Source organism: Poecilia reticulata, linkage group LG10 (assembly GCF_000633615.1).
Source record: "Poecilia reticulata strain Guanapo linkage group LG10, Guppy_female_1.0+MT, whole genome shotgun sequence".
Taxonomy (NCBI): Eukaryota; Metazoa; Chordata; class Actinopteri; order Cyprinodontiformes; family Poeciliidae; genus Poecilia; species Poecilia reticulata.
The window spans coordinates 19,670,243-19,742,331 of record NC_024340.1 but is presented as its reverse complement, the minus strand read 5'-3'; the positions used below and the strand labels follow the sequence as shown (position 1 = coordinate 19,742,331).

At 36.4% G+C, this 72,089-nt stretch overlaps 6 protein-coding genes and 1 long non-coding RNA gene across 8 annotated transcripts in view; 2 read left to right on the top strand and 5 right to left on the bottom strand.

Annotated features, from left to right (window-relative positions):
* emx3 (empty spiracles homeobox 3) overlaps positions 1–4,932 on the bottom strand; it is a 13,673-nt gene extending 8,741 nt beyond the window's left edge. The window contains exon 1 of the mRNA XM_008420504.2: positions 3,902–4,932. Within this exon, the coding sequence (XP_008418726.1) occupies positions 3,902–4,289 (388 nt within the window). The 5' untranslated portion in view covers positions 4,290–4,932. The remainder of the gene's footprint in view (positions 1–3,901) is intronic.
* A 6,772-nt stretch (positions 4,933–11,704) lies between these two features.
* ccdc69 (coiled-coil domain containing 69) lies at positions 11,705–32,147 on the bottom strand. The gene is made up of 9 exons (XM_008420505.2): positions 32,004–32,147; positions 22,817–22,880; positions 18,806–18,984; positions 17,029–17,116; positions 15,635–15,708; positions 14,967–15,068; positions 14,770–14,889; positions 14,591–14,688; positions 11,705–13,899 (listed from the first exon to the last, which is right to left on the bottom strand). Exons 1-9 carry the CDS (start codon positions 32,022–32,024, stop codon positions 13,731–13,733), a joined length of 915 nt encoding a protein of 304 aa, XP_008418727.1. The 5' UTR covers positions 32,025–32,147; the 3' UTR covers positions 11,705–13,730.
* Positions 32,148–36,837: 4,690 nt separating this feature from the next.
* LOC103471476 (uncharacterized) lies at positions 36,838–39,133 on the bottom strand. 2 transcript variants are annotated; one of them, XR_534651.1, is made up of 5 exons: positions 39,038–39,133; positions 38,606–38,955; positions 38,079–38,237; positions 37,811–37,985; positions 36,838–37,352 (listed from the first exon to the last, which is right to left on the bottom strand). It is a non-coding gene; the product is annotated as an uncharacterized LOC103471476 (long non-coding RNA). The 2 variants fall into 2 exon arrangements; XR_534649.1 differs by lacking the exon at positions 38,606–38,955.
* Positions 39,134–40,457: 1,324 nt separating this feature from the next.
* On the top strand, positions 40,458–41,203 carry LOC103471477 (angiogenin-like). The gene is made up of 2 exons (XM_008420506.2): positions 40,458–40,653; positions 40,751–41,203. Exon 2 carries the CDS (start codon positions 40,757–40,759, stop codon positions 41,189–41,191), a length of 435 nt encoding a protein of 144 aa, XP_008418728.1. The 5' UTR covers positions 40,458–40,653; positions 40,751–40,756; the 3' UTR covers positions 41,192–41,203.
* A 13,440-nt stretch (positions 41,204–54,643) lies between these two features.
* On the top strand, positions 54,644–57,462 carry LOC103471478 (uncharacterized). Its single transcript, XM_008420507.2, has 6 exons — positions 54,644–54,723; positions 54,959–55,288; positions 55,379–55,753; positions 55,927–56,037; positions 56,144–56,187; positions 56,755–57,462. The coding sequence occupies exons 1-6, from the start codon at positions 54,681–54,683 to the stop codon at positions 56,887–56,889; spliced, it is 1,038 nt and encodes a 345-aa protein (XP_008418729.1). The 5' UTR covers positions 54,644–54,680; the 3' UTR covers positions 56,890–57,462.
* Positions 57,463–58,247: 785 nt separating this feature from the next.
* LOC108166626 (uncharacterized) lies at positions 58,248–62,161 on the bottom strand. Its single transcript, XM_017307025.1, has 6 exons — positions 62,155–62,161; positions 61,737–62,027; positions 61,246–61,458; positions 60,579–60,692; positions 59,199–59,257; positions 58,248–58,431 (listed from the first exon to the last, which is right to left on the bottom strand). Exons 1-6 carry the CDS (start codon positions 62,159–62,161, stop codon positions 58,285–58,287), a joined length of 831 nt encoding a protein of 276 aa, XP_017162514.1. The 3' UTR covers positions 58,248–58,284.
* A 5,653-nt stretch (positions 62,162–67,814) lies between these two features.
* On the bottom strand, positions 67,815–70,862 carry LOC108166625 (uncharacterized). Its single transcript, XM_017307024.1, has 5 exons — positions 70,843–70,862; positions 70,467–70,792; positions 69,939–70,052; positions 69,068–69,114; positions 67,815–68,222 (listed from the first exon to the last, which is right to left on the bottom strand). The coding sequence occupies exons 1-5, from the start codon at positions 70,860–70,862 to the stop codon at positions 68,076–68,078; spliced, it is 654 nt and encodes a 217-aa protein (XP_017162513.1). The 3' UTR covers positions 67,815–68,075.
* Between the last annotated feature and the right edge of the window lie 1,227 nt (positions 70,863–72,089).

Below are 72,089 nucleotides of genomic sequence, written 5' to 3'. Positions count from 1 at the left end.
GGTTAATGTCTCATCAGTCACCTCTATATAGGAAAGCGTTTCTCAGTTATAGTTCTGAGACATTTAAGCATTTGTCTTTCTGAGCAGCTGAAGTTACCCTGACACGTAAATTAATTCTTTCATTTAGGTTTAAATCTCTTGGAGCTATCAAAAAATTGAGTTTATTTCATGGAACTGGTTAAGATCAGTATTAACAGGCCTGACCTCAAAGAAATAGGATATCAGTAAAGAAAGGCCTAATCTGTGCAAACATAAAGCTTTGCTCAAAGCAGAAAACTAAACAACTCCAGCAATGATTTAACAACAAACTACATAAAAACAAGCTTTGCCACATCGACTCTCTGATTATGCTTTTTTTTGCAGAAAGAACAGTGACAAATTTCCTAAATAAATAAATACATTTAAAAAACACCACTATGGCTGCTAGTGTGTCATTCACAAGCAAATTATAACTTTTACTTCCTTGCAGTTACTTTCAAAACACATGGTAGCATCCAAACAAAGACACTTTGCTCTAAAACCAGAATGTAAAACAGATGAAGTGAACTTTTTAAAACAGCTTCATAGGTTGTGAATAAAACCTGACAGATGTTTTTTATTTTTATTTTTTTTAAATCTGGGGAAGTATGAATGATCCTGACTAAGCTACACATATGCTTTCAACATACTTTTTTTTTTTTTTTGACAAAAACTGAAAGAAAGAAAAAAATCTGAGTGAAAGTCCACTCTTGTTAATCTATTAAATGATGACTCTTTGGCACTTCCTGGCTCTGGGGCACACTGAAGTGAGTTAGCACAATGCAAAAGAATAAAAACATCAGCAATTTAAGAGAAACATATCTGTCCATCAAACTGAATGATCTGAACTCCATCAATTAATAACAAAACATGCAAGAGCTTCATCTCAGACTCTGCAAGTTAGCGTGTTAAATGCTCAACCCCGGTGCAAGACATGATCATTACTAAAGACTGAGTGTATAAACCGCAAAGCACAGTGTTGGAGAGCTGATGATCTGGGCTGGTTTTACAACCACACAAACTTGAATGTAAACTCTTCTGTAGGAAACTCGATAAAACTGGGTCATCGACAGGACGATGATCAGAAACACAGCAGAACGACTGAAGAAGAAAAAAACCAACATCCCAACCTCAGTCTGTGGCTGGACCTTAAGATAGCTTTGTAGAAACAAAGTTCAATAAACTAAAGCAGTGCTGGAAAGACGACTGGGCCACAATTTCCCGACTTTCACATGAGAACCAAGTAGATTCAATTCGAAAATGACTGGATTTATTGCGGTAAAGTTGATTCTACAAGCAGTTAGATCATGAGAAATGACTCCTTTTACACATTGATTTTCTGTTTTGATTTAGTTCTTGTTAAATAAAAGCATTACAGTGTAATATGTGATGTGTTTTTATATTTAGTGAGTGCTAATGTTTCATGTCACGCAGAAGTGAGGACAAGGACAGTGAAACTGTTCCATGCTGTAAACTGGAGCCGGAGAAGCAGGAGCTGCAAGAGAAGTGAGGCTGTCAGCTGCTTCCGCATAATGAAGAAAAATGCATCTGTATGAGAGGAGGTGGAGTAGACAGAGGAAGAGGAGGTGGACGAGAAAGGGTTAATGGGACCACCTGAGTGGGACAGGTAGAGACACCTCAAACCCACTCTGAGAGTCAGATTCATCCGCTTCTGAAAGTAGTTCTTTTGGCTGCCTGTGTTGCAAGGCTGAAGTTATCTGCAGCAGAAATGTTCTCCTAAGATAAAATGTAATGAATAAATGTCAAATAAAACAGCGACAAATGTTCCCTTTGTAAATGTTCAAATCTGCATTTCTGTTTTTTTTTTTTTTTTTTATGAAACCCTTAAAATAATAACGTTAATTATAAGTCATCAAAGGAGCTGCTGGGATTAAAATATATTTAAAAATCCATTTGAAAAAATTTAATTGGTAATTCAAACTAAAAGACGCTAAAAAAGTCTGAACTTTAGGATGTTCAAATGGTATTTTAGAAATTCTTCTAAAAAACTTAATTGTGCTAATTTTGCCTCTTTTCTAACTTTTTATTGAAATCACATCATGTGGCACTGGGCAGCCTGATATAGAATGCTACATAAAATTTTATGATTTTATAGTTATTGCATAATGTGTTTTATTTAAAATCTGAGATTGTATGAATTATTATTTTCTGAAACGTATGAATATATACTTTTTTACTATTTTTATTGAAAAATAAAAATTTTAAAAAATGTATGACTGTATTTTTTTTGTTTGTTTTTTAATTACAATGTCTATTATGAAATCTTTTTTGCAATCATAAATTACTTCAATAAAATTTTAACCAAGTAGGAATTTGAATAATGTCTCAATTAAGGTCGAATAAAATGATGATGATGATGATGATGATGAATCATAATGGTTTAAAATGATTTCTCCTTCTGGCTTCAAGTTGTGTTTAAATGTGATTTATTTGCTCTGACAGTTTGATCGTTTCTAAACGTTTAATTAAATAAATATATGGACAAGCATTTGAAATAAAGTTTTATTTCATGACTGATTTAGAATTGTATACACATTGACAATTAGGTTTCGAAAAGAGAAACTATTTTAAAAAAATGATAGAAGTTGCAGTAAAGAGTTAAACAAACAAGTAGAAAAACTGTGACCCTTTTAATCAACCAATAAATGAATTGAATAACTGAGCACAAATTTTGTTCAAGCCGTGATGAAACGGCGCAGGTGTGACATGAGTTCACGGGGAGTCAGAAAACTTTACTCAAACTTGTAGGATTTTAAAATGGGAGAAAAAAAGATAACCCCGTCATTTTGTAATTTTATTTTATTTATATTTTTAATAAACACTTCTTTTTAAGTGTAGATGTTTGTTTTTGTGTCTAAAACGAAAAATACAATTAAAAATAGTCTGAAACAGTCTGACAAAATTATAACATTTTATTTGTAGAAATTAATTTGCAAAAGTTTTCTAGTTTAAACTAGAAAACTTAAATAAATAAATGTATTTATTTATTTATTGCTTTAATTTTTCCCTTCATTCCGTTCTTTTTTTTTTAATTGGTTTAGTACGCTGGGGGTTTTTTTCTAAGACGTTGATTTACGATTTAGTTTTTTTTAATTCTAAGTTCAATATAGTCCCACAAATAATTAGGGAAAAAAACATTGTTTTTTCCCTAATTATGTTAATAACCGCTTTACTGTATTTACTCACTTCTATTATTTTACGGCTAAAATAAATTCACCGCTTATGATAAAAATATATTAACCATCATTTAGTGAAAATCCTATCTGCGTTGTGAACTTCTGATCTGGGTCGGACCTTCAGCTGCTTTGCTTTACACACACTTTCTGATCACTGATATGATCAGCTGCACGTGCCCCGAACGTACCTTCAACTGGTTATCAATTAAAGCAAAAAAAAAAGAAGAGAAAAAGAAAATAAAAGAAACAAACCCACAAAATGTTTGCTGAAAGCTTCCACTGCTTTTCGACCAGAAACAAGACAATTATTTTAATGAATAAAACAAAATGATCTATTTATAGTTGTCATTGATCTGTGATGCAGCGCTAATGATAAACGCCATTCAGCTCCATTCTACCTCATAAAGCCAAGAAAACATCCAAGCTTGGGAAAGACCAGAGATACACTTTATATGTAGCATAGTTCAATTCTGCGAGAGGGAGGGAAGTTTCCAAATAATAAGAAATGCAACAAACTGAGCTTTAATCTGTACACGTGAAGCAAAGTTGTGTTTAGTCAGTGTCAAAAAAAAAACATGTTTCTGGAATGGATGAATTTTAGAAAATCAGCAGAGATAAAGCAACGACAAACTGAATACGGAGGAGGAAAAGTTGAGTGAAGCGGCGGCGGAGCGCCCTCGGCTCACCTTGGAAGCGGTGACCCAGGAAGCGGCTCCGCAGCACCCAGGGGTAGAAGCTGAGCGCGTCCCGATGCTGCGGGCTGAAGAAGCTCTGAGGGGGGATCTGCAGCGGGTGCAGCGGGAGCCCGCCGGGGCTCTGCGTGTGCGTCCCGGTCTCCTGCAACATCATGTCCGGCCCGGCAGAGAACAAAGTCCTCCCGCTGCCCCCCTGGAAGCAGGAGCCGAAGACCCCGGTGGCTGAAGCCGGGTGCAGAGAGTCCGGGAACCGGAGCGCAGTGGGCCGGATGGGCTCATCCCCGGAGCTGCCCCCGCCGCCGCCGCTGTGGCTGCTCGCATCCTTCCCCACCAGAGACTCTATGGTGAAACATTTCTTGTTATTACTGTGTTGGAACATGGTGAGCACCTGAGCGTAGAGGATGAAGAAGAATTTCAATTATTCGCGTCCAGTTAGTCCAGTCCTTCGGACTCTTGGGGTTCAGATTCCCAGTCCCCCCATAACTCTTCCCGATTGTCGGCCTGTGCGCACCAGCCGTGCGTAAATTCCAGATTTGAGCTCCCGAGAGTTTCCTCTCTCCGCTGCAGAACGTCAGCAAAAATCACAAACTTGATCCGGATTTGGGGAACCGCGCGGAGTCTCCGAGCTGCTGCAGCCGAGTTTGAGCGTGTGAGCCTCGGATCAGTGGGTGTCTCCACGAACCTGCTGCCGCCTCATGCTGGAGTCTGATGAACCGGGAGAGCCTGCACGAGCGCACATACCTGCCGGAGGTGTGCTGTGAGCATGCGCAGAGGCGGCCACTGCCACAGCCATTTTGTCGACGGGGTGGATGAGGAGGAGGAGGAGGATGTCAAAGGTGGTGATGATAATGACTGACAGTGATGATGAGGATGATTAATGTGAGGTCATAACAAATATTATTAATAGGCACGCTAATTAAAACTCATCAGCAATGAGTGGCTCATGTTCGATTTAAAGTGCTGAAAAATATTCGGGTTTTCAAACAAAACAACAACAAAAAAAAGTGCGGTTTTGCTTTGCTGCCATGTTATGATGTGTCTTGTTTTATTCTCTCAGTTTGTGTCATTTTTGACCGCTGAATATATCACTCACCACAGCGCGTATTTGCTTCTTCTCTAAATATTGTTTTGGTTTTGTTTAATTAATTAGAGCACTAACATTTTTTGTGGTTAATGAAAGTCGTATTTATTACAAATAAAGTTTTAGTTTGTATGTTATATTTCTATTTATTGTTGTTGATTTTGTAGCTTCGTTAGTTTTCTTTTCAATAGTTTTACTTACTGTAAATAATATTTTTTCAACGTTTGTTCTTTCAAAAAATAATTTTGTTTTCATGTAGTTTCGTTTTTTTTTTTTTTTTTCAATTCTGTGTTTCTTTTAGTTTAATCTTCCGTGCCTCTTTAGTGAGTTTTATTTCCGTCTCTGATTTTTGTGGTTATTTGTATTTTTATTTCCTTTTTACTTTTTTGCTGCACTTCTGACAGACCTTCCTCGTTCTTTGGGACATTTCCTAGTTATTTTGCATCAATGTTGTGATGTTTAGTTGTTGTTTTTGTCTCCATTTGTTATGTGGTTAATCAGTTTTTTATTTCCCCAATTATGATCTTTGACTTTTTGCTTACTAAAAAACAATAACGAAAGTAAATTAACCTCAATTTGACCGCTACTGGATTATAATCTTACTTTCTACTCCTAATAAGGAATTAATTTGATTATACTTTTGTTCAAAATTTTGTCCAATTCTGGTTTAAATTTTTCTATACCTACTTCTGTTTCATGTTTTTAACTGTTTTCTTCAGCATATTTCTATTTTGTGTATTTATACTTTTTAACTAAATTGTTAAACTCACAGAGATCCATCTGAGTCATTGCATTTTAATTTGAATTTGCTGTAATGCCGTGTCAAAGTTGTATACATACAACAGAAGAACTCTGAACATGTCTGTGCATCTCTCAGTGACCCTGCAGGTCAAAGGTCAGATCCATTTCCTCTTCCTGTTCTTGTTGTCTTGTTAGAGCCTGGTGTTGTGACTAATGTCGACAAATTAACTTCACATCCGTCAAAATTGATTCCGACAAACTCAGCTGGAACTTATCCGAGGCTTCAGTCATGAAAATAATACAAATGTAAACCATTTAAAAATAATAATAATAAAAAGGCATACAAGAAATAAAATTATATCAAATTATTGATTTTTGCAGTTGGGTTGTTAATTCCAATAAAAGTAACAGAAAACAAATAAAAACAATTAAAATGAAACAAAACTCAGAGGAAAAGTGTTGAATAAGATCCAGCAGGAAACCACAAAACATATTTGCAGTATTAAACTGGTTTAGATTAACATCACCAAGCAGAACCTTTCTCTCTTAATGTCCCACAGCATGTCAGAAGTTAAGATCAGTCGGACTACTTAATGTATTTCATTTTACCATCATAAGTTGTTAAAACTTCCCTAAAGTGCAACACTAGTGTGTAACGGCAACTATCTGAGTACCAAAAACCAGCCCATCTTACAATACAGCTGTATATATAGTACCAACTAATAAATAATTAAATACGTAAATAAAATAAAAATGCTAATGCAAAGAAAAAAGACAACAATAAATAAGTAACATGAAAACAAATCAAATGGCAGAGGAAAGAGTTTCTTGTTTTATAAAACCATCATGAAAACATATTTTGGGTCTTTAGGACGGATTTATGGATTTAGATTATCCCACATATCCTTTCTGTACCAGCAGGAAAAAAAATGTTTCACACACTATATGTTGATCCCAAGTTGTCAGAGAAACAAGTCAACTTTGTTAAAATAGTCTTGGTTTTTTTCTCAGAAGGGAACTTTATTTGTTGTGAAAAGTTCCCTGAGAGGAGTTTTATGTAAAAACTAGACAAAAGGGAATACCTCTTTGAACAGATTTTTCTATAAACAAATAAAATTCCCTTGACTCTCAAATGTTAAACACTGAAATCTGTCAATATTAGTTGAAATTCTGTAGTTTATATCTGAAAAGCTTATTTTACAGAAACAGAGTATTAATAAGGGCTGCATGCTGTAAATAAGTTATTCAGCTTTTGCACCTGTTACTGAGGTGCAGGGGAACAATGCAGTGCAGAGGATTTACCACTGATGAGTTAAAGAGCTTGACTTAAAAACTGATGTCTGATGAAACTTGAAGTTTTGGTAACGACTGAATGGCTCTTGGTTCCGAAAACCTAGTTTTATTAAATGTTGCTACAAAAATATGAGATTTTAAATGTTGAAATTTTGTCAGAACAAAGATGAAGCTCTTATTTTGCCTGAGTACAGCCTAGGTGAGAAAACCTGGTTTAGTCCATCCACCCTGCCTGGATTCAAACATACAGTTTGGATTTATCGTTTCTGGTGCCTGGTTCGGCCGTGCAGTCCAGGCCCAGATGTTAGTTTCAGCCCACGCTGCCCAGTCCAGGCCCAGGCTTGGCCCGGACCTGTCTCTTCCTCTGCAGCTTTGGGACCTGCAGGACAAATGCCAGCCCATTCAGGAGCCGCTAATTGTGGCCCGGGAAGCCCCTCAAAGGCCCCCTGCCTCCGGTCTGAATGGGCTGCCCTGCAGAGGCCCGTGTGAACCACAGTGCCCCTTTTGCCTCCCCGTCCCGCTCCCCCCATCTCCCCCGCCCGCTCCACATGTTAATTAATAGGCCTTACTTGCATATTTGGATCCTGCTCTGCTTTGATGGAAGGCAGCCATTAGCATCTATTAATTTTGCCTCTGGCGTTCCACCGGCGGCTCTGAAAAGGAGAATTAAGCGGTGTGAGTCATTGTGAGGCTGAGTTAAAGTGCGATTATTGTCCTGCAGCCTGGAGCTGTTGCTAACTGCTGCTAAGCCCTCTTGAAAGTGAAGGGGCGACTCCTCCTCATTAGTGCCCAACAACGGAAAGATATTAACAGGAAATAGCTGCAAATTTCTTTCTTCCACATTTTAATCCTTCCTCGTGAAAAGGGCACTTAAAAATGTAAAGACGCGAGCTGGAGCACAAGTGCTGAGGGCAAACTGCTGCTGCGATGATACTGTAGTCCAGCTGCTGGTTGTCAGACTGCAGTTTTGATTTTCAAAGCTAAATCTCCTCTGCAAACCGTTTTATAAGCCAAGCAAGAAAACTGTTGTGCTAAAAAGGAATGCCTCAACTGTGAACTACAGCGGTGGTGGCAGCATCAAGATGTGGGGCTATTTTGCGTCTAGTTGGACTGGGGGTCTTGTAAAATGTGGATGGGTTAATTTTTGTCACATTTACCAAATAATTGTTCAGCTTCATCACAAACTAACAGCTTAGATGCCTGAAACTTGGACATGACTGGATGCTCTAGCAGGACAGTTTTCATTCAACCTAGCTTTGGGATGCATGTTTTCTAGGGAGGCTTTTTCAAAGCACCAACTTCAACCCCTAAAATACTAGGCTTAGAATCACATTAAATACAGATGTGGTTCCAGATGGGGTTTTAAAATTAATCAAATATCCAGAAATATGACATGAGTTTGTTAATGTTTACAGAAAGACTGTAATTGAGGTGCACCTTCCTGAGAGACGTTTCATCAAATGTTAAGTGGATATTTGCGGATGTGTAAATTTGTCCCTCCAACAAATTAAAAGTTATTCACAATTCTTGTTTGGCAAAATTGCCATTCCATGCTGGAAAAAGGACTGATAAATGATGTCCTTAAAAATGTAGTTAAGACGCAAATCATGCGTAGATCATGAGTGGATCGACACTCATGACCAGAAATGTTTGGACCCGAACTGAAAAAGGTTTTACAAGGCAGCTTATGTTGCTGATGCACAGAACCAGAGTTACTGCATTTGTTATCCAACTGCATCTCAATGAATCATGTTCTTCATGTCAGGAGGTAAAACATAAATCTCAAAGATGTTTGAGAAGATAATGTTTATGACTGCTGGGTTTTGGAGGATTTATATTTCACATTTGGCACAAACAGCAAAACATTTAAGACTTAAATCTAAATAAGGTGGTTACTGTTGTACCACGTGACATTTTAGAAAATGTAGTTCTGATCCTGATTACAACACAGCAAAATTAATGAAGTCAAATTTAGCACTAAAAATGTAATTAGATTGACACGGACGAACTGAAAGGAGAACTGTGAGGATTTCAGCTTGTTTCGCTCATCTGAGCAGCACTTTGTCTGCTCTTCAGGTGTTTCCAGGTGTCTGTGTGGAGTCATGGGAAAGCTGTGACATGACAGCAGAGGCTTTGACCCATAGCTGCAAAAACACAAACACCTCGGTGGACATTAGACCAACTTCCTGCTGACTTAAGCTTATTTGAAATGGGTTTTTCAGTTCAAGCTGTTCAGCTGCATTTCTTTGCAGGTGCATCCAGTGAATCAGAATACTACCAAAAAGTTAAATTGTTTTAGAAACTGAATTGAATTCATGTATCATATACATGGATTACACATAGATATGCATATTCTGAATGTTTCATTATGTTTATTTAATTCAGCTGTTGAAAACTCAGAAGTTAGCTTCTCATACCCAATAAGAAAAGTTATTTATTTATTTATCACAGAAATATTGTTCTGCATCCTACATGGTCATGTAGGCTGTGTCCATTAGTCAATTGCACCTTCTATGAGGAGAGTAAGCAACAGCAGGTCATTCCTAAAAGCAGTGGATGGTACGGGGCTCTTAGCATAAATAAAATTTGGTGGAAGAAAAAAAGTGAGAGAATTGAAAGGTGTACAAGCAACAGAGGTAACCGATTTTGGGGAACAGTGGAGAGCTACAGAATAAGCTGTGAAGTTTCCACAATCAGTTACGACTGCGGGAGAAGGGCGGGAGATTACAGCATGTGTTTTTGTTTGTCAGCCGTTTAAATTCAGTGCAACTGTAAAAACGGAAATAGCATTTTGTGCTTCCCAAACTTTACAGCAATTCTGATTTTATCCAATTGGTCTTGACCCATGACCAAATTGCCAATACAATCCTGATCACAGTATAATTTTTTTTTAACTGACCAGCAAACCAACCTGATCCATTGTCAAGGTGAAGAGGGACACCAGAACCAACAGCAGATGAGATCAAGGCCACAATGAAAGAAACGTGAGTTACCTTGACACCCCAGCAAAACCCCTGGCTTTCTACCTTCAGGCCATGTTCCACTGACGCAGTAAAGACCTCCAGCTTAAGGACTGAGTCCAAATACTGTACAGTACCTGAACATACCTTTTGTAATCCCAACATTTCAGTTTTCTAAATCTTTATTAGTCTGATGTAAAGCAGCCTGTTAAAACAGCCTGCTTGTGCAGTGCAGCGCCCCCTGGAGACAAAATTAAGCTAATCTGACCAAAAACAGGTAGAATTATCTCATGCTTTGATTCATTTTCATCCGTAAACATAGTATAAAATTAACTGAACAAAAGCACAACTACTTTGCAAAAATAGCAACCAAACATTGTTTCTCTGACAGACACCAGATAAAAAGCCAGGCTTCATCCTTTGTTTTCTTGTTTAAGACAAATAGAACCTGCACTGTCCCCGTCAGGCTGCCGGAGGATCTGTCTCTTTACTACAAAGCGGCTGGGGAACTGAAATAGCTGATCTAGGCAAAATTATCAGCATGAAACTAAACACTCAACAAATTAACTGCCACCTGCCGCCACCTAGCGGTCAAGACTGTATATTACATATTTTTGAAGTCTGGCATTGAAGATGAGTATTTGTTTTAAGTTTAGCTAAACCTTACTCAGGATATTCTTAGCTCGAAGTACTTGTCTTATTTGGTTAATTTTGAGTTACTTTTTGGTCCTTTAAACACTTACAACACTTTCTCCCCATAGTCCTTGTCCTCTGTGGATCCCTGCTGACAATCTTGCCTTTTCCTTATGATAATCAGAGGCATTTAAAGTGGAAATCACATTTTCTTTGTTTTGTAGTCAATTTATATCAACATACAGGAGCCAGTGAGTCTCACTAAAAATGAGTAAATGATCCCTCTTACAATTGTTTAATAGAGGATTAAAAATCATGATCAAAATGTATATTTAGCTATCAAGACAAACATGATCAAGGATTCTATTGCATTTTATAAAGATTTATTGAAGTATAATTGAACGCAAAATACGAGATCAACTTTTTCTTGTTTGACTTTTCAATACAGGGGTCACCACAGCAAATTATGTAATCCTGTCCTTTATATACTCTCACTAAATTAATGTCCATGTTTTTATTTGACAAACATCAGAATGTATTTTCTAACTAACTGGGATGTATCCCTGGGAAGAAACAGCTTTCCGGAAATATTTAGACTCATTAAAGGATTAACATTTAACAAAGTGCTTTGGGCCTTTTTCTGAATTTTGAAAGAAAGATTTCATTCCCTAAATTTGAGTTTTATTATCCAACATTAACTTTTGAGAATGAAATGATGAGAAACAAAAGTGGTGTTAAACATTTTCAAACAACTCTGGAACATTTATTTTACAATTAATGAGTCATTTGAGAAACTGTTCTTGAATTACAAATTTAGCAAAATAAGGTCATCCATATGGGCATTTTGACATCCACTGACAGACATTCAGGCAACTTCTTTAAGAATAAAACTTCAGGGTTAAAACGTGGATGCATTTTGAAGACTAGGGATGTAGGATATAGAAATGTCTAATTTTGTATGTCCAAAATTATAATAAGTAATTATAAGTATAATTCCAATAACATATAAATCTACATAAAAGGTCAGACTTTATAGTTCATGATGTTCATGATGACTGGACCTCAACAGCAATGGATAAAATCAAACTTAGTTTCATTTTTTATTTTTTTTGAAAGCCAAAAAAAGTACAAGTATCTACATGAAAACAATCAGCTGCACTATCTGCTGAGAAAAGATAAAAAGCACTTTTGTAACAAGCAGAAATATTATTCAAGGCTGTACAACACACCAAAAAACAAGTCTATAGTACAAATTCCTGTAGAAACCTGGTCAAAGTGCTGGTGCATATTGACAGAGCTGACAAAACACTGACAACTTTATCTTTTTTTTTTAGGCAACAAATATGTCAAATACAAAAACCTAAATGGTTTAAAAAAAATACAAATGCAGCATAATACAGTGATTGTTTTATGATAGCTAACAAGTATGTCCTGATCATAAACTGGGATAGTAAATGCTAATAATATGCATTAAATAAAAGCAAAAAAACAAACAAAACAAGGCTAGCAAGCTACCATTAAGCAGATGTGCCATCTAACTAAATGTAATTAATTGAGTAAACTGGTAAACAAACAGAAGCATTACTGACCTCAGCTCTGAAACAAACTGCTGCTGTAATATTAGCATGCATTTCATTCAAAACTCCACATTACCATCCATAAGCAGCACAGCTAGCACATTAGCATAACTTAAGGTGGTTCAATGAAGCAAGTAAACAAAAATATTGATCAACGTGAAGCACAAAATGTTGCAATTTGCTATCCAAAATCACGTAAAATACTTTGAATAGAAATGCAACAAATTTAAACATCCAGTAAAATAACAAAAAATAAGAATATATCCCAGAGGCACAAGAGGGATTTGGGACATTGGTGTCATGTTGTGCTAGGGAATAAGGATGGCTTTGCAGGGGGAAAAAAAAAAAAAAGATGAAAAGGTACAGTTATTCAATTCACGGTATCAAACCTTCCAGCATGGCATGAAGGCACAGATTAGAGTCCAAAAACTGGATCCAACATGGCAGATCTGCAGTGGGTCAAAGGCTGATTGCTTATATTTTATGACCATCAACAATCTGCCACGCCTGAGTGAAAGAAATCTGTTACTCTTTTACAACCAAAATCCTGAACTACTTTCTAACATGAACAAGAGCTGTGCAACAAATTTATGCGGCAACAGATTCCTTCAAAACCGTCAGAGCTCTGCAGGGAAGAGGCACGTCCACCGGTGAGAAACTAAAGCAGAAAGTCTGTACATTAACAAACAAGGCACTTTATTTCCAAGCCCAGAAGATGGACCAATACATTTAGATAAAGATTCAATAGATGATTCAGTCTCTAAGTCATTACAGTGAAATAAGTCTGTAAGTAACAGCATTTATTCCATCAGAAAAAAAACATATTACGATCAGTATATCAGACATTTCAAAGAGCACATTGATCAGGTTACGTTTTGGCAGAAAAGAAAAAGTGAAAATGTATAATATAGAATTTCCAAAGCTTAAAGCTAACTGACATCAAAATTGGATTTGAGAAACTGGTTTTAGCTTCTCATATAGTATAATTATTGTTGAGTTTTACCACTGTTTATGAAGTATTTGAAGTATGAAACAATGTTTTGCAAAAACATAAGAAATAAAGCTGCGAGTTTTAGCTTTGTGCTGGTTATGAGTTCGGAGATGTTACCATGCTGGAAACATTAGAAAACTAAGTTTAATCCAGGATGACCTGATATTTTAAGGCATTGAATCCCCTTTACCTGTCAGCTCGTATCAGAGACTGATTGGCTTTCTCCTTTCTCAGTTAAAGAAACCACTACAATGCAATGAAATACAAAAAAAAAAAAAAAAAAAAAACACCTGTACAACTCTAAGCAGAATGTGCTCACAGTCTCAAATCCACCAGCCTGTGTGACGGCACACACATTCAGCCAGACGGACAAATTGTGTCCCATTTTTAACATCCTGCCCTGATCCGTTTGCTGTGCTGCTCCAGAGACTTTAAACCGGATCCCAGACGGTTGACAGCTCAGTCCGAGTCTCACACCCCGAGCAGTAAACCAGGTCAGATAATTCAGAGTCCCGCCTCGAGACTCGTGTGTGTGTGGTCAGGGTCATCTGGGGGCGATCTCCTGCATCATGGCGGGCAGGTGGATCCCTGGACATGAATCTCTGTGTCTCAGTTTGAACATCAGCTGCTCTTTTTCCTGAGAAAGATTCTGGTTTACTGCCATCTGTCTCTCTAGCGCCACCTTCAGGTCCTGCTGCTCCCTTGAAAACTGCCTAGAAAACAGATAAAGGAAAATTACCAACTGTTTAAAATAATTTTTTTTGGTTGTATTCTGATCATTTTTGCACAAAGTCTATTTTGATAAACTTCTCCTTGATAAAAATTAGTGAAGTTAATAAACTTAGAAAAAATTGAAACTCATCTGTTATAGATTCTTTACATTCGGTGCAAAGTACTACTACAGAAAACCCAAAATTTAGTGTCCTCAAAATGTTACACAAAACTAATAAAAAAATGATGTATAATACATAAATGTTATGCTAAGACTGACTCAACATCTGGTCAGCAGAAAGTTAGTGACAGCAAACACAAAGAGGGGAAACCACAAATGAAAATTGCTAAAGCATTTGGCCGTTCACAGAGCTGGATCAAAGTATTTTAATGGAAAATCAAAAGGAAGGAAAAACTGTGGTAGACAAAACTGCTGAAGAATTTCTTTTTATTTCCTAATGTATTTACATATTTATATTTAAATGTCTACCTTGAGAGCAAAGTGGAACAAATATAAAATTTACACAAAAAAGAGCCTTTGTGTTCCAAATAAATAAATTAAGGTTTCCAATATGAAACTGTGATTATTAACTGACAAGAGACAAAGCTGTTGAATCCTCTTCAATACAAATGTTCTTGTTACTTTAGTTGGAAGTTGGCCTGGCCAGCAGATGGCCCCATATTTACACTTACTGAATGAGGGTCTGGCAGTTGTCTATCCGGACCTTCAGGTCCTCGTTCTGCTGCAGGACGTGGACGATCTGGTCCTCCAGAGACAGATTCTTCTCCACCTGAACAGAGGAAAACCAAACATCTTCAGTGGGACCTTCAAGAGCTCAAGGAGTTCCAGTCTTATAACTCTTCGAACCTACCAGCTCATCCATCTGCTGCAGCTTCCTGTTTTGCTCCTGCACACGCTCAGCCTTCATCTCAATCACAAACAGCAAAGACTCCTGCTCAGACTCCCAGAATGCACCTGGGCTGCCATGTTCCTGAGCAATATTGAATATTTTTAAGTAAAACCTTAAGAATTCTGTGCTTTATTTCCTCCAGCTGTGTTCAAAACTACCTGAATATTTCTTTGCAAATTCTTTTTAAAGGTCGACTCTTCAACTCGTTTCTTCAACTCGTTGTAGACCTGCAGCTCAGCCGTTAACTGCTCCACTTCAGCCTTCAGGTAGAGAACCATTACAAACACAAGTAGAGAAAGTTAGTGAGAACAGACACGGTTTCACGTGATAATACACAGTCATCTCCAGAGATATTTTGCTGTCCTGCCTCTTTAACTGGCCTGGTGGGTGTTATGATTCAGTCACAACAAATCTCCCTAAAAATCATAATGACTTCATTCATATTCATATCTGAATCGAGGTCATATCTGAATACTAACAGTATTCCCTTTAAATCAAAGTCTTGACTTTCCCTTTTTTATTTTATTCTTCTAATAATTTCTATCTTTTTATTAATTAGAAAAAAAACTAAACAAAACAATGTTCCATGTCAATTCTTCAATCTTTTCTGTTTTGCAAGTTAATGTAATTAATGGAAAGTAAGAATTCATATTTAAGATAGAATAATTTCAATTAAAAAGCTACAAGATTTTATTTAATCTTTGAAAACCACTGATAGTGGGTTATAAACACTACCATCTTTATTTTTTTTTCATATTCTGACATTTAGCTTTACCAAAACCTCAATATCAAAGAGGCTTTGTGCCTTTTGTATTCACACAGTTACCTTGAGGATCTCTTCAGCCGCATGAAACCTTTTTGTCAGTTCAGTTTTCTCCTGTTCATGTTTGGTCTGCAGCTCTGCAAGAAACAACAAGACGTTTATTTTCAGTAGCATCACATGATAAAATACACCATGCAAACATTGTACTGTAAAATGGGTTTCCGTACTATTTTCACAGACGTGAAGGGGTGTGGGAAAAGAAAAAAAAAAAACTCCAAGCAGAAACTTTTCAGATAGAAATTTGAAGGGTGTCAATGCAGCAACTCTCTGAAAATCCAAAATCAACTTCCTTTTGTTAGTTCCACAAAAAAAAAAAAAAAATGTGATGATGAATTTATATAAGAATGAATATGCTGCTGAGTAATGTTAGAGGGCCTGGTTTCTATGGTGATTCTCTCCTTTTAGGAATCGGGGGAGCGTGTGTCATCACTTTATCAGGCAAGAAGAGAGAATAAACGTCACGCCTCAAACAGTCCCTGCCTGAAAACTACAAATTATAAGAAACATATTTCTTAACCAAGGGTGGAAAAGCCTTCTGGCAGCGACGCAAGTACATATTTATCTCTAAAGCTGCTCCAGGTGGGAGCAGCTGAGACCTGAAATGTCTTAAAAAGACAATTCAATCTCAGTTTGGAAAAAAAAAAACTCAAGAGTTGAAATATACTTGCTGTGAACTAGAGTTTGGGATTAAATACTCTGTATTGTGAGACAGACAAAACAAACTACCAAAGCCACGAGAGGCGCGGAGGTAACAACAGACAAAACACCTTTGAGTCAATGCAGAGGGTTTCCATTTAAAGATTAAACAGTGGATATGAAAGTAGTGTCTGAATAGTTCAAGTGATCAAAAACAATTTGTGGCATTACTCTTGAATGAACATTTAATGGTCAAATGAAAAAAAAAAAAAAAGCGAAAAAAAATGTACATTTATGCAAAAAAAAAAAAAAAAAGCCCATCTTTCTCTGACAGGTCTGTTTACAGGTTAATTGTCATTTCTCCTGTGATGTGTGGTCCAAAGGAAGCTGCGCTTTTTTCAGTGGTGTGACTAATCTTCAATTACAGTCCACAAAGAACATTTTTGATGCATGTTTTTTCTTATTTATCATGTATATATTTTTTGTTTCTGCTGTGTGATGAGTAGTGAACCACAAATAGTGACGGAGATGGAAGAAAGTCACGCAGGAACTATGGAGGAATTCTCATGCATTCCTACACGAGACAATTCAAATAAACACAAAGAAGTGTTAACATCCACCCACACGACGGCTTCACAAAGTATTCCCAAAAAATGTGAACCGACAGCCCAGACGTGAAAAATCCACCCCGAGAGGAATGCAAACGGAGAGCAGGACAAATGAATGAATGAAACAAAAACCGTGACACAGTGAATGTTTACCTTCAACATGCCTCTCGTGTTCTTCTACGGCTGATTTACTTTTGCGTTCATGCAGAACGTTCAGATCCGCTGTCGTCTCTGTTCTCACCTGCAGAACCGGAGATGAGTCAGTTCCACGACAGAATGGAAGACGGGAGGAAAAAAGAGGGGAAAATTGTGAGTTATACTATGAAACTGCACAGCAGAAGGCATCTAAGCATCTTTTAAAGCAATCTGGATTAATAGTTCTTTTTCATTAAACTTTTTTGCTAGAAGGGTTATTTAAAAACTTGAGAAAAGCGGACAAATTAAGTGACAAAATACAAAACGGACCCAGTGATTACTGCTGAATCAGGGTTTTATTTTTGTCCGGGTCAGAGCGAGGACGCAGGCAGACAGTAAAACGTGGCTGACAACATAAATCACATGCAGAGTAAACAAACTCCTGGCTGCTAACTCAGAAGATCACATGACTTAAGCTGCAGGATTACAGCAGCTTTTGATTACGGAGCAGAGTCAAGAGCTCCCAGCTTATTTTCTTGCATACAAACAATCCCATGAAAGGCAAAACTGAAAACTGTGACAGTCATGACAGGTTTAGAGAAGCAGAAGTCGCTACAACAGTTGAAATGATAAGGATCTTTTAAATTCAGGAAAAAGCCAACATGCTGAAAGAAGGAACAAAGGTGCATTAGTTCTGCCTATAAATTATAAAAGATCTGAAATAAAAGCTTTGTAATGCAGGGTTACCTTTACCTGACCATAAAAAAATGTAGCGCAGAGAAAAAATAGTTACCTCCTAAAAGACTTCAGTTTTTGCTTTTTTTTCCCTCAACACTTAAATGTTTCACTTCAATAAAAACTATTTTATATTAGACAAACATAAACTGAATAAATACAAAGCGCAGTTAACCAATGGTTGTTCCATATAAAGATCTAACTAATGTGGCCCAGTGCAGAAAGTAATTGCCTCCAATACCTGGTAGCTGGTTGCGCAATACTTGGCTGCAACAACATCCATCAAACATTTGCGATAACTGTCGCTACGTTTTTTAAATCAATGTGGAAGAAAGTCACACCACCAAAGTTTTGGGGCATTAATGGTATTAATTAGATTCACATCCAGACTTTAAATAGATCCCATTTTGATTTTTTTGGAGCCATTTAGAGGCTCTTGAGAGACCAAAACTTTCAAAAAGTTTAGATTTGCTCTGATCAGTCCACAGAATAATGTTCTGAATTTTGGGGGCAGGGGGCTCATAAAGATGTTTATGTTGCCCTCATAAAAACAGGGTCTTGTTTATTTGGGGGGAAGGGTGTGTGGAGAGGGGCTCAATCATGGTTTTGGTCTAGGAACTTCCCCACAGTTTGTTTCTTGTTAAATCTCCCACTGTGACTGAGGCTTACAGTGCTTTAAATGTTCCGGTTGTTTTGAGATCACCTGAATAAGTCGCCACTTGTTAGTTAGCTAATGCACCATCTAGTAGCTACTAACGGGACTGATTACACCCGTTATCCATTTGTAGACAATGACTCTTGATGACTCAGAATTGTAGACAATGACTATTGATGTAGTTGGTGGGAGGCCCAGAAGCCTTAGAAACTTTCCTTTTTCAGATTGAAAATGTCACACCACACAACGTTGTTTGTCAGCTGTTCTTCATTTCTCCTCATTGAGGTACAATATATTCCTACATTTATTTAAGCATGCCGTCAGACAGGTCCCGTTTAAGATATTTTTGATTCAACAGGTCTAACAATTAGCAAGTATTTTCAGTATCAATCAGTGTTTTCTCACCTTATCGAGGATGCTCAGAACAAGTGCGCACACGTCTTCGTCAGTGTGGTGTTTCAGTAGCTCCGCCCTCTCTGAACTCCCATTGGCTGAGAGCACTTCCTTTAAAATCTTCAGCTGCCACTCGAAACGCTCCAGCTGCTTCTCAAGACAAACATCCAGGTCACTAGACGAACGTTTACCTGCGAGGAAAAAAAAACCAGTAAGAAAAAAAATAAAAAATAAGCAAAGCTACTACCTTGTTCCCATGCACAGCTTATACACGGTCCTTACAGGATTAGAGAACCACTAGCCCACTTTAAAAAACAAAAACAAATGTTTGTAAAATTAAGACATAATAAACAAAAACATATGAAAGCAGTGCAGCTTCAGTTTGAAATATCTTCCACATACTAAACCAGTTTATAAAACATTATTCATGTTTTTGGTACCATCAAGTTCAACAATGAAATGATCAGTTAAGATATGAATAATAGGATTTTTAGATTAAAGCCAACATTAAAAGTCATTATAAACTTGCAAACAACCACACATACACACACAAAAAACTTAAATGTTCCAAACTTTCAACATCAGTCGTACACCATACAGTCAACACCATCTAAATCGTGTTCACTTGTGGGATAAACTTTTGTTTTATAGGAAGGTGGAAATGCATGCTTGTCTGAATTTTGAGAAAATCTTCTATTAGCGCCACCAACTGGTATGTTTGTTTTTCTGAATGTTTACCGAGGTCTGTTGGCTTCAGTTTGTTGGATAAATCCTGCAGTCTGTATTCAGCAGGTACAATTCTCGGTCTCAGTCATGAAACTAAAACCAGTCTGTTAGAGTGAACACCTGGTCTTTTCAAAATCTGTGATGACTGTGAAATGGTAAGCGGTAAGCAGCTTTGTACCTTATGAAGTCCAGAGGACGTGTTTCACAACAGTCATTCACTCATTCATGTGCACACTCCCCCACTGAAAATCTGTAATGCGTCACCTGGCTAACGGTAATAGCAGAAATACTTGTCATAAGTTTGACATTTACAGGATAAGAGAGGAAGGACAAGATCAGATATTGAGACATGCATATAATTTATTATAAATCAGCTTTCTTGAAGCAGAAATATAAGCTTTAGCAGAAGCTATCCATCATTTGCAGAAAACTAAACAACAATAAAAAAAAATCGAAATCAAGTTTTAACCTAAGCCTAGTTATCATCCTACAAATCAGTCATCAAAATTTCCAACAGCTCAGCCCTACATCACTCAGGAAAGGATCCTGACTGTAATTGATTACATTATGAACATGAAGGGACATGACTTTAAACACACAAACACACACACAGATCATTCATTTCCAATGACGTCGTCTGTTTTGATGAACCCAGTAAGCCCAACAAAAACTGTCACAAACTCAAGTAGAGCTGTTATTATGACGGTACAACGCTGAACATGAACTGGCAGAGTTAATTTAAAATACGTGCAAACTTAAAAGACTTCAATCTAAAACATGAATCTTAGATGGCATTTAAACAGAGGAAACTCCCACTGCTATTTAAATTAAATAGTATTTTTCTGATAATCCCAGAACAAAGTGAGGTGGAAACAGGTCAGAGCCTGTCTGCAAGTGAGCTAATGGCCTCAGTAGACTTTATTCTGAAAGATATACAGACCAAGAGTTGCTCCTTTTAATGTGAACATAGGAGAGAAAACACTTCCTAATAAATCTGTGTTTAAACTGGAATACGGTGTACTGTAGAAACAGATATACAAGCCGTTTCTTTCTGCGAACATGCAGCAGCTGATTCATGGCATGACGACAGAATGTCCCGTCTGAAATGAGTGGTTTCTGCGCTGTCGTCTAAACTGCTCATAAACAGCAGGAAGTTAGGAAACGAGAGAAGCTTAACTGACTGTGAGTCACATTTCACTACAGATGGTTCAGGCTCCCACAGCCCAGTTAAAACACACACACAAAGAAGAAAAAAAAAAAAAAAACACTCACAGGTTGTTTGGTAATCATTTTCACTGTTCACTAATAAGAGGGATTTTTTTTTAAACAAATGTTGTCCAAAGGCTTCCAATTTCCAACCTTTGCATTTACATGTTTTTAAATATATCAGTTCATCTTTAAGCCTTGGTCTTACAGGTACATTAACTCTTTTAGAAGAATCTATTTCCCACAATAAAATCCCTAAAACATAAATTTCAAAATATCAATACCTGTGATGATTACAACTCAAATAACTAACTAAAATGTGTCAAACCTGATACACTTGGTACCAAGTTTGATACAGTTGGTATAAAAGTGTGTCAAACTAAAACACAAACATGTACCGTGGGAGTTCTCAAAGAAACAGGAAGTGAAGAAGGTAAGCGAAGTGAAACAGTCAGAAGGAAACCACATTCTGAAACGATCACATTGAAGTCTTGGTGGAAGGAAGATTCACGCTCTGTCAGTTCTAGGCTATAATATACAGCGTCATTTTTTTATTTACCAAAAAACTAAACCAGAATGCAGACAAAGTGAGAACAAAACCCAGGAGCTAGTAATATAGTCACAGTATTCACCTCAAGAAACATTTTGGAAGTGAGCTTACACAATGTCAGGAAGACAGCATTAGCAATTAAGGGCACAATTCACACTAGCCCTGTGTATTCCACTCTAATCAATAGTTTGCTTGCCTATAAGGTCTGAGTCATTTGGAGAGGTAAGAATGCACAATCAAACTCTGATGTGGATCAAGAAATCCAACTCTGATCTGCTTAAAAACCTCGGTCTCTGCTCTGTTGAAGTGAAATCCGGCGTGGTTCAGATATGTGAATGTCAAGCGGACCAAAGACCACTCCAAAATCAGAAAGCTGACTATAGGGCAGGGCATTTTGGGTAAATACAACCAAAACAAATGCACACGTCCAACACTAGAAGGAGAAATGGCTTGTGGTCTTTTACAAACAACAAAAGAGAAATCCTACAACTACTAAAAGTTTATGCTAAGCCATTTTTTGTTTACATTTTGTGAAGAAGGACGTTGCACTCTTATGTCTTCTTCAGAGGTTTCTGTATCATTTCTCGCAGTGGTTCTTGGTGCAATGCCACCGCAGACAAATGGAAGTACACAGGCTTTTCAAAGGGTTTGGATTATTTGACAGTGCAGTGTCAGAGCAGCTGAAAATGTAAGAAATGTTGCTGTTTAGGTCCCCAGTCAAACCAAGTCTACCAGACTATCAGGTATGAAAACAATCTGAGAGAAGTGAAAAATAACTTCTAAATTAGCTGGAAAGGATAATGAGGTCATTATCATGTTTAGCCAAAATGCTCAAAAACATTTTTGAACCTGAACCAAGCTGTCATGAACAGTGGTGGTTGAGGGATGCTGATGGCAGAGTGTACTTGAGTTTATCTTAAAGCAACAGCACTTGGATGCCTTGTGTCATAAAGTCGAACATGGATTCTCCGTGTACCACAGTGTTCTACAGTCAAATATAAGGCCGTCTGTCCAACAGCAAAAGCTTGTAAGTGTCCTGCATAAAGTGCAATCAACAGAATGAGTAAAACACATAAGAATCGAGGTGTTGCAATAGCCTAGTCAAACTCCAGACATCAACCTGTCCGAAATGCAATGTTCAGCCTTAAAAGAGCTGTGAATAAACAAATTCCTGCAAACCCAAAGAACTGAAGAAATGTCGAGAAGATGAGTGGGCCAAAATTCTTTCACAACGTGAAAGAATGTGGGAGGCTGGAAACGTCATCCAGGAAATTATTGCTGCTCAGTGAGAATCAACAAGCTGCTGGATAATAGGATGAACTTAATTTTTTCTCACACCAATTTCCTGTTTTTGTTGAGATTTTTCTTCTGTAAATAATGAAGCAGTGTAATGTTCCTCTAAGCTTAATTTAACACCTACTGAAGAACAGATGACTTTAGTTTCGTCTTGAAACATCAGACCATCAGAAGTTAAAGAGCATACTTTATTTCACACCTCATGTGTTTGGATACGACACCTCCCCTACCAGATGGAAACTCACCTCCTTCATCTTGACGGCTGCTGTCCTTCTGCTTCTTCTCTCCTTTCTTGCCTTTGCTCTTTTTCTGCAGAGAAAAAAAATGGAAGATGTCCAAGTTAAATTTATTTTTCTCTTTTGAGACTCTTTACTTTCCACAAGTCTTCTGCTCACAGCTGTAAAGATGGACCAGTTTTGACAGAAAGTGATCATAAATCAGATAACCATCAGCAGTGTGCTGTCAGCAAGATACAAATCTGCTGGTGTTTCACAATTGAAGCCGGCACATTTTACACTAAGACGAAATGTTTCCACTGTGCCCTAAGAAATACAGGATTCCCAGATTCAAAATGGGGACAATGTTGTGCAAAAAATACTGTTATATAAGGTGAAATGCAATCATCCATCCATAAATTACTATAGAAGAGCTTATCTGACATTGGATTGCAGAGCTAATAGGTATATAAAGGGAACAGAGATCCCAAGGAGTTCCCATGGAAGAAAGGACATGTAGTCTTTCTAGAAAGTTCTGTGTGTTCCCTTTGGTCTCCCGCTTTCAGAAAGTACTAGAAAACTTTCAAAAGGAGGCACATAAAAACCATCCTGAAGAAATAACTCACTCCAGTCCATTTCATATAAAGGAACTTTATTCATAACTCCACCTGGATGATGGAGCTCCTTTTAGTAACTTCTACCCAAGATCTTGTTTCAGTCATGATCCATGTCGCTTGTCCGCTATGAAGGGCTGGAACATAGATTGACCAATAAATTGAGAGCTTCACCTTTCAAGATACCTTCTTCTTCATAGCAACAGATCAGAACAACCCCCTCAGGAGCAGACGAAGCTCTGATCAGTCAATCAATCTCACTGATTCCATATTGCGGAAAAGAAGGCATCCAGTTTGGAAACTGGGGGTCTTATCTTTGTGAGGTGATTCAAAACTAGAAATAGAGAAGAGCAAGGAGCTCATTACTGCAGATGAAGCCATGATTAATCTAGGAATCGTCCACCAAGATTCTTTAACTCTTGATGCAGAGACTAAACTTTCAACTTGGAAGGTCTCTGCACATCCTAAAGGTTATAGCTCAAAGACATCAACAGAACTGCATCATCTACAAAACACTTAATGTAATCCTGCTCATAAATACAAAACAGAATTGAGACCAGGAGCAGCCCTGGAGGAAATCTGCAAGATGACTGAGCTTCTCTCATTTTGGGAAATGAGGGAACTACAGAACTGCAGACACAGTTCTGTATGAAGATACTGTATAGTGGTCTGTAAAAGCAACTCCAGCAAACCTGGCATTGTATGTACTGTGATACAGTTATGACTGGACATTGAACTGAACTACCATTACTGACATTCTAAGAGTTCAAAATACATTTTATGAACTGACGAAGCATGTTAGAGAGTCACCCATAGATCTGTTTTAGTTAATTTAAGCATAAAAAGGTATTTCAGGATGGAAATGTAATTTGATCACAGTGCATCCAGGATGATCCACTCAAAGAGAACCTGAACAGAACTGCTCTCAATCATTTAACCCCAACAAACTAAAGACTAATGTTCAGCTGGATGAGCAGAATAAGCCCTGATCCTCAGAACAAGAGTAGGAGGTTTCTAATTGTGCTCCACATGAATGAAGCTGTAACTTTCCCTCTTTTACTGAAGCATTATGTAACCTCAGTGGCTGCATGACAACAGACCACTGTTTGTGTTCTAGCTGCTGGCTTTCAATGACTATATCTAACAAATGCAATAGAAATCACAATATTAAAAAAAATAATTACTCTATTACAAAAATGACCTGGAATCTTTATTACATAGCCCAGTTTATGTTTTGTAAGAATCTTTACATAAATTATCGGACTAATGAACCATTATTTCAGTGAGAGAATAATTTAGTATTTGTATTTTTAATGGCCTCGTCATAATCTGCCTTTGGGATGTTACCATAATGCTCATGGCGTCTCCAAATGTTGAGGAGACACTGATGGGTAGCAGGTTTCTTGAAAAAAAATGTCTCTGAACAATCAATCATTATAATAAGTCCTATATGAACATTATATGAACTGATTCAGAATGTATCATACCAAGATGGACTATTTGTTTTTGAAACATTTGATCTTAAACAAATGTGCAAAAGGTTGTCGACTACAGGGTAGAAACAGGGAAAATCAACACATCAGCTGAACAGGGGATTACATCAACGCCTAAAGCTCCTGATCATTACCAGATATTCTCAGTAGCTAAAGGTCAGTGGATCAGCAGGAAAAAAGCAACAACTGTACATGGTGATAGCACTGTTATCTAGATACCACGTTTGATTTCCTATTTTTAACCCATTTTAAGTTTACACAACGTTGCAAATCTAGACAGCTCCTCTGTCTCCCAGTCCAGACTCCAATGAAGACGTTGTTGATCTGGATTACTTCAAGAAATAAAAGAAGATAAACATGATAGATATTGATGACTAAAACCCATCCAGCTCTGCACTTTGTAACACAAACACAGTGAGGCGTGGATCCAAACACTCGCAGAAATCATCTCTCCAGTCAAACACAGAGAGGTCAAACAATCACACCTTAAACCTGCTGCTCCCCTCACACACTTACATAAACACTTTATTCAAACTGAGCTGGAACAATAAATATCTGTGGCTCAAACACATCGACGTGGAGAAAGAGAAGGAGGCGGAGGGAGAAGGTGGTGCTGAGGAGAAGCATGTGTTCTTGCAGGGGCCCTGGCCTTCATAAAGGCCGTAAATCTCAGCAGAGACTCTTCTGTTTCAGCAAAGCTTCGCCTTCAAGAACAAACCTCACCACACAGAAATGTACAGCTAAGAGCAGTAACCAGGCTGGGAGAACATCCAGCAGTCAGCTGATTGGCTTGTTTAAAAGCCATAGGTGGGGCTAAATTAAAACCATAATACTTTTAGAAAAAGCTAAAGATGTCAAAGATCCAAATAAATTCAACATAAAAAAATAATTAAAAAGTAATAAATCTACCAGAGAAACATTTCTATTCACTTAGTCTGGACTATTATATAACTGTAGTGGTCATTAAAAACAAGATCTAGCTTGTGCTTCTTACTAAAAACTAGACTTTAAAGTATCTAAACTTGACTTAACTCAATGCACATTAACTTCTAGAAATGAAACATGGCTAATAAACTTATCACAACATAAGCTTATCAGTCAATATCAATAATTATTTGTCTTTTTGTTTAAATATATTGCCAAACTAATGATTTGAGCTTTCCTGTTTTATCCACAGTTTTCACTTCAGCTTGTCTATTTTTAAGCAGTTATGAAGCACGAGGGAAAAACAGTAAACTGCTGTTGCAAAAGTGACTCAAGAGGTTGTTGCTAGGTAACCAAGGACAGAGCGAGTTAGTCGACGCCACCCATGATGTCACTAAACAAAATCGCTCTTCAAAAATAATCAGAATAGAAATTATTGAGCTCATTTTATTTTACCATGTGATTAATTGATTAATTGGTTAATAGGGCAGGCTTAGTCAAATGAAAACAGTAAACAGAACTTCCAGGCTAAATTAAAGTCTGAACCGCATCCTGCTGAGATCTGATGCATTAGCTCAGTGACTCAGAGGAAACGTATCACAAAGAAATAAAAACTCTGGCTCAGCTCACTGCGAGAGGTTTTACTGTTGGGTCATTAAGAGCTCATCGTAAGATGAGTCAAATATATCAAAGGGTGAGTTAAAATCGGAGCAGATCAAGCAGCAGCTTGGCTTCATTCACAGCTCCTTTTGAAGAATTACAAGGTCCCCTGTTATGACCGAACAGAAGCTCAGCACTTAGAGAATATCTGTGTGTGATTATTTTCAGAGTTTACTAGCAGTTATCTGCTCCATGATTATTAAACATCTGCTAAACAACAGATGTTCTGGTTCACAACTTGAGCTTCTGAGCCAGCATCATCACAAACTAACCAACATCTCCCTGCTGGTTGTCTGTACACAATCAGCAGTTCGGGTGTCAGAGGTTCTCACAATTAAATCCACTGTAAGAACATATTTTGAAGTAGGTGACTTCAAAAGATGAAAGACTTTTTGTTCCCGTTTTTCCCAAATATATTATGTAGGATTCAGACGCTGTTTTAGCAGTTATGTGCAACACTGCAAGCTAAAATTGGGGCTGTTTTCAGAAACAAATTTTTGCAGGTTTTTAAGGGGATCAAATCCTTGGTTTTAACACAACGTTCCCAAACGTCTGAGCCCTCAGTGAGTGCAGAGGACCCGAAGAGTTGTCGTCTTGCATTGAGGGAGAACGAAGAGGGGGAGCGACACGTTTCAACATGTAGACATCAGCACATCAGGGAGCAGCAGTGCATCTACTCTGGTTTCTGTTTTATTCTGAGAGGACAGCTGCTTTAAATTCTACATTTGCATGATTATTGCTTTAGCCACCCATATCCTCAAACTTACTGGTAGTTCTGTATGTTCTCTGAAAGGCAAAGCTTGGTATATTCATGGATGAAGATTGATCCTGTCTAGTTACCGCTTCTCCACATGAAGAGGAGTTAGCTAAAGTGGCTAATCTAAGCAGGATGTAACATAAGTCCTTACATTTGCATGTTTCCCAAGCAGAACCCAAAAAGACAGGACATCAGAAAAGATTCATGGCTTTCTGGAGGAACTGACTAAAGTTCAAACCAGACATGCATATTAACCTAAACTGACCAAGTACAGGGAAAGTTTAGTCTCATTTAATATCAGACAGTGAGAAAAAACAACATGTCTTTTATACTGTCTGTGTAAACATTTGGTTTCTACTGTATATATTCCTCGTGGTCAGGGAACGCCTTCAGATTTACCAGGAGGGATTATGTAAAGGGATCTCTGGAACCTGTTGCTACAGTTACCTGGCCTCATCCAAGCAGAACACAACAGATGGATAAATATTTGGATAGATGCACTTTAAAATGTTTAAACAAATAATAAAAAAACAATAAGAGTAAATTGTGGTAAAAGCATAAATTATCACAACTAAACACTTATTTTTAATTTTGTTTATCCATGAGTTGAGAAATAAAATGCTTTTGTTCACCTTTAGAAATGAAGGGCTTTTTAAAGCAAAGAGACTTCTCTGATGATAAATCAGAAAAAAATGACTTTCCTTTAGACATGTATCCTTTTAATGAGGACAAGTGAAGTGGTTCCATCATCAAAATATCTTTTTCTCAAAGGACAATATTGCAAGAAGATGGGTCAGTAGTACTGACAAAATTAAACATGGCTGCAAGACATAAACTTTGACTAAAACACCCACATATTTTTAGTTCCTCCATGTTGGATGATTAAGTCTGTATTCTCTCTAAGAAATGTCAAACTTCCTGTTTTGTTTGTTTCCTGTACTGAAGAGTTTCAAGGTCATCAATTAAGCCCAATACTCCAAACTTATTCATCCTGTTTAACTTTGAAGCTTTCAAGCTTCTTCTTCAAGCCCAAGTCTTGTTTCTCTTTAAACAATTTGGTGAGCAGCGACCCAAACAGAGACAAGAGATAGTTTTCAGGTTGGGAACAGTGACAACAGAATCGCATTCAAGGAACAAAAGCTGGACAGGTCTGAATCAACCCACAGTCTGCCAAGATTCATGTAAGATTTCTGCATTCTGTTTCTGTTTGGAAACCAGACAGACTGTACATAAATGCAATCCAAGAGGGATTAAACTTCCAGGCTGGAACTGTTACCTAAAGGTAAACATGTCTGATCAATACATGGTTTTCCAATGTGGTCCAGGTTGCTAACCCAAGGCGGACGTCAGTCTCCCTGACCTGACTGGACTTGAATGCACCAAAACCTTTAGGGTCACAGGGGCCTGACCTTTTTAAAGCAGGAGTGATGTGCACTGTGTTTACATCCAATATGTCAGAACTTATTTGGTCTGTTTCAAAGAATAATCCCGTTAAATCCACCAGGGTGGGACGATCAGCCTGTTGGACCGACCTGCTTCTGTTCTCAGCTTATCAAGGATTTACCCGGCTTTCCTGTTACACAACAGCTTCTGGAGACGGCTTCTCTGATGAAGAAATAAGTCTGGAGGGAGGCTAAGGGCTAAATTATCCCTTTTTGTTCTCTTCAACTGAAATCTTCCCGCTAATTGTCGGCTCTTAAGGTGTTGAAAAGATGAGGCTTTCCCTGGAAGACGTTGATTTCCTCTTTTCTTTAATTTACAACAGGTTGAATTGATTAGGAAACTACAAGATTATTTTCATTTATGCAACAAAGCAGCCATCTCTGAATAGTTAGTTTTGATGCATTAAATAAATAAGAAAACCTTTTTTTTTCCACTCAGTGTTTGACCTAAATTGTTCATTGATCAGTGATGATTAAAAAATAATCAATGGATTTTGATTTATTGGGGAATTTTTAGAGCAGGTCAACATTCATGCTCAATCATTCCAGACGTCAGATAACTGGATTATAAAATGTTAAAAACTTCAGCTGTTTTGATCAATCACATTCAAATAAGACTACCCAAGTTTAAAGAGTGTTGTGTTGGTTTCTGAACATTTTCTCTGTTTATTCCAGCTTCTAATCAACGTGCTCCAGAATAACATTCTGGAAACTCGGCACAGAAGCTCTCAAACTTATCATCATGAAGCAGATGTGCACAAAAGCCTCCAAGTGGCCAAATCAGTATGTCAACAAATCAAAAAAGGAGAAAGAGCATCTATCAGTGCAACCTTAAAGTGACAGAGACAAAAGTTAAACTTTTTGAACTCGAAGACAGATCCTCACAATTCACCGCCCAAAACAATTCTGTTCCAGAAAAATGCCTTTCCTTAAGAGATCTCCTGAGATTTCTGATGCATTGTTCCAAATCAAGCAGCTGTTCCCAATCTTACCCCTGCTCTCTCTTATCAATTTAGTCTGCATGGAAACATTCTTGATCTGACAAGCGTGGTCATTTCTCATCCAGACTACAGAAGCTTCCATATGGTATCCAAACAAAGTCTGTTCCTCCTTTAGGACAAACTGTGGAAAATCGTCGGTTTGTTTAGCGTTTCCAGATTTGGTTGAGAAATACAAGAGTTCAGGTGTGTGTGTTCCAACTACTCTCAGAGCAACATTCAAAGATGCTTAAAGCTTCAAAAACAAAAGCTGTTCATTACCTTTCCACAGAAAAGCAATTATTTTCATCCAACAGAAGAGAATATTTCTCCATCCATGTCTGACCTTTTGATCTGAATGCCAGCAGGGTCTGCAACAAGGCGCCGTTCACGAGGAACGAGACCGTTTTACTGCCTCCTGTTGATATTTCAGTGATTTCACCCTGAGCCCATCAGCAATAAACCTGAAGGGTTGAGTCGATCCACCCAGCAGAGGAAGATCATTTTAGCTGTTTGTATTCAAGATACAACCCACAGCTCCTAACCACAGAAGAGAGTTGAAATATTGATTTACTAGCAAATTAAAGGTTCGCGTTTTTGCTCGGCTATCTCTTCACCACAATAGACGAGCACTACAACCTCAATACAACAATCCCCAGCTCCATTCTGCCTCCACTCATAAACAAGCCCCAGAGGTACTAAAACTCCTCCACTTGGAGCAGTAACTCATTACAGCCCAAAGAGGAGAATACACACACTTTATTTTTATTTTTTTTCCACCTGAACACGATGAGCTCAGACTGCCAAGGTGCTAATCTTCGTTGCAGCTGCCTCACACTCTGCTGCAAAAATCTCTGGTACATGCTGGAGCTCTGAGCTGTGAAGCCAGCAGGATCACCTCAACTGTGCTAAAAAATATTGACAGTAAAGAAAAACAATACGCTCTAATCCACAGAAATATAGAATTAGTGAATTTGCATTGACTGTGGACTGAACTGTGACATTATTATGTAAAACGCTGGAGAGAAAGGCCTGTCTGGAAAGAAATACAAGAAGCTATTAGAGATGTAGCAATCAAGGTCTTACTAGCTAGTAACAAAATCTAGTTTTCCTTGAAGTCCGACATCCTGATTCCACTTTTGACCCATACGACGTTATTTTTTTGTTTCTGTGGACTGTTATCCACTAAATAAAAGAGGACAACAGATATTTTGATAGGAGTTACAGTTTTGAATACAACAGTAAATTGCAACTTTGTCCACAGTTTTGCATCAATGTATCAAACCCTAAACATTTCCTAAAACAAAGGTCTGATTTCTCAGGTCTCCAATCTCACATATAGCTGGGCCACTGGGCTCCAGAAGGAAGTAAACATGATCTAAAAAATACTTTTGAATAAAATGAAACCGATAGGAAGCTGTTTAAAGGAACAATGCAGTACTACAGATTGATGGAAGCAGTTCAATATCAGAAAAGATCCAAATAAATCTAAATCAAAGTCCGATTCTGCTACAACGACAGGTCCACGGGCCTAGTTTTGGACACCACATGGAGTCACTTTCTATCAATAACCAGAGGAGGACAGCAGCTGTCAAACTTCATGTTTTCCCTCTGAGAGGAGAAATTATTGCCAGGAGCCCTGCAGGCCAGGGTCTGCAAACCATGACAACTTCCTGTAAGAGTCTGGCATGAGGGTAGGAGATTGGAGAGCACGTTATCACCACTACAGATCCTTCAGAGGTCTTTAAAATCTGAAGAAGAGGACGACGTTTGGCTCAAAACTAGATTTTTCACTCCTCCATAGACCCAGGATCAAGTTAAGTATCATTCAGGTTCTGGCCACATGTAGTCCAAAGTGAGAGCTTGAGTTTTGGTTTGTTTTATGATTTATAGACTAAAAACAAGGCAGGAAAAAGCCCAGGTTGATGCAATGTATTTTACATCTTTATTTCTCACTTTTAAAATACCTCATCTCAAAATAATGCTGTCTTTACAGATTTTAGCGTACTTGTTGTGTCTGGAGTACTGATATGGAGAGGAGACTGGGGGGAGGCAGGCGTGGGAAAACCCTGAGATTCAAACACGAAGCTGATTGAAAACAGATGTTCACAGATCTTATGCCACATTTTATCTGCTGGACAGAAACCGACCAAAGCCTCCGGTATGTCCGCCTGGTTCTGGTTCAAATGAAGGTTGACATATGTTGGCTCAAACCGAGCTCTGGACGCCGCTTACCGGGAGCTGCAGCAGCCGCTGACCGCCCGCTAAGAAGCATCCTTCTGACAAACAACCCGAACTTCCCCCTGTTACTCTCCGCGGTGCTTTAATCCTTTGCAGCGGAGTTTCTCACCTTGCTGTGGCTGCAGCCCATTCCTCCACCACCTCGGAGCTCTGCTGTTGGCTTCTCTCCGGTGCTCCGTCCCGGTGCTCCGGATCTGCTGATGACAAACTTTCAAATTGAAGAAAAAAAAACTTGAACGCAGCGCGGTAGACACTGACCAAGGGGTGGGGCTTATCGTGGTGCATTTAAAGACACTCGGTAAATCTAAGTATTATACATTTATTTACGTATTTATTTTGTGTGCTTTTTATATTTGATGCCGAGCGGAGTATGATTTTTTTTCCTCCATCCTTTCTTTCTTTACTTTGTCTTTCATTCAGTCTGATTCTTTCATGTATGTTTTTAATGAATTATGTTATTTAATTTAAAGGGAAAGTATCACGGATTTTCCAGGTACATAGTGTCATTTTAATAGCACAATCAAGTAACTATGTTACCTTCAGTTGTTATAAAAATGCTATATATGTAAAATACAATTTAAAATGAATTTGACTTCATACTTTAACAAATTAAAATTTGACTTCTGTCTATCTAAAAACTCCTGCTCTTTGTGAAACTCTGCCTTCAGGAAGTCATCACATCACTCCTCTATTAACTTGTTTTCACCTGTATTGCACTAAGTAGCTCTTAAAATATGCCAAGAAGATGAGCAGTTCCACCAGGTGTTAGCTAATTGCTGCTGGCTAGTCTGAAGAAGCTAAGTGCAGAAGTCATGAGGGAGGAGGAACTGCTCTGTGAGGCTGAGGATCCAGCTGTGAGGAAGAGCTGCGCCTCAGTCCACCCAAACGTTTTGCACAACATTATGCATTGGCTGCTATAGATTAAAGAATTTCTTAAACATGCATAAAAAAAATAAATAAATCAATAAATCAAGGCAAGGTTTTTGATGATTGAATAACTTTATAACATGATATAAAGCTCACAAAAGTCGAATTTACATAACACCACCCTTTTGATATTTATTATATAAAATTTTGTCTGATTTGTATTTTTTATATCTGTTATTTTTTAAGCATATCTTCTTAGTCCTATTTAGTTTATTATTTACTTTGCTGTTTTGTTGTTTCCAGACTAATATCATTAATATTTTATTACTAGTTTTTCTTTATTCTAATGTCTTTCGTTCTGTTTATTTTATTTTTAAAATAGTTTTATTTATGGTATGAATTAATTTATTTTTTTCACGTTTTTACATAATTTATAGGTATTAGATTTTTTTTTCTTTGCATATTATTTATTTATTTATTTATAATCATGACTACTAATTCATTTGATGTTTGTTTGTTTTACTCACAAACTGTTTTTGATTCCATTTTGGTTATTATCTCCCCAGCCTCGATAGAGGCTTTTGTTATCTTTTGTTAAAGTTTTGTTATCTTTTCACTCAGCTTAAGTTCTTGTATTTGACCAGTTTTAGAAGAATGTATTTTGTTTGTTTTAAAAAAAAAACAAAAAACAAAACAAAAAATCTTTAACTTTTACCAATACATCGGTATAAAAAGTTCATAGTTCTTCCCACAGTACTAATGTCGTAATGTACTGTGGGAAGTACAATTGCTTTGAAAGTTGTTTAATTTCTTACAGCACCTGAAGTGGCATGTTGAAATTGAGCATGCGCAAACGTGCCTCTTTTGTCTGTGAAAGCGGTTACGATAAAGTAGCATAATTTTTCGGTCCTTAGAGATTAAAAACGCTCCTCAAAACTCCCATCTGAAGGTTGTTCGGTTTGTTTCCTACAAACCTTAAACTAATCATAAAAGCATGTGGGGATGGTGTGACGTTCAAGACAATAAAAAGCTTATTTATCCAGCAGACATTCCTGATTTACCCTGATATCAAAAGCATCTGAGCTGCCTCATGTGATTTTCAATAGGACTCTGTGAAATTAGGGGCTTTTTCTAACAGTGGCCATAGCGACAAAGTTAAACAATAATCAAGTTGATTATTGTAATTAAAATATTTCTTCACAGGCCCTTTAAAAGTTTAGATCAATTTTCTAGTGGCCTTTAACAGCACTTATTAATTTCATACTTTATTGCCTACTAAAATAATTAACATCATCATTACCCTAAAAAAATGAAATCAGCCAGAAAATCCCAGTCTTTCCTGGTGGAAAAGTTCTCAAAGACCTATTGTGCAGAGATTCTGGGAAAAAGATCAAAGCAGGTTGTCATTTAGTTTCACCTGAGCTGCAGTTGTCTTCATGAGTCACCTGTGAGGCTTTACTGTAATAATATTGCCGTAAAAATACTGCATATCTGAGTGAATCAAGCACACAGCCCTGAGTAATGATGCCTGAAAGTGCAGCTTCAGCTGCACAGTCAAGTTGGACATCTTTCTGCTTGGCTCCATGAAAACAATGACTTCACCACATGGCTACCAGCTGAAGTCACAGGCATTTCGAAACAGTTTTCCTTACTGCAATTCAGTAGACGTTACGTGATAAATGTAATTTCCATAGATGTGCTCAGATTTATTGGTTAACTACCATAGCCATAAAAATATACATAACCAAAATCAAAAATCAATGCCCACTGAAAATGATAAAGGTATTAGTTTAAAAGTGATCATTTTAAGCTAATGCTTTGATACCAACAACTTTACAGATGTTAATCAAAGAGTCTACATGAGTTCCTCTCTTATGGTTCTATTCAGTAAAAATGTGAAATGCTCACTAAATGTTTGTAATAAATTTCTGCCAAATGAGTTTAAGTATATCTTGGTACGTTAGATGGATGGAATATAAATTCAGTCTCAAATACCAATGAAAAAGGGACTGATCATTTAAACAGTGGCCACCAGTTTCCCCTCTGTTTCTTCTCACGTTCTCTGACTTCCTTATCTCCAGCTGTTCTGCCAACTCAAACCTTTGCACAGTTTCATGAGATACAATCATTACATCACAACATTAAAGGGACACAATCAACAGATTAAAGTTTATCTGCTGCAGCAAATGCTCAGTAAAATTCCTCTTATGTTTTGGTGAAAATATTTGTCTAGATAATCTTCGCAATTCTTGGTACTTGATCTCGGACTCAGTTTTATCGGAGGAGATAGAGGAGGAAGCAGAACCTTGAAAGTTCCCTTGTGATATTACTTCAGCCTCAGGGCTTGTTGCCTTGGAGAGACATAATTATTTTTAAAGCAAACAGTGCTTATTTATGAACTTTAAATGAGGCATGGATCTGTTACAGATTTTCCCCACTTTTATAAAGATATGACTCTTGAGACAAAGGTTTTGTTTGATAGAACTGGACTGAAAGAGTCTTCAGCTCCCCTCAGATGTTCTGCTCCTCAGCTGACCCCAGTTACTGCAGGATACTTGGCCTCCCTCTCAACATAAGACAGAGAGAAATATGCTACTTCTTGCTTATCAAAGCGCTAGGAATGACGCACCTACCTAACAGATTAAACACATCCACTCCATGTGCAAACAAGTACAGTGCTGTGAAAAAAGCTACTCAAACTTATGGATTTATTCCAGGTTTTTTTTTTTTATTATTATTTGCTTTTTTTGTCACATATACATGTTTCACAGTGTCACATTTTAATATCAGACCATTGTATAAATACTCTTTCATTTTATTAATTAAGTTGGAAAAAAACTATGCAAATCAACCTGCCTCTACGTGACAAAGCTGTTGTTTGCTGCACTTGTTATTCCACAACCCAAAGTCTTCCTCTTTTTTCTTGTCCTTAGGGAATAAAGTCTTAGTGATTACCAAGATGGTTTTCTTTGGGGCGTGAATGGCTTTTGTGCCATTTTAGATAGCAATAGTTTTGCCATGGAACTCGATCATCATGACCATTCTTTGTTTTGGTCCTTTCTTATTGTTGGATTAGGAACACTTACCATAGTAAGGACTTATCTGGCGCATTTTCAGTCAAGGCGCTTTACACTAGGCCTTCCATTCCATTTGCAAACACATGCACTCGTTCATACACACCGGTATCAACATTTGGTAGCAATGAGAACAGGGTGTGGCCACTGAACCAAGATTTCCAAATCAATCCCAGTTAATTCTTCGTATGATGAGTTAGGCCAGTATGTTGGTTACAGTATTTATGAACAGTCTGTAGAAGAGGTAGAAGAAGATGATGCGATGTCACTTCACACAAAATAATATTCTGGCTTAATTTTTTTAGGCTCAGAGTAAAAACTGTTCAGACTGATGAACAAGTCAGATTAGCTGTCTTCCCATTTATTGTTTTAAGCTGTACCAATGAACTTGTAATTATAGTATCACTGGTTTGTGTTTACAAATCCTGACCAAAACACTATGGGGAACTCCTGCTTAAATACTGAAGGGGATAACATTCACAAACAGCACTTTCCACTTAAAACTAAACTCTAGAAGACAAATCCAGTGATCTCTGTCTCCTTGAACTGTGATTCTCTTAAGATGTGAAATGGCATGCAAATGAGCTGGTTCTCTCCATTTGGGGAACTAATTTAATATTTTTGATATATTTATATGGAACAAATTAGAAACACAGGCAAAGAACCCTGAACTAACAGCCCTGGTTTAGCATAGGAACTTATTTATTGCAAAATCCCTCAATGAGCTCTGTCTAGACCAGCAGTCTTTATCCTGGGATGATATTATTTCAATATAATCCCAATCCCACACTGGGTAGTAGTAGGAACACTGAATATTTTCAGGAGAGTTTTCTGAGCACAGGAAATGTTTTTGTGTTAAAATAGACAACAGAGCAGGGATATTGTGGGTACTATCACATGAATACTTATGTAATCTTCACTCACGAACATGACAATTAAATCTGCGTATAATCTCATGTTTATCTGCTAGTTTCTTACCAAAGTGCTCTTGTCAGACTGCAAGACCAATTTTGTTACATTTTTATTAGATTTGAAAGCAGTTGGATGCAGTTGTGCTTGATGTTTCTAACGTAAAGCAGACGGCAGTTAAACCCTGGATGATGAGGTCGGTGTGGGTGGAGCTTTACAGCAACCATCACAAAAAATGAAGCAGCTGTTGTTGGATGGAAACTTCATGTGACGCTGAAAACAACAACTGCTACTCCTGATTCTGCCACGACGACGACAACATGCTAAAAATACACACAAATTCACATTCCAGCCTTGATGCCGTCCGAGTGTGTGTGGGAGAGGCGGAGTTTGGGAGGCGGGGGGGCGATAATGTTCAAACTTTGTCAGGGTGCAGTACTGTACAGACCGGCTGCAGATCCCAATATAAACTCAGGCCCTGACAGCTCTATAAATAGTCTGCAGGTCATTGTGGAGCAGATTACAGATCAGCGTGAGAAAATCCAAACAGTTCAACCTGAGTGGCCACCTCAGTCTAAACCACTTTGACAGTCTGGAGACTTTAGGTTCTGCAGACACAGAAAACAAGGAGTTGGTCACGGTCACATTTCTGTGTAGCAAATCCTGGTTACTGACCTCAAATTCAAAACATGGAACGCAATACAATAGATCAAAAGCAAATAACTATGTTTTCAGGACAGGAAAAATATTCTTGGTTTCAAATGACAGTCATAAAAAAAAATTAAATAAAAATAAAAAACTGAACCAAGAAAAGATTTTTAGTAAATACTTGTTCCTGATCTGATTTGTTAATTCAGAAAATAGATGTTTAATTTTTTTTCTATCTAAATCCTTATAGTTTTCAGCCTTTTTGAGTTACCTAAAACTCAAACAATACATATTTCACACTGAAACTACTAATGACCCTACAAATCAGCACAGGGTTGCATGGTGGTGTAGTTGTCAGTACTTTTGTGCACAACAAAAAAGGCCCTGTTCTGGAGATTCTACGATTTGGGTTGCCTACTATGTGACTGCAGATCTTGCAGGATGTGCTGCACCTCAGTCCCACTCAATGGTGGAGATTGGCTCAATTCCTCCATGACTCTCTTCGTCTTTATCCACCTGAAGATGGATAGACCGATTGATGAGATGGATAGACAGATTAATGCTTCGTCTGCAGTAGGGAGTTGGCCCAGTCTCTTATGACAGAGAGCGAAATGGGTTGTGAACCTCAGAGTTAACTCTTGCTGCCTCCACATTGAAAGAAGTCAGGATTTCTTCTGGACACCTACTTTTTATGTTCTGCTTTAGTGAGACCACAGGAAAGACCTGGAACTTTCCAAAAGCCATACTGTCTGGCCTGGGAACACCTTGGTAGGATCACTGTGTATTGCAGTGGAGAGGGAATCCTTGATTTCTTCTTTTTTTTTTACTTTTTACCAAGTAGATGTCTGAATTATAGAAGAAAACTGATTAATTTAATTGGAATTAAGGCTGTAAATATGATAATTGTGGCTGGCTTTCCCTAAAGGTAGGGAAGCCAGCCACTAGCTTTAGGGGAATAAAGCTAGTGTCCCTAGTGGCCCCTAGTGGCCCTAATTTGAGGGGCACTAGGGGCCACTAGACCCTAGTGTCAATAGATATCATATAGATGTCAATAGACATTGATATGATGTCAATAGACACTTTAGAAATGTTTCTGGGGTTACATGACAGTGTCCTGATGTATTAAAGACTTTTTTTCATTTTAGGCTTCAGAGGAAATTGAGCTTGGAGAATTTCTGGGAAGAATATGATAAAAGTGTAATTAAATCCATACTTGGGTTGCAGGCAACAGATGTTGTCTTGTTGTTTTCGCTATGGATCAGACTTCTTGTTTGTTTTGGCTCCCCTATTGCTAAGCGACACATATTTCTTTAAAATAAAAACAACCCCCAGTATAACAGAAAGATCACAAGTTTGTTTTTAAAAAGTTTATGGATTCTGTTTGTCTTGAAAGTGGCCATAAAAAATGTTTTTTTCTCTCTTTAAGAAAACCAAACTGCAATTTATTTTGTTCGGCTCCACTGTTAATCTTCAGATTCAATTACCTTCGAACTACTGAAAAAATGTCCAAAGAAATGGTATCACCTTGTGGAAAGAGGCAGACATGTGTAAAACCATCTGAAACTGAGAGTGTTAAAAGCTGAGATTATCTAAATATAAAGCTCCAAGAACAAAAATCTGTTAATGTGTCACCTTCTTCTCTTACCTGAGGCTGGCTGCATGAGCCTGCTTTTGGTTCTTAATCTGGAGTAGTTTTTTCCTCACTGTCAACCCATTACTAATTCTGGATGATGGTGTGAAAGTGAAAATCTGATGCAATCTAAAGATTTCCTTCAAAAGATACTTTTTGTTGCCTACCAGCAACAGAATCTGACTGTAGTGTCGTGAATTCATTTGAAAGAATATTAAAGAGTATTAGATTACATGCTATTGGATTAGAGCTAGGCTAGATTTTGTGTAAAATACGAAAACATGACTGCCTTGCTAAAACTTTCTATGACATATTCACAGACTTCAAAGTCCTGACTGGCAGGTCTTCTCAAAAGTTGATATTTGTCGCCATCTGCTGATCAAATACAGGACTTCAGACCGTCATATCAGACGAAGGAGGAACTCTCGGACTGTATTATTTTAAAACTGGTGTAAAACTAACCCAGTCAAACAGGGGTGGTGGTGTCATGATCTGTGGTTGTTTTACTGCAACTTACTGCAACTGATAAAATAATGAAATAACAAAAAATCTTGAATGAGAATGTCCAGGCATCAGTTTGGAACTGGAAGAGCAAGAGCCATATTCAAGAGAAGGGTTATTGAGAAATTGAGAAATCCATCACAATAATATAAAAGCCTCTTTGCTGACAAAGAGGCTTTGTCAGCAAAGAGTTTTCACAGACACTTGATCCCAGTTACTTCTGCCAAGGATAAGCTGACCATAGATTACAGAAAAAATTACTTTTCATTCTAGGTCTTTATTACTTTTTTTTTTATAACAATATTATCTTAAAATTAAAATTACATTTGTGTTCACAAAAGCAATGAAATAAAAAGAAAATTGAAAATAGGTTTGAAAGTCAAAAGAAGTGAGTCTTAAGAAAAGATTCAAAATGAAGCTAATCAGCAAAATAAAAAAAATCGTATCTAACTTATTCGTGACAAACACAGTAGGATTAGACTAGGTTGAATGGACTTTAGGTTGTTCAAATGTTGACAGACAAACAGTCTAGTTAACTGCAAAACAGATGTCACAAGAAGACTTTGCAACAATCATGCTGACATTGAAAATAATGTATTTGATCTTCTGTTAATAGGGCAATATAGAAGAATGTGATTGCCAAATATTATTGCTACAATTATTCTCTAATCTGGACTCATCAGACATAATATAAACTTTACACATTTCAAGTATATCCTGTAAGATTCCTTGAACTTTAATCATTGTAAATGTAAATGTAATTTTTTTTGTGTGACCTTAAGTACAAAAATGAAATCATGCCTCTTGGAATACAACACTGTTTAAGTCTTCTTGCAGTAATTTGAGAAAACTTTTAACTCATTTCACCTTTGTTCCATCTCTGCTAGGTTTGTCCTTCCATTTTGGTTATTGATCAATAAGTCAAAGTCCAAAACAAATCCTTTAAAATGATCTTAGTTTGCTTTTCACTGGCCAGTATCAACTTTTCAGCAATTGAGGAAACAACTCCATAAAGATAAATGTTGAAATATTTAAAAATATATAACTGTTTCAACTTTTAATATTTTAGTGTAGCTTCTAGAGAAAGTCTTAACGGAAGGAAAAGGAGGATCAGCTTCATCTTTACATCGGTTTGTAATTTTTACTTTTTTCATTTTTGTCTAAATCGTATGGCTAAGTTTCATATTAACAATATTCAATTGTCTTTTTCTATATTTGTTTCCATAGTGGACAATGAAGATCCCACTTGCCTGCTTGCTGTTGCTTTTTAGCTCTGCAATCTGTCAAGGTCAAACTGTTGGAGACCGTTACCAAAAATTTATAAACCAGCATATCAATGGAGGCATGAGCCAAACCCGATGTGATGCAGTAATTAGCCCTAGAGGCATCTCAAAAACTGACAGCAGTGAATGTAAGGAAACCAACACTTTCATCCGAGCCACTACTAACCTAGTTAAACAGATTTGTGGAAGTGCAGGTGAGCCATATGGTCAAATGAAGAAAAGCCTTCAACCTTTTGACGTTGTTGTCTGTACTCTGAGAAACCAAGGTGCCAGACATCCACATTGCCAGTACAGGGGGACTAGTCGTACCAGAATAATTGCAATCAGATGCGAGCAAGGCTTTCCTGTACATTATGATGGAGACATTGTTGTCTTTGATGACTGATCAGATCCAGGGGTCTTGTGTGCCTTCTTAAATAAAAAATATATAACATTTGTGTTTCTCTGTGTGCCTTTTTGTTAATAAAACAACCGTAACATGATTTACAGTGTAAACTTAACTCAAAGGTATTCAGAAAATACTACATTTTTATGAAAGAAAACGAGTATTTCCAACTGTAATATATCAGAACATAGACATTATGAGTTTAAATCATACCTGGTAAGGTTTTATAGGATGTGCAAAAGCCATTTTCTCCCATGGTGCTGCCAAAAGAAAGCTAGTCTCAAGGAATACTGGCCTCGATTGCAACATTCTGGATTCTTACGTGTATGATAGGAGTTACATACGAATAAATTGTTGAATATTGCAGGTATGCTAGCTCTGACCTTGTGAATTCTGAACAATGTTTAGTGTTCAAATTCACTTGAAATGTTATCATTCTATAAGACACATCTTCTTTAGTTTCCCATTCCCCACAGTTTATGTAGTAATCTGAACTTGTTCCTGAAAACAGATTTTTCTATTGTTATCCCCACACACAGAATATATATATTTTTATATATTTTGGCAAGGCAATCAATATAACAGCACAGCAGGTGTAGTTAAGAAAAAAAAAATCTTTAGCTGATGAAGATAACGTTTCATTGCATGTTAGAAAAATGACAAAGTCAAAAATATTGGGTAAAAATATATGGATCAAAATCCCAAGCAATGGAACAGAATTAGAATTTTTCAAACCTGCAGCAAGTTGAGAGCAAGATAGATTTAATGAACATCTGGAAATCCTGGTATGCCATACTTTTACAGTAGCCTCTTGCCACTATCAGACCAATATGCCATAAATGAATTTCTCTTTTAAAATATTCAATAATCAGCTGATCCCAAGTAAGTACAGTATTAAATGTTTAAATTATTTAATCTTTAGATTTTCTTGGCAGAATTTCATTAATACAAAATATCAGAGGGTGAATTCCCAATTGCACATTTTGCTTAGGTTACTTTTTGCTCAATAACATTATCAAGTAACATATTTTGAAGATAGTACAAAATTTCTGACCCCTGATACAGTGGCAGGAATAATGGCTGATTTTATTATCTGAACTGCAGAGTTTGAAGAATTCATTGTCATATTTTACTTTTTTTTTTCTGAAAGAACTGAAGGTCAGCTTTTCAGAGATTTTCCAGGCAATGGGTAATTCAATTATATTTGCCCTGTCACAAAGAGAAACCAGGTCAATTAAATTTTATTTTCAAAAAATGTCATCTTCATATGTGCATTTTATCCTAATCAGACATATTATTTTTAGCATCATATGTCCTCTACACGTAGGTGCCATAACTATCAAAATATATCATCATTGTATACTCTTTTGCCACCCTTCTGGCCCACATTGCACCAACTCCAGGCCTGGCTTTTGTGTCCAGCTGAGGAAACAATTTTCAAAACTATTTTTCATCATAAGGGGTCTTTCGGGCTGCACTTTGCTTGATACCTCATTAAACATTAAACGGCATTTCTATGCTTTGAAATCCTTTTCATTGGTTTTCTGTAACATTACAATTTTCTAAGAAACTTTCAAGTTTTTATTTACTGTAAGAAATTACCATTCCAATAATGAAAAACACACTTGACATAGGTCATCTGTACAATATATGAGCTTCAGGTTTTCATTTAAATTACTTAATTCAACTGTCTACCACCAGACGGCAGCACCTTAAACTAGAAATGACCTCCTTTAGGTCATGCCGTAACAGAAAGCCTTCAAAAATGAAATTTGGAAGGCCTAAAAGGCTCTAAGCTTTCAGAGAAACAGTGTAACACATAACAGAGTCAGATAATGTTTAACCAAAGCCTTTGATTATTTACAATAAAAAGTATTTAAAAATATTTTTATTTTACTTAAAAAGATATATTGCTTAATCAATAAGCTCTTTTCTAATGGTTTTGAACGTTTTACATTTGTGATTCCTATTGAAGGTGAGTTGTTGCTTGTGTCATCTTCGTTTTACTGTTTTGAAATTCTATACTAGTTCTTGTGAAAAAAAAAACATTCTTTTGCTTCAGGATTCACATAAGAATATACAACAAAAAAGTGCTTTCTTTGGAGAAGACGTCATTCTTACATGCAAAAAAAAAAAAATCTGGAAAAAAAAAATCTGAATTCTTAGGACCAACTATTGCTAGTTATCATAGCACCTGTTAACAAGACACCTTAATAACAAAGCAACAACCATGACCGTCTTTACTCCATATAAATCAAACTCGGTTGCGTGATATTGCTTCTTACTACAATGAGGAAGCAATTGAGCAGCATTTCCAGATGCTCCCATTCTATGTAGCCACATAACCCTTCATAATATGAGATCTAAATAATCAGATACCTCCCCTGCCCTGATATACCCAAACAATGACGATCATACTTTATACACTTCTCCTCTTTCCAAATGGACGTGAGTATTGCTGTAAACATTAAATTATCTTGGCATTTTACATTGATGTTTATGTTCTTTTAATTTGTCCTTCAGGATGCACACAAGAATATACAACAAAAACTGTTTCTGTTGGAGAAGATGTCTCCAACATCTGACCCCTAGTGGCCCTAATTTTAGGGACACTAGGGGCCACTAGCCCTAGTCACTTGGGGTTTATTCTAGTCACTAGGGGCTAGGGTCAATAGATACCATATGTCAATAGACATCGATATGACGTCAATAGAAACTTTAGACATGTTTCTGGGGTTACATGTGACAGTGTACTGATGTTGTCATGATCCGTGTTTCTGTGTGTTTATTTTTGAGTTTTTCTGTGTGATCCTGTTCCCTGTGAGTCTGTCTCTGCGTCTTCCCCGTTGATTGTCTCCCAGGTGTGTCTCGTTCCCTTGATTACCCCATGTGTATTTAGTCTCACCTGTTGTCTGTGTTCTTCGTCGGATCCTTGTATAAGTTTGTCTGTCGTCGCATGTCGCACTTCTATGTCTCTGTCAGTCAGTCAGTTTTCTCAGTTGAACTGTGAAGTCCTGAGGTTGCTTGGTTCAGTCTTCAGTCTCAATGTCAGTTGCTACCGGTATTAGCTGTGTGCTAATTTGCTGCCGTGCTGCCTGTCCTGGACTGTGAGCTCTATCATTAAATTCTTCCTTTTTTCATCTATAACCTGGGTCCTGCGTCTCTCCTCACCTACAACCACATCTCTTCATGACAGAAGGATCCAACCACAACCGGTGAGGAATGATTTCAGCATGGACCCAGTAACGACCTCAGCTGCTCCACCCGTTTTTCCATTCCTCAAATCCCAGGACATTCACAACCTCGAGTACGAGGAGGATTTTCATTATCTGTTAAACATGTTTCACAATGACCCATTCATGCTGGACCTAGTTCAGGAGCTCCATGAGGAATTCCTTCAGAAAAGATTCACCTCACTTGTTCCAGTTCCGTCACCTCCACCGTTCTGTTCCAACACCTCTGTTCCGTTGTCTCCAGCCGCCACCGTCAGCCCGTCTCCTCCGACAGTTCCAGCTTCCGCTCCAGCCGCCACCCCCTGCCCGACTCCAGTCGCCACAGTTCCCCTGGCCGTGGGGTTCCAGGTAGCCAGGCTGGTGCCTGGTCAGTAAGCCTGCCCCAGAGTCTGCTCCGCCCGAGCCCCCAGAGCCTGCAGCAGCCGGCGCTCCGCCCGGTCTGTGTTCTTCGTCGGATCCTTGTCTGCATTTGTCGTCACGCTCCAGTTCAAGTCCTGGTTTGCGTTTGCTCTGATCTGTCCTCTAGTAAGTTGCTACCGGCAGTTTAGCTGTGTGCTTGTTTCCTGCCGTGCTGCCTTTCCTGGACTGTATTCCGAGCATATTATCATTAAATCATCATATTCTTCATTTTACCTGGGTCTAAGCGCCATCTCCTCACCACCACCCACCCTGACAGATTAGTATTAAAGATTTTTTTTAACATTTTAGGCTTCAGAAGAAATTGAGCTTGGTGAATTTCTGGGAAGAATATTACAAAAAAGTAATTAAATCCATACTTGGGTTGCAGGCAACAGATGTTTTGTTGTTTTCACTATTGATCAGACCTCTTGTTCTGTTTCGGTTCCCTTATTGCTAAGCGACATATGTCTTTTAAAGAAAATCAACCCCCGGTATAACGGAAAGATCACAAGTTTTTATTTTATATGTCCTGTTTGTTTTGAAAGTGACCATAAAATATATTTTCCTGGTTAAGAAAACCAAACTGTAATTTTCTTCAGTTTCACTGCTAATCTTCAGATTTCCGTACCTTGCAACTACTGAAAAATCTTCAAAGAAATGGAATCACATTGTAGAAAGACATGTTTATCTGCCACTCGGAGTGTTAAAAACTCAGATTATGTAAATATAAAACTCGAACAAAAATATTTTCATGTATTGCCGTCTTCTGTTAATTGAGGCTGGCTGCTTCAGCCTGTTTCTGGTTAGTCTGGAGATTTCTGCTTGTTAATTTGGAGGAGTTTTTCCTCACTGTCAACCCATACTAATTCTGAATGATGTGAAAGTGAAAAGAAAATCTGATGCAATCTATAAAGATTTCCTTGAAGACACTTTTTATTGCCTACCAGTAACAGAATCTAACTGTATTGTCGTGAATTCATTTAAAAGAATATAAAAGAGTATTAAAGGACAAGCAATTGGATTAGAGTTGGGCCAGATTTTATGTAAAATACCACAACGTGACTGCCTTTCTAAAACTGGCCGGTCTTAAAAGTTGGTATTTAGCACCACCTGCTGGTCATTTGAGCAGGACCAGGACTTCAGACCTTCAAATCAGATGAAAGAACTTTAGAATTGTACTACTTTAAAACTGTTGTAAAACTAACTGGGGTGTTGTGATGGTCTGTGGTTGCTTTGCTGCAACTTACTACAACTGACAAAATAATTCAATAACAAAAAAATGAGTGTCCAGGAATCTAACTGGAAGAGCAAGATCCAAGTCTGCAGAAAATGGTAATTGAGAAATCCACAACAACGTAAAAGGCCCCTTTACCAGGCCAGTTTTCACCGACACTTGATGCCAATTATTTCTGCCAAAGGTAAACCAACCATAGATCATGGAAATATTTTCTTTTCACTCCAAATAGCTATTAATTCTTTAAATAAAATATCTTAAAATTAAACATTCATTTGTTTTTACAAGAACAAAAACTAAATTGAAAACAGGCATGGAAGTCAAATGAGGTGAGTTTTAAGAGAAAATAAAAAATAAAGCCAGTCGAGCAAAAAATTACCTAACTTATCCATGAGAAACACAGTAGGATTAGGTTCGGGTGACTGGGCTTTAGGTTGTTCAAATGTTGACAGTGTCTGTTTACGCCTTTTTCCAGTAATTTGAGAAAACTTTTAACTCATTTCACCTTTGTTCCATGTCTGCTAGGTTTGTCCTTCCATTTTAGTTATTGAGCAATAAATCAAAGTCCAAAACAAATCCTATGAAATGATCCTAGTTTACTTGTCACTGGCCAATATCAGCTTTTCTGCAATTTAGGTAACAACTGCATGAAGATACATGTTGAGATATTTAAAAAATATATTTGTTTAAACTTTTAATATTTTATCTTAGCTTCTAGAGCAAGTCTTGACAGAAGGAAAAGGAATACCAGCTTCGTCTTTCAGCTTGTGATTTTATTTTTTCTAGTTTTCCGATTAAGTTTTTGTCCAAGTTGGCTAAGTTTCATAATATTTCACAATATTCGATTGTCTTTTCCTATATTTGTTGGACAATGAAGATCCCACTTGCCTGTTTGCTGTTGCTTTTTAGCTCTGCAGTCTGTCGAGATCAAACTGTCAGAGACCGTTACCGAAAATGTATAAACCAGCATATCAATGGAGGCATGAGCCAAACCCGATGTGATGCAGTAATTAGCCCTAGAGGCATCTCAAAAACTGACAGCAGTGAATGTAAGGAAACCAACACTTTCATCCGAGCCAGCACTAACCTAGTTAAACAGATGTGTGGATGTGCAGGTGAGCCATATGGTCAAATGAAGAAAAGCCTTCAACCTTTTGACGTTGTTGTCTGTACTCTGAGAAACCAAGGTGCCAGACATCCACATTGCCAGTACGGGGGGACTAGTCGTACCAGAAGAATTGCAATCAAATGTGAGCAAGGCTTTCCTGTACATTATGATGGAGACATTGTTGTTATTAATGACTGATTACTGATGATGATGATGATGATGATTAGATCCAGTGGGCTTTTATGCCTTGTTGAATAAATGCCTTGTGTTTCTCTGTGTCTTTTTGTTAACAAAACAATACTAGCATGATTTACAGTGTAAGATTTTAAGTAAAGGTATTCAGAAAATACAAAATTTTAATGAAAGAAAACGAATATTTCCACCCGAACTGTATCAGAACACAGAAGAAGTTATGAGTTTTTCTGAGGAGGGTTTTAAATATATACTGGGTTTAAATAGGATATGCAAAAGTCATTTTCTGCCATGATACAGCCAGAAGAAAGCTAGACTCAAGAATACGGGCCTCGATTGCAAGTCTGGGGACTTATGTGCATCATAGGAGTTACATACACATAAGTTGTTAAATTTTGCATATTAGCTCTTTTGAATTCTAACCAATGTGTAATGCTACTATTTTAAAGCAAAAAGAAATAAACTAAATCGACTGTTTAGGCCTAACATTTACATTAACTGACCCCTCGCACCACCTTCAGGCCTGGCTCCCAATGTCCAGCTGAGGAAAAACAGTTTTCAAAGCTAATTTTCATCATAAGGAGTCCTTTGGGATGCACTTTGTTTGACACCTCAATGAACATTAAACAACACTTCTATTCTTTGAAATCCTTTTAATTTGTTTTGTGCAACATTAAAATTTTCTAAGAAACTTTCAGGTTTTCATTTGCTGTAAGCAATGAAATAAAAATAAAAACACTTGAAATACAGTGTGCAACATCTGTATAATATATGAGCTTTATGTTTTCAGTTGAATTACTGAACGGTAACAATTAATTCGACTGTCCACCACCAGATGGCAGCATATCAAGGGAGAAATGACCTTTTTCAGGTCGTGCCTTGTTAACAGAAGCTCACAGATGACGGACAGTAGGAAGGCCTTAAAGGCTCTAAGCTTTCAGAGAAACAGTGTAACACATAATAATGTTTAATCAAAGCCTCTGAAAATGTACAATAAAAAATATTTCAAAATAATGAATTTTACTTAAAAAATACATTTCTTACTGATAAGCCCTTTACTAAAGGCTTTGAACTTTTTACGTTTGTGATTTTTTTTTGCTTTTTCATATTGAAGGTGAGTCGCTCATGTCATCTTCGTTTTACTGTTTTAAAATTCCTCAATAGGCTTTGAGAATGTTTTTTTTTCTTTCTTTTTTTACCTAAGGGTTCACACAAAAATATACAACAATAACAGTTACCTTTAGAGAAGATGTCACTCTAACATGCAACCTACAATTTAATTTGTCGAGTTTCTTCTTCTGGATTAAATTTCTTTGCTGGAAAAAAATAAACTCCAGTTCTTTTTAGAATTTAAAGTGGAGCACTTATTCCCTTGCTAAAACTCACCTTTTTGCATTAAGCAATTCACCTTTTTTTAAGTACAGCAGCTGTAAAACATTGTAGCAGGAAGACATCAGGACAAAACTGAAGTTCTCAAACATCTTCATGAATGCCTCAAAAACAATGGGGCCCAAGATTGTTGACCACAATATTTTAACAGGCTTGATGCAACACATTCATTAACACCTCTTGCAAGAAGGAATTGACTGTTACCAATAGAAATCCTCAGTTCTTGCTGGGTTTTTTTTTTTTTATATCAGAATTAAATAAGGCTAATGCTTCTATGTTCAGGAACGTGTTTTACTATCAGATGGTATGCTTTAACAATGCAATTCATTTCATTGAAACTTTAATAGTTTGTCAAACAAATCTCAGCGAATGCACAGCATTTAATATTTTAATATTACCCTCACTTTTCCCTTTCATCAAGAGCTAAATCTCTAAGTTGACCAATGAGCACCATGAGTCACTACTCTGTTGATCATAGATGTGACTCATGTTTACAAGTTTCCATTACCTTCATAAGCAAAGGTAATGGAAAAGAAAGGCTGTAGTGTGATTATTTTCACTATGTTGATAAACGTAAACACAAAGAAGAGATCGTTTATTCAAAAAAAAAAAAAACAGCCTCCTCCCATATCTGGGAGGAGGCTCCCATTCTGCTATAAAGCCACATAAAGCTTCATAATATGTTTACGAGATCTAAATAATCAGATACCTCCCCTGATAGACCCGAACAATGACGATCATACTTTATACACTTCTCCTCTTTCCAATTGGACGTGAGTATTGCTGTAAACATTAAATTATCTTGGCATTTTACATTGACGTTTATGTTCATTTAATTTGTCCTTCAGGATGCACACAAGAATATACAACAAAAACTGTTTCTGTTGGAGAAGATGTCACTCTAACATGCAGCCGGAGACATAATTCATCAGGTTTCCTCTTCTGGATGAAAGTTGTTGCTGGAAATTTGCCTGAAGTCTTAGGAGCAACTTATACTTTTGATAGCAACATTGCTAATTTTACACCTCACATCACAACAAAACAAGAACCAGGAACTTTTCTTCTCCACATAAAACAAACAGAGCTGAAAGACACAGCTTTTTACTACTGTGAGGAAATAATAGAGCTACAGAAATCCCTTTGGAATGTGACTTTTTTGAAAGTTAAAGGTAATTGGAACAATTATTCTCTAACTGATGATCAGCTTTCAGTTTTTAGAAGTTTCTCTGTAGGAAAAAATATAGGTTGCATGAATTAGTTCAATTTATTCCAGCGCATTTTATGCAGACTTGAAAATAATGTATTGTTCCGTTATACCTCTAAGGACCAGAAGCTGAAATTACCACTGTTGTTCAAGAGCTCCCATCGCTTCCAGTCCACCAAACAGACGCCGTGGCTCTTCAGTGTTTGGTCCAGTCTGAATCTGATGACCATACAAGTTCAGATCATCACAGTGTTCATTGGTTCAAAGCCAACGATGATGAATCTCATTCCACTAAACTTTATGTTCATGGAAAATCAAAAAGTAAATGTGAGAGGATTCCTGAGACCCCATCTGTGAGGAAATGTGTCCACAACTTTTCACTGAGCGATGTCGGCTCCTCTGATGCGGGAACGTATTACTGTGCCGTGGTCACTTGTGGGCACCTACTGTTTGGAAAAGGAACAAAACTGGAAATTGAAGGTATTATTACCAATGTGCGATTTAAACTTTTTCTTGTTCAGAAATTGTTTTGCAATGAAGCAAAAATACTCAATAATCAGAGTGAAATGTGTATCATAATTATGACTGAGCCTTAAAGTTAAGTCACAATCCTTGTTTTTGCTCAATATACCTTATTATTTTCTCCTTTAATTTTCAGGATCGTTATTTGTCTCTCATTCTCTTGGGACCATTATGTTCATTGTCCTGCTGTGTGCTGCTTTGACCATCACTGTGATAGTTATTGTCCGACTAAATCACACCAACAAGAAACTAAGGAGAGGCACCACTGGTATTAAAATGCAGTCACTATCTTGTCATTGCATAAATATACATATATATATATATAATTTATTTTTTCTTTCTTTCTGTTATTGACACAGAAGCTACTCCAGATTCTGAAATAGCTGTTGCTCAATATAGTCAGGCAGTAAGTTGGGTATATTCTGAGTTGAAAAGCAGATCTTGTGAGTTTTCTCCATCATCATGTTTTATTTTTTTCCTGCAGACAAATGAAGATAGTTTGATTTATTCTGTGCCAAATTTTGCAAAGAAAAAGGCTGAGCAAAAAGGAAAGAGAGGCGCAAAGGCAGCGGAGGGACAAATCATCTACGCTGGTGTCCGGACGTTGGGATATGAATAGTAGTGTCATCTAATTTACAGCCCGAAGAGGAACTTGATATATTATTCAAAACAATTCTAATTTCCTTCTGGATTGACATGAGTACATGTGAGAATCATTTTATACATTTAATTGGATAGTTTGACAAATTTTTGCTCTGCTTGTCCCTTTATTATATGTTAAGTCTGACAATTTACTGCTTTGTACTGTTGCGGCTGTGTCTGTGTGGCGACTATCTGCATTTTCATTTGCTGCCCTGAGAAACTGGGTCTCATAAAACCATAGAAAGAGATGTAGCAAATTTACAAGTTGCTTAATTAACAACAACTGCCACTGGCAACAATAAGAAAGAAACAAAGAAAGAAATAATGAAAGATTCCTAAGTGTTATAAGTTTAGACTACGGCAAAGAGAAATTTAAAAAAAGTAGTTTTTATGGTGTGAAAACCATTTACTACAAAAAATAAGTTTTAATTTTCCAAAAAAAAAAATACTTCTGAAACTCTTGTTGACTTTTTTAATGATTATTTAATTCTATGTTCCTAATATTTTAATATAGATGTTGTCTGAGTGTTTCTTGTTTGCAAGTGTTTTTGATGTGACTGCTACATTTTGCCTTACTGCACAGTACAAATAAGTTTATTCTTGAACCTAGAAAAGTTGACATGTAAAAAAGAAAAATAGCATGTTGTGTTGGCTCTGGTAATGTTTGTCTGTTTTATAGAGAAAATTTTAATGCCTGCTTCCTTAACATTACAGTAAAAAAATAAATAAATAAACATTAACTTTAAATTGCTTTGAAACTGCGAGGTGCATTATTGCCTTTAATAATAAACAATTTGTTAATGTTACAACTGATGAGATGAAACAAACTGACAGTTAATGGCAACAAAAACATAAGTTCTTTCTGGATTTGGAGGAGAATAAATATGAAGACAACCACAGGAGGTCAGTAAAACAGCTAGAACACACATAGAAACCATCTGGTTGCGAAAAGGTAGACGAAGCTATAAAAGACTGCAAGCTATTTCATGTCAATCCAGTGTCCAAGCGCTATTTTAAGCTCTTTAAAGGCGCTTTCCCAAAGAAGTCAACATGCTGCTCATATAATGACTTATTCATCTGAACAAGAGAAACGTGTTTTAAAAATATAATTTATCATACACTTATAATCACAGATTTTTCTTACTTATTTGGATAACAGCATCATGCAGTTGCTGCAGATTGTTTAGCTGTAAATATTTGATGTGAATATCCCTTTCCATATTTTCAATGGATTTGGAACTGATGACTACTTTTTACTACTGTGAGGAAATAATAAGCCAGTTCATTAAACGAGTTTGAGAGGCTTTGAACCTTGTCTCATGGTGCATCATACTGCTGATAGCAGCCATCAGAAGAAGTGCACACTGTGGTCATAGGAAATAGGAGATAGTTTAGTTGGTGCAACGGGTTTAAGTTTTCACAAAAAAGTTCAACAAAAGTTTATTTCCCAAACCATTTGACCACCAGACGCAGCCTGAACTGTTGGTACAAATCAGAATGGATCCATACCTTTGTATAATTTATGATGAAATCTGAAACTCTTATCAAATATCACAACTCAGGGAATATTTTTTTTAAACTGCTGTGGGTTCAGTTTGTGTTGAGCCTGTGTCAACCGAAGCCTCAGGTTCCTGTCTTAAGCTGACAGGAATAGCCCTTTTTGTGGTCCTCTACTGCTGTCACTCGTCTGGTTGAGTGTTTGGCTTGTTGTGTGTCAAGAAGAGGTTTTCTCCATACCTTGTTTCTTTTTTTTTGTCCATTCTTAGCAAACCCAATAAATGAGTTGTGTGTGAAAACCACAGTAGATCAGCAGTTCCTGCAATACTCAGAACAGCACTATGGTTTAACAGTTGAACTTCAGCAAGCTGGCTGCATGGCATGCAGGAATATTCATCTGGATACATGGGATGAGGATACCTGCAGAGAGAACCCAAAAAATGATGCTCAAATAAGGGCATATTAATTGAGCATATATTTTGCTCCAATAAAGAGATTGGCAGATTACTGCCATGTTATTGACTGATTCATTTAAATGCTGTTTAAAAAGCAATTAAATAGTTGTACATAGTAAATTGGCTGGTGAATGTAAAGAGTAATATCTCATTCTCAACATCAGTTTGTGTTGGCATATACGTTCAAGAAGCTAACCCGAGGAAGAATCTGGAAAAAATTATGCAAAATGTCTTCATAAGAACCCTTACTGTTATAAATTGAACTTGCAAAAAAAGTCTGAAGTGAAACAAAATATTAAAATAGTTGTGGTTTCAGTATGAGAGTGGCCGTTTCTTTTTGATGTCAGGAAATAACGGTTCAAAAGTGTTTCTTGGAAAGAGACAACACAAAGCGTTTTGTAACTTCTGCATTTGCTTTTTTTGGGGGGGAGGGGAGAGGCTGAGCAGTTTTACAAAGGAAATAGTTTCACTCTTAAGTTGGTATCACATGGGGTGTTATCATGTCATGTGTCCCCACGAAGAAACGTTACATGGATTTATAAGTGGGGAACTGAAGTGGGGAGCTTCATTCCTCCAACACTACTTTCATGTACTTCTGTATTGATTTGTACATATGCAGAGTATGTGTGTGTATTATGTTGTTTGTGTTTAACTGTGTCAGAACCGAATATGTTACTTCCTATCAATCCACCATTTCAATGTATTTTGTTTCATAAATTTAAAGAGCAACTGACTGATTGGGGAATTACATTCTAGCACTGCCCTGTAGGGGTTGGGAAATTACTAGCACACCTAATTATACCATAAGTTCCAACTACAGTTTCAAGCATCCAGCATCCTGAGGTGAGAAAAGCACGTGCAAAGCATAATTTCACTGATTCTGTAACCGTTGTGGTTTTGAATCCCGTGATGCTAATGCACTGTTATTTTCTTTTTAAGTTAAGATACATTGACAGGCAGGTTTATCTGGTATTTACATTTTATATGCTACAAATGCATATGAAGAAAAATTACAGACAAATCTATGGAACTTTTATAGGGGAGTTATTTTTCAACGTCATCATGTCATAAAACCATTTAAACAAAAATGGGTAATAACATTTTAACCAACAGCACAATATTTCATAGTGTATGAAAGAGAACTAGAGCCACAAAACAAAAAAACAAAAAACTATTTCTGACTTTTGATCTCAGAAGATTGAATAAAAAAATAAAAAAACTGAATTCTAATAGATATGTTTGCTTTACATTAAGAAAAAAATCTGTGAAATTGCAATGTTTTCAATGGCAAAAGCAAATGCCATTTTCTTTTCTTTTTTTTTTTTTAATAAAAAGGTTAATACTTTATGTCCAACAAGAAAGGGGCAGTTTTTTCAGTTTTTCTGAAATTATTTTAAACTAGTGTGTCATCCTATTGGTAAAGGATCTTGCAAAAAATAAATATGGTTGTTTTGACCCATTTTAAAACAGACGGCAAAACTGCAAAAAGCTGACATGCAGAAGGCGCCAGCATGACAGGAAATGAAGTTATAAAATCGGCTATCGTGCAGGTTCATCAAGCAGTTGGACATATCGCGTCCACCACGAACCACAAACAAGTCTCACTCAATCAGGATGATGCACATGTGGATTTTTTTGATTTTTCTTGATCAAGGAGGTAAGTACTATTCACGCTATTCGGTTAAAATTGTATCTTTGTTTTAATGCAAAAACAGCATTTTAAGCTTATTTTTTTCTGTAGAATATTTTGTTGCCCCATTTATGTATCATTTATGAGTTGGTCTTTGAGTATAGACAACTTTTCTGCTGAAATATTGTCATGTACGGGGATAAATTTACAATGAAATCTGTTTTTACTCGTTATTAACGATAATTATTTTTGGATTATGCAGATTCACTGTTTTCAGTGACCACAGGTCAGCTAGGTGAACCTGTGACCTTTACTTGTTGGCTTTCTAATTCGGACTACAGTAACACTCGAGTAAAGTGGTACAAACAGAGTAATGGAGATACTCTAAGACTGATAACAACCCTGATGAAGGCAACGACCCACCCATTATTTGAGCCAGGGTTTTCTCCCTCACGGTTTGCTGCAAACTATACCACATCCACGAGCACGTTGACTATCCTCAAACTTTTTAAAGAAGATGAAGCTCTGTATCACTGTGCAGTTTCTACCTGGAATACAGATGAGTGGTCCGGGACTTATTTGTCTTTGAAAGGTAATGCATTTTTATAAGATTCTTTGCATGTCTGAAAGAGGCAATTTCTCAAACAATTTCTGAACTCATTTTTACTCTCACATTTTCTAGACGTAAATACAAGATCATTAAACTACAGTGTTGTTCAGTGGCCAACAGTATCTGCCCCACTTCAGCCTGGAGGCTCTGTTACCCTCCAGTGTTCAGTCCTACCTCGTTCCCAGACTGGATCCTGTTCAAGTGAACGCAGGGTGTCCTGGTTTGGAGTCAGAAAAGACACTTTCCTCGGAAGCATCATCTACACAGATCAAAATGCATCTTACAGCTGTGACAAGAACCCTGACGCATCATCAAATTCAAAAAGTTGTGTTTATTACTTCTCAAAGAACGTCAGCTCTGATGATAGTGGGACTTACTACTGTGCACTGGCCGTGTGTGGGGAGATTATATTTGGAAATGGAACCAAACTTGAAATTGAAGTCAAAGGTAAGAGTATGATAGTTAATAAACCAAAATTAATTTTTGTGGATTACATACAATTATGTATGTATTACATACATAATTGTATGTAATACATACAATTATGTATGTATTACATAATTGTTTTCAATCACTGTTAAATAAAAGTAGTTTTTATGGGTTATATTTTTATATGTAAGATGGCTGCAGATGGCCAAATCATGGGCTGCTTCTGACGTGTTCTCTTGTGGCTGTAAGTGGGCTTGCCATTGTTATTACCATCATCAGGACAAAAGGGGATTTCTGGAACGGTAAGACACATTTTTGCAACTAAATTTGGAAGTATTGTAATGAAGGTTTGGTATTTGTTTATAATTTTTTTATTTAACCTGTGACTTTTCCTCTTGTATTTCACAGTTGATAATTGTCCACAAGGAAAGGTTGAAAAGCAGAAACTAAAGGTAATATTTTCAAAAAACATATATTATTTACTCCATCCATCCATTTTCTAACACCCTTGTCGGGGTTGGGAGGTGCTGGTACCTATCTCTAATCAACCTATATTATGTATTATAGCGTATATTATTTACTGACATACTTATATCCACCATTTCCATGCTAAACGATATGATTTGGGTTTCCGCTGATTCATAACAATTCACTGATTTGTGCCTTTTCAGCTCAGTTCAAATGTATTTAATCAACGACAGCACATTAAACAATGTTGCATGTTAACAACAGAGTAACCATCATTTTGTACATCGGTTTTCTAGGCACAGACTAATTTGCAAACCTAGTCCTTGGTTGGACCTTTTTTTAAAAGAGTGAAATTTAAATAACTTTTTATTCTTCGTAATGATATTATTAATATGATCACTACTAATGTGTGTGTCTTCAGTAGTTTTATTGGTTTTATGTCTGTCCATCTGTTTCAAGATGTATCGGTTATTGGTGTGAATTCTATGAAGTTGAATAAATGGCATTATTTAAATCTATCACTGAAATGAAAAAGTTGTCTTTTTTTACAGAAAGAAGAGGACACACTGATTTACTCTACTGTCGTCTTTAGTATAATAAAAAATACAAGTCAAGAAGGAAAAGATGCAAAAGCAGTAAAGAGGGAGAAGATCTATGGTGCTCTAAAACCATTCGGAGTGGAATAACAAGTCAATGCCTGAAGCTCTTTTAAATCACCATGAACCACAACCAGGAGGCCCAATACAGCCCTACTATCTCTCGTGACCACTAATACCACTAACTTTCAGTGCTGACTTTTGTATGTTTGTTTTTTAAAAATATTTTTCTGGCAGTAGTGGCCTTTATTTCACAGTAATTTGACAGAACAGGGGAAAGGACGACGACCGCATCAATGTCTGCAGCCTCTGAATGTGGGGAGCCCAATATAGCAATAGCGCCACGTAATGAAATTTTAAATCAAAACACTTAAATACACATTGTACTAGTCTGATCAAAATACTGATTTGTGAGCAGAGTTAGTTTTTGAAATCAAGGCAGTCTCAAACTGAATATTTTAAAAGATCCGTTCTTATAAAACTGATGGAGGAGGATGTGCCAAGTGTGAAAGTAGCAAGTAAATGTATCATATTATAGCTCTGTTTCCTGTTTTGTCTTCCTGTTTTTTTTCTTCTTCAGATTTAGTAAAGTGAAACCATAAAGAAGAAAGCTTCTGCTCCATGTGTGTCATTAAAGTGTTAAAATAAAATGTTATCAAAGTTTGCATGTTACTTTTTTTATACAATGAATGAATGAACCATATACTAAGGTTACTATTTACACTGACTGATTGTATTTGCAATTAAATTTTAATAAACAAAAGATATTTGTAATTTATGTTCAGCTTTTTCAGACATTTTATCCAATGTATGAAAAATGTCTCTGTTATCAATAAGGTCAGTGCATGAAGTCATAGGATCTGCAAAGGCCAGCATGACACCTTAGGTTCTTTTCCCAACTTCTCTATAGAAATATAGAATATATTTATTTTTACGTTCATCTGACAATATAAAACAATAATATAAAGATGTAAATGCATGAATGATGTTTTTTATTTAGTATTTTTTTTATATGAGCAGCTTTAATAACAGATTCACGCAAGATGCATCTGATCTATTTTCAAATATTCCAATAATACCCAAAGGACTTTTAAACAGTTACCAGTGCAAGTTTTCATGCACAATATTACTCATTTTGGGGTTTGGTAATACGGGAAATGGGTAAAATACTCATGTTCACACAAACACATCAGCTGTCACTTCATAGTGCAAAACAAAGGCTCTTTATCAAATGTATGCCAAAGTAAGTTTACATATTTTACATTTTACAGTAAAAAGTACAAATGGCTCAATTTTATTGTGAACCCTTTATTGTAAACAATTTCTGTACAAAGACATTTTATATTTAATCATGTAAGAAATGTTTGCAAAAAGCAAAACTTAAATAGTCAAATCTATGAAACTTTAAAACCAACAAATGCACAATGTTAATTTGTCAGTCATGTAAGCATGTTGTGTCCAAGCTCTACACACACAGGTCCTGCTCTAAGACATTTCATGCAGTGTGGGATGACCTCCTCTCACAGCTGAGTACACACACTCTGGTGGTGATTCTATCCTCTTCTTCATGCCTTTTGTCTTCCTTGTGGCGAAATTAAGAGCTACATAATTGGCTTCATCTCCACGAGCGCCCTGCAAATAATAATTTAATATTATTTACTATTAATATGCACATTTGGCTACAGGTAAGTTTTCAATCTTTGTCAAATCACACCCTAAAGTTGGGTATTGCCATTTTGTCTATTCCTACGTCTTTTGCGTTAGTTTTGCTACAACTGCTTTTCAACCAGTCAAACATAATTTACATTTTTTTGGTCCTGATCCCTGTTTGGGCTTGATGACTTGAAATATCATCTGGATGTATCATAATATCTAGACCACATTAAAGCAAAAGTAAATTACTTGGATATTATTTATTGAACTAATAAATGCACATTTTGTAGAAGCAGAGCAGAGTACATTATAGAAATCACTGATCTTTAACAGGAACAAACTCCTGCTTGGTTGACGCAAATCAACCCATGATGAACAGCACATTTTAATAACCAAAACTTTTAGAAAAAAAAAAAAAAAACACCACAACTATGAAGGTACAAAATGACAAATACGTGCAAACCAGTTGTCTGTACTTTCAATAATTCATTGTTTTTTATAATCCCATCTCACTAGCTCACCATAAAGTTTACAATTAAAATGAATCAATAATATAGACCTTCATTGTTGGGTAATTAGAAAATTACCCAACAATTATAAAGAAAATGTAAAATATTTTATAATAGTTATAAATTTGACAAGCCTGCTGTATCAGACAGGTATGTGAGAATTCTGCTGAATTGGGATAAGTGACAATAAATGTATTCTTTTTTAAATTTGGTGCAATGTGGCAATAAGAGTCTCACTGTGTCTGTTGCCCGGTCCCTCGATGAATTGGGTCGTCCAGATGGGCCTGTATCTGCCCCTGTCAACAAAAAGTAAAACTGTCAGGAAGAGCTGAAATTAAAACTTAAATATGTGCAAAATTAGCCTTTTATTACTAAACTGGCATTTTAGGATTTATTGCAAAAGCAGAATTCTGTTTTTATAATAAAAGAGTACTGCTTTTAATGCAAAAAAATAAAAAATAAAAATAAAATTCCACTTTTGTAATAAACTGAATGAATGGTGTTTTTTCTAAATGCATATTAAATGTATATTTGCATGATTTTGGCTGCAACAATAGTTTTTCACATATTTTTCTATTTAAAAACAACACAAGAACCACACCACAGCAAGCAAAACAGAGGAATACATGCTGAAATCTACATGTAGTTACCATTCTTCCTTTACCATCTATCCTTATCTGTCTGGACAAACAGCGAGATAGATATATAGATATAGATAAAAACTATCATTGTCCTTTCTTATGTATGTATATGTAAGTACAAGATTCAGCTGAAGCTATTTTGGACTGCTCTAGTTGTAGCTGGCTTAGATTGTTGAACGCTAAAACTAGATCTCTACATGTGGTATGAATGATTCATGAAAACCACATTATGAAGGGGTTGCTAGAGCTATATGTGCAAGCGCAGAGGAACCTATACACGAAACCTTGGCATATAAGCAATCTATACATGTGCATCAAAGGGATAATTAATTTTTTTAATTAAAATATACAACTGGTTTTTAGAAGCAACAGATATGGTCTGAAATCCATCTTTTGCCATGAAACTGGAAGGATCATATTTTATAAAACCCAGAAGAGTTTATTTTAACATGTACCTATAGCCAAATGCAATGGAAGTACATGTGCTGTCAAACATTACTGCTTTCAATACATTGCTGTACTAAACCTCAATCTGTGTTGAACCATCAAATAAATAGTTCATTTTTAGTTGCAAATTCAGTTAATAAGTCCATCATACTTGTAAATTCAAACGTTTTCCTTCTCTAAACTTTTTACAAATATTCTGTACACACTTAACACTAAGAAGCTGCTGATTTCATACTTTTTTTCAGAGAGAAAAAAGTAAGAATTAGAAAGAATTAGAAACTCGTGCTAAACCTGATCCACTACAGTGGCATTTCTTAAAGGAAAAATACGTCCTTCAGCTATAACTGTGAGAATTTTTGTATTGCATCAAAATAGGAAAGAAGAAATTTATGCATAATTTATCATAGAGTGCTGAGTAAAAACTTGAAATAGATGTAGCATACATTTGTATATGCTTGAATTTAAATAAAAAATGATTCATGATCTCATGTACCTTTAACTTTGGAACAGTTCTATATATCAAACCTACCTTCACAATGTTCAACAAGTGTTAGTTTTATGTAGACAATAAGAGCAGCGATTAGAGTCACGCAGCACGCCAGCAGCACACTAAGTACAAGAACAGATGGACTGAGATGTGAACCTGAGGGAACAAAAAAGTCAAAGAAGAAACTTTTAGTCTTGTATTTATTAGTAATAATTACAGTTAGTTACTCCAAACACTGAGATCAAAAAGTTCATGTTTAATGTTCAATAATTAAGTAAGTTGAGTAAAGTTAAGCTGGATATAAATACACCATATTGTTTAAGTGTGAAATTATGAATTGAGAAAAAAAGGAAAATTGTGTATTTGTCCAAGGTATTTGGTTTTTGTTTTAAACCAAACAAAGCTATTCTAATTTGACCCAGCAGAAACACGGTTGAGAAAAAACAATTCAGTAAAAAAAAGTTTCAGCACCCGATAATCTAAATAATCAATTTGTGTTTGTTTTTTTTTTCAGATGAACTATATTAATGGTAAACACTAAAATGTTATATAAATCTGTATTTATTTCAAAGACAATTTTCATTTTCATAACACAACTTTTAGCTGTTTATTGACTGACTATCTATAATTTGTATGTAGCATACGTGTTATGTAGTCTCACTATGAAAACAGTACTTTTTGAAAAATAAATAGAATTTATTGGACTTACTCATCTGTACTTTTGATCCTTCTCCAAACAGGATCTTCCCACATGAGAGCACAGCGCAGTAATATATTCCAGTATCTGAGGACGTCTGTATAGTTTTTGACAGCTGGTAATCACAGCTCCTTTGCTGAGCATCACAGCTGCTTTTGTTGGCGTAAATAAAGCTTGAATGGGAGGCTCCGAATCCGACTCTGAACCAGTACACATTGTTTTCAGCTGGACATTGACCAGASWTTACAGAAGTGTTGGAAAGAAGAGAACAGTTTAGATTAACCGTGTCCCCGTCCTGGACTGATGTCGTCTCTGGGGTTTGTCTGACATGAGTCAGTGTTYGACTGTTATGATCTAGTGCAGGGAAAATAAACAGATTGTTAATAAAGACTATTATATGAAAATCTTGTCTGACCTCTTTGATCTCTTTGAATAACAACAGAACTTACMGTTTACGGCCAAGTATAYCCCTGCAGCAAAACGTTGAAAATAAGCAGTCCCACCTTGACAGAAATATGTTGCTTCATCCTCTTTAATGATATCCTTGATAGTCAGAGAGCACTGAGAATCCTCYGCTGTTAARTTAAAGCGATTGTTGTTAAATTGTTCACTCAGTTTTTGTTCAGTCAAGCTTCCCGTAGCAACTGTCTGGAGCATATGTCCAAGCGGCTGCTTGTACCAGTAGAAGAATTTGCGCTCCGTCTTTGAAACTGGACAATGCAGAGTAACACTCCCACCAACTTCAACCAGTTTCAAAGGGATCTGATGAGGAATCTCATTAGTTTGACTCAGGGCTGAAAAAAGAATGAAGATGATTAAAAATGTTAAATAAAGCCCATTGCATAACTTTACACTGCTTAGCTATATTGAAAAGTAAACTCCTCCACATTTGTGAACATACTGAATAAAAGTGGTACTTACAGGACATAGCGAGAAAAAACAGAGCAGATAGTATTTTGGCCATTGTGATAAATAAACAAACAAACATAAAAAAAAAGAAACACACCAGTCTAACACAACTGATCCCTTCCTCACTAAATGAAGTTTTAGCCTCATGATCTTCAATGTATTCAAAAGGGCAAATAGTTCTGATTGGCTAAAAAGATAGAAGTGCACTCCCTTCAAAAGTAAGCCAATCTATTTTTGATAGAAAACAAAAAGAGAAATAAAGGCACTATCTCAGTTTTCATAGATAGTTATTTTAAATATATATAGATGTTTACTCCTAAAATGAACCTTAAAAATCTTCATAGAATATATGTAGATATGACCATAATTTCTTGATCTATAATCAAACTTTACACCCATTTGTAATGGAAGTGACTGTTGTTGTGGTATATGTTATTAAAAGCTTAAAAGGAGGATGTGACTCACATCTCAAAAGGGTCAAAAACATTCATTATTTTCTAAGGCACTTCACTTCTAATACAGCTAATCTTTTGTTCATATTAGATCATATTATTATTCAGATCATAGTAGACAAACCAGAACACAAATCAAGGCAAATATGACACGTGAGGTTCCTCAAGGCTCCATGTTGGGGTGCTCTCATTCAGTAATTTTGTGATCCCACTATTTTAGAACATAGAGTATCACATCATCCAACACATATTTTGATGGTCGATAGTTTTTCAACTTAGCACATGCATGATTCATTTGCAGTGTGAACACAGAATGGAATGGTTCTTTGACTATAGGCAGTGTATACTGCAGAACAACTGTGAGACTGACTACAGCGGTGGGTGCAGCAGGGGCTCAAACCAGCACTTTCTGCTCACTCAAGACAGTTGGTACAGAGCAATTGGTGCTTTCACAAGTCTTAATGAACAGAGTAAAGTCACTAGTCTCTTTTTTGAAAATAAAAAAAGTTATTAATAGGGACTGAAAGTTGATCAATATAGCAACAAACTAGATTACTTGGCAACAGTGCTTTCCCTCATCCTGACCACACTTCCTGCTCATCCCCACATTTGTCCAAACTTGTCTCTTCACTTTGGTGAAATTTTTCAAAATCAGGGCTGGAGTTGTGTTGTTACATTGGATTTAGTTTCACTTTAATCATCTAAAAGATAGCATTTCTATTAAAATAAACTTTCCATATTAACAAAAATCTGCATCCTTTATTAGTTCCACCCTATGGAGAGGAGCAGATGTTGGTCAAATGTAAATAAATGAAGGTGCTAATTCAGTTTTATCTCTACAGTGTGGATGAGTGATGGTGTGGCTTTGAGAAAAAACGGGATAACATAATTTAATCTCCAGCTAAACCAAGCTACTCCACAATACATTATCATGGTATCGTAGTAGGTATCAGTGTTCATTGAACATTGCGATTTTTTTCACTATGTGGTTTTTTTCTGCGTGTGTAATTTTCAAGGTGCTAGAAAATGTTTGGAGGAAACAAATGGTAACCTGAATGTCACAGAAGGAAAATAAAAACTGTGTTCTTCAGATACTCTCTTCTTTAATATTGGATGTCAAAGGCTGTTACAGAATAATAATACCGTACATTTTATGATACATTTTATTTAAAGCATCTTCCAAAACACTCAAGGACACTATGGCAACAAGATACAAACAACACAACAATAAACCAAACAACCATGAGAAAATTACATAAATCAAACATTACAGAAAATGCTTTGAGGAGCAATGTACTTTCTTTGACTAATTGAATTATAATAATTATAGAAATACATCTAACTTATAAAGCCATTTTACGACACTCAGGAAAACCAGACAGCTCAGAAGTAGTTTGACCAACAGGGGGCGCTCAGTCTGTGTTCAACACATTGGATTTAAAGCACAAGATGATCCAGTAGCCATAAAGTGCAGCAGAAGGAAAACAAGACGGTTGTTCCAGGGTACATTTTTATTTATCCACCATGGCACTAAAGTCTACTATCTCACTTCTAATGTACGCAATGTATATAACAAGGATCTAATAATATGTGACGGGATTTGTAAAACTAGCTACTTTGACATTTTCCTTGCTTTTATGGAGTAACAAATATTAGGTTGAACTGGTTGCAGAAATATTTGTCAATTTTATGTCAATTAGGAATCAAAACCTGTTCTGGTGTGAAAGACTTTACATACTTTGTACTTTTAAAATGCTTAATTATGTGTATTCCATGTTTGAACCACTGTTCGTATTGTGAATTAAGAAACTGACAGGCTGGAACTGCTACTACTAAAAATGTACCTTATATGTACGAAAGTATTACATGCATTCCACCATTGCAACATAAAAGTAGCATGAACAAATATTTACAGTATTTAAACAGCATGTATAATAATTATATAAATATTTAAAAAAACTTCAGATGAATGTCTTTTCAACTGTATTTGCTTGTTAAAAATAATGAAATAATTCAGAAAAAAATAAACACAGATAATTCTATGAAAATTTGTACATCATTAGGTAATATTATAGAAAGAAAGATAATACAGTGGAGAGTGAGTCTCACTGTAAAAAGTTCCTGTTTTCTTCTTTACAAAGCTGACCACAAAGAAAGTTTACAGGAAATGTTTTGAGTATTTTGTACATGTAGAAGAACAGATATTCACTTCTCAAAAATTCCAGTCAGTACTTGTTGATAGACGATAATGGCTCCATTTCTTTCTTCTTGCAGTGTAGAAAAACTCAGTCAGCAGATTCCAATTTGGATCCTTAAAACAATTGTTTCAAGAAATATCAGATCTGGAGACCAAATAACATGAAATATATTTCATATGACTAAATGTGAGTTTTCAAAATATAGCAAAAAAGAATTGCAAATGTTGTGTAAGCAAATGAATACACTTGAGTGTGGACATGCTTGTGTTACTACATGCCGTGTCAGTTGAACAAATTAGTAAAAGAACAGTAGAAATATTCTAAATTGATGTAACCTCAAATGTTTCTTTCTTTTTTTTTTCTTTTTTTTTGGCTAATTCTCAAAGAATTCAGCAGATGTTTTGTGATATTCTACCAGCATAAATTAAAGGTTTTGTAATAAAATGAAATAAATAACAGAATAATCTTACCTTTAATCTCTGGAGAATATAAGAATTGAAATCACAATCACACAAATACCCAACAGCACACCCAAGACAATGAGAACAGGTTCCATAGGTTTACCTTGCAAAAGAGATACATACATACATTGTTAAACAAATTAATACATATCAGATGTTATTTGTTAAGATTCCATTCAATTATTAAATGTGTTTCTGACAAGCAAATTTACTTGCATAAGGAATTGTTAATAAATACATTTTTGGTCAATTAAACAGATTTTATTTCTAAGATTACGCTAACTATTAATCTATAGCAATGTAAAAATAAAATGGTGTGTGATTATACTTTTTTGTTCCGCAGGAAAGTACATACGTAAAAGTGTAGATTCATCAACTCTAAGAAGGGAAATGTACAGAACGATCTAGAAGTTATGATGTGACACAGACATTGATACTTCACATCACAGAATTTAAAGTGATGATGAAAGTTTGTATAAAAAAAGCAAATTTTTTCAAAAGCAAAAAACATAAAAAATTAACCAATGTTAATATTAGTTTATCTCAATTGCTCATTGACAGCTGTCTCAGTCTTCAGTCTGACCTGATAGAACAGAATGAAACTGTAAGAAAACAATTCAGTTAGTGCTTCAAAGTGCATCTAATTTAGCATACATACTTGTCTCTACTGTAGTTCCTTCTCCAAACAGGATCTTTCCACATGTGACCACAGCACAGTAATATATTCCAGTATCTGAGGAGTTCTGTATAGTTTTAGACAGCTGGAAGACACAGCTACTATTACCACTCCTGTTGCTGCTTTTGTTGGCGTAAATAAAGCTTGAATGGGAGGCTCCGAATCCGACTCTGAACCAGTACACATTGTTTTCAGCTGGACATTGACCAGACTTTACAGAAGTGTTGGAGAGAAGAGAACAGTGGAGATTAGCTGTGTCTCCCTCCTGAACTGATGTTGTTTCTGGAGTTTGTCTGACATGGGTCAGTGTTCGACTTCTGCAATCTAGAGTGCAATAAAAATAAACAGATTGTTAGACGATTACATGGAAATCTTGTCTGACATGAAACGATCTGTTTGACGTAACATAACAGAGCTTACCGTTTACGACCAAGTAGATTCCTGTAGCAAAACTCTGAAAATAAGCAGTCCCACTTTGACAGAAATATGTTGCTTCATCCTCTTTAATGATATCCTTGATAGTAAGAGAGTATTGAGAATCTCCTGGTGTAAATTTAAAGCGATTGTTGTTAAATTGTTCACTGAGTTTCTGTTCGCCTAAAATTGATGTAGCAACTGTCTGGAGCATGTGTCCAAGCGGCTGCTTGTACCAGTAGAAGAAGTCGCCTTCATTGTTTGAACGTGGACAATGAAGAGTAACATTCCCACCAACTTCAACCTCTTTCAAAGGGATCTGATGAGGAACCTCATTAGTTTGAGTCAGAGCTAAAAACAGAGGAAAATTTTAAATTAGTCATGAGACAATTTACAGAGAAGCTCTAATTTATTAAACTATGTTATGTAAGGCTGAATACTTACATGCTGCAGTCAGAAGAATCAAAGCAGACAGTTTTCTAATCATTGTGGCAAAATGCATTTTGCAGAACTGACACCTTACTACTCAAATGAAGGTTTACTCACAATATCTTCAAAGTCTGTAGAGTGAAAATTGTTGTGATTGGCTGAAATGTGTAGAGTGCACTCCCTCTAACGTCCCTCTAATACAATGTCTACATTTTGTAACAGCCTACATGGGTTTCTCAAACATCCCTTAATGATCAGCATTACATTGCTCTTTATTCAAATATCAATTGAATATAGTGGTTGATAATGATTTTATGTGCAGGTTTAGTTTTTAATTGTGACAGTTTCTCAACACGATGTGGTTTTCTGTCTAAATAAAACAGAAATATGAATTAATTAAATTGTAAAGTGATAGCATGTAGTATTTAGATTATTTGATACTGAAAAGAAGATTGATTTATCCCTACATTGAAACTGAAAGTGAACCTGGTAAATTCTTAAGATAGATATAAAGTTTAACCAAAGATTAAGGAGATTCAGTTAAAGATTCATCATGGGATTGTTGGGTTCAGACTTGAGAGAACCTGAAAAATTCTATTCTGTTTGAGTTGTTGGCAGAGGACAGATAGTGAAAAGGGAAAAGGTCTGCTTGGCTAAGAGCTTCTCAGTTTGTATTTTTGTTTTGTGTTTGGAGGGTTCTTCCAAATGCACAGCTCCAGGAAGGGCTTGGCGACAGAGTTGGGCAAGAAGAGCAAAGGAAATAGACCACTAGGCTCATCTCAAAACATGCGAGTCAACATAGAGAAATCCTGAGGGTCAGTCACGGATGGATGGATGGATGGATGGATGGATGGATGGATGGATGGATGGATGGATGGATGGATGGATGGATGGATGGATGGATGGATGGATGGATGGANGGATGGATGGATGGATGGATGGATGGATGGATGGATGGATGGATGGATGGATGGATGGATGGATGGATGGATGGATGGATGGATGGATGGATGGAATAAGGTTGTTGCAGGTTGCCTGGGAAATACTTTATTGTTGATAGAAACATGCAATGTTTTCACAGTGCACTACTGAACAATGAGAAATCTTTTTGTCAACAATTTTTATACAACAGTTGTTTTTTATACCATCATCCAATTCTATGAGAAAACGTTTGCAGAAAGCATGGTTTACAATATTTTAGTAGTAAAATCTGCAGAGCTGCAAAACCAACAAATGCACACTATTAATTTGTTGTCAGTCATGTAAGCATGTTGTATCCAAGCTCTACCACACAGGTCCTGCTCTAAGACGTTTCACGCAGTGTGGGATGACTTCCTCTCACAGCTGAGTACACACACTCTGGTGGTGATTCTGTTCTCTTCTTCATGCCTTTTGTCTTCCTTGTGGCGAAATTAAGAGCTACATAATTGGCTTCATCTCCAAGAGTGTCCTGCAAATAATAATTATTTTGCATTACTTATTATAATAATGCACATTATTAATGTCATGTTCCGAGCTTCCCCAATTCATACGCCCATTTTGAGTAGCGCCATTTTGTCAAATCCTACTTCCACTTTGTTACTTCACACAAACCATTTCAAATGTATAGACACACCATATAGTGATGGTTTCTTTTTTTTGTTGTTGTTGGTGTGGTTTGGTATTTTGTTGAATTATGGCGATCGTGTATCAGTCGGACATGTACTGTAATTTAATTTTACCATAACTGAAATATGCAATTCATTCTGATTTAATTTGGTTCTGATCCTTGTTTGGGAAGGATGATCTGAAATACCATCATCCATTTCTATGAGAAAAAGTCCATAATGTCTAGATTTCAGTGAATGACCCAGATGTTATATTGAACTAATAATGAACATTTTGTAGTAGAACGGCAGGGATCCATTGTATAAATCACTGATTCTTGATCAATACCAATCCCAAGGTAGGAAACACTGTTTTGCATCCAAAAACATCAGGTAAGAAACAACCAAAACTATAAAAGTACAAAAAGGCAAAGGTGTGCAGTAACCAATGCCCTGTAAAGTTTTTTTATAACACTGTCACACTTGCTCACCATGAAGTTTACAATCAAAATGAATCAGTAATATCCTCATTGTGGTATATAGACTAATTTTACAACTTAATACCATTAGGAAGAAAATTTAAAATATTTTTAAATAACTGTAAATTTGATACATCACCTGTCACAGACAGGAAAACCTGAACTGTCCTGAAAAATTACAATAGATGCATTCTTCTTTAAATTTGATGCAATGTGGCAATCAGACTTACTTTGTCACTTGGTTGGTTTCCCAACGTCTTCTGTTGTCCAGACGGGCCTATAACAGACATAAAGCTGTCAGAATGAACTAAGATTAAAACTAAGATTCCCTAAATTGTACAAAATCAGCCTTTCATCAGAATTTATCGCAAAAGTAGTGTTCTATGAATATACAAGTGATTTTTGTTTTTTCCTTTTTGGCTTTGTACAATGTCATCTGTAGCAAATCACTCTTTCAGTTTTACAAAATATATTAATGTGATTATAAAAAAAGATATATGTACACGTATGCAGGCACACACTTACACACGCACACACACATACAAATGAAAAAGGAAGGTTCATAATTAAAACCCAGATCTATCTAGCAAAACACAATATATGTGCACACGCTGTCACACATTGCTGCCCTCAACCGTAGACTCCAGTACTAAACCCAGGTATTCTACCACAAGGAAAATAGGTTGCAAATTCAGTTGCAAAGACTATCATATCTCTAAATATAAATATTTCCCTTCTCTAAAGCTTCACAATATTCTAAACCTACTTAACACTAATGCAGCCGTTGATTTTCTGATTATAGTTTTATCATAGAGCGAATCGGGTCAGGCTACATCACATCCACTACAGCTACCTTTCTTAAAGGATAAAGATTTTTAGCTTTAACTTTCAAATAGAAAATTTATATTGTATCAAAATGATTGCACAAGTTCATAAAATAGGAGAGAAGAAATTAATACATATGTCATGCTAAATAGACACTTGAAATAGTTCTAATTTGCATTTGAATATGCTTTAATTTAAACGAACCTTGAATACCCTGATAGAAATAACTCAAAATCTCATATACCTTTGTTTTTGTTCTGTATTTGACAAACCTACCTTCAAAATGTCCAAAAACTTTTTGTTTTATGTAGATAATAAGATAAATAATTAGCGTCACACAGCACGCCAACAGCACACTAAGTACAATAACAGCTGGATTGAATTGTGAACCTGAAGGAACAAAAAGACAAAGAAGAGACTTTTAGTAGTGCATGTATTAGTAATAATTACATTGAGTTATTTCAAACATTCTGAGATCAAATGGTTCATAATTAATGTTCAGTTAACTAAGTCGAGGAAATTAAGTTGGACATAAATATATCATATCAGCGAGGTGTGAAGTCATTAGTAGACAGGAGTAAAAAAGGGGAATTGTTTGTCCTGAGAATTTTGCTTTTACTTTCAACCAAGAAAATAATTTCTAATATGAATAAGAAATCCTATTATATTAGGCAGGGATGAAAGAAAAAGCATGTTTCAGGAAACTAATTTTGTCAGACGTTTAACAAGAATTTGTCTGCATCAGATATTCTAAATAACTTTTTTGGACATTACCTCAAAATGCATTTGATTGATTATACATACTCATCTCTACTGTAGTTCCTTTTCCAAACAGGATCTTTCCACATGTGACCACAGCACAGTAATATATTCCAGTATCTGAGGAGTTCTGTATAGTTTTAGACAGCTGGAAGACACAGCTACTATTAYCACTCCTGTTCTTCTGAGTGTAAATAAAGCTCAGGTGGGATTCTCCAAATCCAGCTCTGAACCAGTACACATTGTAATCAGAYGGATTATGATTAATGTTTTCTCTACTGCTGGAGAGAAGAGAACAGTGGAGATTAGCTGTGTCTCCCTCMTGRACTGATGTTGTTTCTGGAGTTTGTCTGACATGGGTCAGTGTTCGACTTYTRCAATCTAGAGTGCAATAAAAATAAACARAKTGTTAGACGATTACATGGAAATCTTGTCTGACATAAGATTAGATGTATGTTGTAACGTAACAGAGCTTACCTTTTACAACCAAGTAGATTCCTGTAGCAAAACTCTGAAAATAAGCAGTCCCACTTTGACAGAAATATGTTGCTTCATCCTCTTTAATGATATCCTTGATAGTAAGAGAGTATTGAGAATCTCCTGGTGTAAATTTAAAGCGATTGTTGTTAAATTGTTCACTGAGTTTCTGTTCGCCTAAAATTGATGTAGCAACTGTCTGGAGCATGTGTCCAAGCGGCTGCTTGTACCAGTAGAAGAAGTCGCCTTCATTGTTTGAACGTGGACAATGAAGAGTAACATTCCCACCAACTTCAACCTCTTTCAAAGGGATCTGATGAGGAACCTCATTAGTTTGAGTCAGAGCTAAAAAGAGAGAGAGAGAGAACAAGATAATTAAAACTGTTTAATGAATCCAATCACATAGTTTTACAAAGCTTAACTCAAATGAACAAATACATTCCTCTTCATATTTTCTATCAAGTATGAACATACTGAATAAAAGTGATACTTACAAGCTATAGTGAGAACAACGAGAGCAGACAGTCTTTTGGTCATTGTGGCATCAAAAAATAAACAAAAAACACTAGTCTAACACTGACGATTCCTTCCTCTCTAAATGAAGGTTTAGTCTCACGTCTTCAATGTGTTCAAGGGGCAAATTGTTCTGATTGGCTGAAAGGTTGGAAGAGCACACCCTCGGAAAATAAGCCAATCTGTGACTGAATTTAGTAAAACTGAGGTGAAACAATTTTTAGAAAACACAAACATCCTAAGCAATTTGTGAATTTTGATGGAAAACTAAAAGACAAATAAATTTAAGGCACTACCCAAACTTCTACCAAAAATCATTTTAAATAATTGGTAACACTATTTGAAGGGAGGGTGAATAAGACTGACATGACGCTGTCATAAACACCTGTCGTGAACATGAATAAGCCTTCATGAATATTTATGACTGTTGTTATAAAGCGTAATTCGGTAAATTATGACACTTTTAATTATTCAAAATGTCTTTGTTATGACAACTTCACATTAACCAATAAATCATTACTGATTTTAATTTGTTATAAAAGTATTACTGATTGCACTTTAAAAATTAGGTAACTTTATTTTATTAAAGGTAAAGTTTAAACAGTAATGATTTCTTGATGTTATGTCATGTTTATGAAAGTGTCATTACAGTCTTATTCACCCGTAAAATAAAATGTT

Coding starts and splice junctions, on each gene's coding strand:
- ccdc69 (XM_008420505.2), bottom strand. CDS start 32,024: ATGGGCTGCAGCCACAGCAAG. Junction 22,881..32,003: donor TGGGCTGCAGCCACAGCAAG/GTGAGAAACTCC, acceptor TTTTCTCTGCAG/AAAAAGAGCAAAGGCAAGAA. Junction 14,890..14,966: donor ATTTGCAAAGAAATATTCAG/GTAGTTTTGAAC, acceptor AATATTGCTCAG/GAACATGGCAGCCCAGGTGC.
- LOC103471477 (XM_008420506.2), top strand. CDS start 40,757: ATGAAGATCCCACTTGCCTGCTTGCTGTTGCTTTTTAGCTCTGCAATC.
- LOC103471478 (XM_008420507.2), top strand. CDS start 54,681: ATGATGCACATGTGGATTTTTTTGATTTTTCTTGATCAAGGAG. Junction 55,289..55,378: donor GACTTATTTGTCTTTGAAAG/GTAATGCATTTT, acceptor CACATTTTCTAG/ACGTAAATACAAGATCATTA. Junction 55,754..55,926: donor ACTTGAAATTGAAGTCAAAG/GTAAGAGTATGA, acceptor TTTATATGTAAG/ATGGCTGCAGATGGCCAAAT.